The sequence below is a fragment of the Vigna radiata genome, chromosome 9 (assembly GCF_000741045.1).
Source record: "Vigna radiata var. radiata cultivar VC1973A chromosome 9, Vradiata_ver6, whole genome shotgun sequence".
NCBI lineage: Eukaryota > Viridiplantae > Streptophyta > Magnoliopsida > Fabales > Fabaceae > Vigna > Vigna radiata.
In genome coordinates, this window is record NC_028359.1 from 15,043,865 (window position 1) to 15,115,953 (window position 72,089).

The 72,089-nt window shown below is 35.2% G+C and overlaps 2 protein-coding genes across 2 annotated transcripts; one reads left to right on the forward strand and one right to left on the reverse strand.

Moving 5' to 3' along the window:
* Positions 1-26,872: 26,872 nt before the first annotated feature.
* LOC106773908 lies at positions 26,873-29,644 on the forward strand. Its single transcript, XM_022786425.1, has 3 exons — positions 26,873-26,978; positions 27,930-28,065; positions 28,227-29,644. Exons 2-3 carry the CDS (start codon positions 27,985-27,987, stop codon positions 29,508-29,510), a joined length of 1,365 nt encoding a protein of 454 aa, XP_022642146.1. The 5' UTR covers positions 26,873-26,978; positions 27,930-27,984; the 3' UTR covers positions 29,511-29,644.
* Positions 29,645-30,802: 1,158 nt separating this feature from the next.
* Positions 30,803-31,363, reverse strand: LOC106773791 (senescence associated gene 20). The gene has a single exon (XM_014660541.2). It carries the CDS (start codon positions 31,331-31,333, stop codon positions 30,833-30,835), a length of 501 nt encoding a protein of 166 aa, XP_014516027.1. The 5' UTR covers positions 31,334-31,363; the 3' UTR covers positions 30,803-30,832.
* Between the last annotated feature and the right edge of the window lie 40,726 nt (positions 31,364-72,089).

Here is a 72,089-nt window from a genome sequence, read left to right on the forward strand (position 1 = left end):
CTCATACCACATCTGTCTAACACTTATTGGCTCATTTAATCATTTTTCCATTTCATTACTTAAATCAATACTTAAAACAAAATATTATAAAAGTAAGTTTTAAATCTAATTCAATTTCATAAAACCAGTTTGTACAGTAAGATATTTATATATTATAAATTAATTTTATTTCTAATCGATGTGAGACATTCAATCATATTATATAAAAAAATTAAGTAAAAAATTTTCTTCACTCAGTATCATAAAAAAAGTAAATGTTTCTCCTTCATAAATTGTCAAAGAAATTTATTTAGTCATAATTCTTTTAGGGTTTTTCTTCAAATATATTTTTGTATCTTTATCTCTAGTTTTTTAGATAAACTTAAATGGTAACGTAAAATTTTTATATAACATTTTAAGAATATAAGAAAAATAATAATATATTCAAAACAAACTAAATTAGTAATTATCATAACCAATTTTAATAAAAAATAATATAAAATCAAACTGATACTTCAAAATTGTTTCGTCATTTTATCAAACAGAAAAATAGTTTACATTGTATAACCATGCCTTTTAAAATTGCATATAAAATTCATACGATGAAGAGTGCCAATCATGCAATCTTGATAATATGTTCAAATTTTTGTATCATGTTATTATGTGTTTGTGTAAATCTCTACACAGCAAATAAATGAATGAAATAATGATTATATTTAAAGATAATTTTCTTTTTCCTTCTCCCTATTTTAAGGTTAAAACAAATTATTGATGTTTGTTTTTAAATTATATATATGTATATAAATTATTTCTTCATTACTTGATTTTTTTTCTTATATATTATACTTATTTTTATATTTTAAACATCATGTCCAAAATATACGTGCCTCTGGAATGTCAGTTAGACCCTGTCTATATTTCAAACGGCTGAGGTGGAAGCTATGTGGAGATGTGATTGAGGTCGAAATTTTTAAAACTTTTCCTCAAATATGTAAATAACTTTTTGTTCTATATATTAATAAATTCAAGTTATTATCAACAAATATACTTTTTCTATACAAACAGATCCGAAGATCAAAACTGGAATACATTGGTAAAGAACAAGATCACTCAGAATCTCTTCCAAGTTCTATAGTTATTTTCAATCAATTATAATTCGCATAACACAAATTAAAAAATACATTTTAAGCGGAACTTAATTTTACAAAAAATAGTATGTAATTAAATCATTACTTGATTTAAATCATATATATATATATATATATATATATATATATATATATATATATATATATTTATAATAAGATACACATTCAAATAATCTTTCTCTCCTATATGGTATTGTACTGTAAGGGTCAGGACGGACGGCCAAAATTGTGCAAGGGCGACCGTCATACCACCCGAGGAAATGGTTAGAGGCCCGGTTGTGGCGGCCGGAATCAATCAGAAGAAAGCAAGGCAAAACGTATGACTGAAGCGGGAAACCACCAATAGCATGTGCTCGACTGTCAGAGATCATGGCCGGTCTCGACGGCCGGTAAGGGTTCGGAGTTAGGTTATTAAGCATTCGAGATTAAGGTAAAGCCAAAATTAATCTTAACAGGCCTATGATTGGGCCGTGATTAAGTNCCCACTAATCATCGGCCCATGAGGAAAACTATAAATAGGAGTTAAAGGTAAGAGGTAGGGACACATNGAATGCTCATTTATTTCTCTTTCTCTCTCTATCTCTACCTTTATTGCAAAAGAACTTGAACACTGACTTAAGCATCGGAGTATCATTAGCAGGTACCCGGACGGCTGGACAAGGAAGAGTGATTAACCGAGAGTCGAAGTAACGGAGGACCGGACGGTTCGGAGTGGGAAATTGTGCAAGGGAGCTTGGACGAAATCCCGACCGGAACAGGTATCATAAATTTGTCTTTGATCCAGACTTTGTCTCTTTGCGTTTGACGTTGTGCACTTCTTCTCTTTTCTATATCGACTCATGCTTTGAGGCTTTCTCTTACTTTGTCACCACTCTTAATTGTCGTTTCGCCTTCCCTCCACCAACAACCTGTTTCCACAATCTTTTTCCCTTCCTTCTCCAACTTGGGCCTTGACCCTCCTCTTTCCACAATCGTGAACCATCCCTCTCTTCCTGCTCGCGTCTTGTCCCTTGATCCTAACAATCGTGCACTACCACTTACTACTCAAACAATTGTCTGTTCTTTTCTTCATTCATTTATGTCCTATTGTTGACACCATGTCATCAAGTAACTCCTATCTTGGCTCCTCCTCTTCAGGTAAACCTGAATTTCACCTAGCACTCATGGTTAGTAATATAAAAAGTAGCATCGCTTTTATGTTGGACATGGAGATGGACCATTATGCTATTTTTGGGCTAAAATTTTTGAAACTCATGATGTCTAACTCCAACCGGTGTTAATAAAAAATAGTGGATCACTCTTGATTATAGTGTAGTTCAATGGATCTAGTCTGTCATCCCTTTTGATCTCCTCACCACTATCATGGAGAAAGGCTCCATGGCTATAGCTACTTGGAATCTTTTCGTTGTCATTTTTTAAGTAAACTAGAATTCTCGTGTTGTTGCTCTCGATCATGATTTCTCTTCCATTCACATCGATAATTTTCCTAATGTTTCTGCATACTGTTAGTGACTTAAACAAATCTCTTATCAATTGAAAATTGTTGGTGCTCTTGTTAGTGGTCATCCTTTGGTATTGTATTTAGTCTCTAATTTGTTTGAGCCCTTTCGTGGTGTAGCTCCCTAGTCCGTTAAAGCAACCCTTTGCCTTCCTTCCTCCATGCCTATTCTATGTTCACTCTCGAGGAATCTAGTTTGGCAAAGATCAAAACCACTGTTTCTTACTTCACTATGTACATTTCAGCCCTATGAGACATTAATCACGTTTTACCTCACTACAACCATCACTCAAAAAATCGTTTTGGGTTTGATTATAATCACAATAACCAAGGTCACTTTAGTGGATGTAATTAGTGTAGTGGATCTGCTCAAATGCTTCCTTTGCTTCATCTATTGTAGCTCAATCTCCATCATGGCAACCACCTCAATTTGTTCCTTGGAATCGATGCGGTTATACTCCCCTTCCTTGGGGCTTGCCTCCTTGTCCTTATCCCACATCTTAATAGACTCACCCCCATAAGACCTTCAAAGCAAGCCGATGTTTTGGATCAACATCCTCAAGTCCACACTGCCACAACTTCCCTAGTACCCTCCGACATTATCGCTGTTATACACACCATGTCCCTAACACCTCCTGACAATACATGGTACATGGATACTAGAGCCTTTTCTCACTCAGAGACATCACAAGGTAATCTCATATCTTATTCTAACTTTAGTTGTTTAAATCAGACACTAATTGTTGATAGTGGTCAAGGTATTCCATTTCACGTTTTCGGTCACACAATCCTTCCTACATCAAATCACCACAAACCTCTCAACCTTAACAATGTCTTGTGTACATCGCATATTATAAAAAAATTAATTTATGTGCGGCAACTCACTAATAATAATAATGTTTCTATATCCTTTTACCCTTTTGGCTTCTCTGTTACAGATTTCAAGATAAAGATCCCTCTTATGAGATGTGACAGTGTTGGTGACCTCTATCCAGTCACCAGTCTCACTCCTTTTGTTGGTCTAGTTGCTAGTGTTTGACATAGTCGTCTTGGCCATCCCAAATCTTCTATTTTGCAGTCTCTCTATAGAAATAAGTTCATTGCCTCTAAACATTTGAATTCAAAACCTATTTGTGATTAACGTGTGTTGGGAAACATGTTACTTTGCCTTTGTGTTATCCGATAATGTTATTTTGATGCCTCTTGATATATATTTTGCACAATGATATTTGGAAATCGCCTATTTTAAGTTCCTACGGTCATTTCAACTATCTTTTGTTTCTGAGTAGAGCTGTCAAAACAAGTAACCCAGGCCCGGCCCACCATAGGTTGATCACTTAGTCAGTCAACCCAACCCGGCTCATTTATTAGCGAGCCTGAAAAATCGAACCCGGGCCGACCCACCACGGGTTGGTGGGTAAACGGGTTGGCTCACTAGCTCACTTAATTATAATTTTTATTTTAAATAGAAAAAATTACAAACTTTCTATAATTCAAATTTAAACAAATTTTACTCCCAAATTTCACTCCCAACATGGGTGTTTAATAAATTTTGAAAATAGGGAACTTAAATAATTTTTTCAAGCAAAAAAAATAAATAAATATCTTTTTATGAAATTAAAATTAAATTTTAATAAAATAAAATTAGGCAGATGGGTTGGTGGGCTAAAGCTTCTCCTTTAACCGATAGGGAAAAAACCTGCACCAAACCCTCTCATGGGTGAATAGACTACCGTGGGATCCGCAAACGACCTCGGATGTTCCTCCGGATCCCCTGATCCATCATACTTATCAAGAGTAGAAAGCATCCTATTTGGCATTCTTTCCTCCATAATTGCAACCGTAAATGGGTGAAGCGCCCTGGCCCAAGCGGTACTACCCGGGCGGGCGTGGAAGCTCCTGAAACTATTCTTCCCCTATCCAGTGCCTTCCTTATCAGAATCTGGGAACTCCACTATGGGAGTCTGAGTGGGTGCAGTCGGCTGCCGATTCGATGGGGCCCTCTACCCCGCATCGCGGTCCCTTACTGTTGCATCCCGCTCGGCCCTCAAAGCCGCCATCTTCGCATGCATGACCTTCATCCTCCTCTACATCTCCTACATAAGTACCAACAGGTCCTGTGATGCCATCCTTATGGTTTTGCTAGGGTGATGGATGAGGCTCCAAGGGAAGGCCGAATGAGACTGTGCAAAGACGGACTGGACCTCCTCGAAGCTTCTCTGATGAAGAAGACGCAGCGGAATGTTTACGAAGCTCTAAATCAAGCTGGCTAGAAGAAGCATCGTGGTAAAGGAAAATGATAGTGAGGAAGTGTGCCTTGGAAGGTGGCTAGAAGAGGTCTCTTGGACTCTCCAGCCTGACTTTCAAACGAGAATTATTTTCTGATTTAGAAAACCTAATTCTCATTATTCTCAAAATTGGGGAATACAAGAGAGGAGCTGAGTATTTATAGCAACCCATGCTCCTTAAAGTTAAGCTACGCGTGTAAAAAAATACGAAAAAGAGGACTACGCTAGGCAGGATTCCATCATAGGGTGTCTCATAGTGGGCACCATAATGTTCTTGTTGAAATGGGACGAGGATAACTGTCTGAAGAGTTCCTGCCTCTGTCGAACGTCCTCCTTGCTTCGAAATACCAATCGTCATAAGACTCTTGGTTCCAAATGACCGAACGACGTTGGGGATTGACCTGCAGAAGACATTCTCACACTTAAGTCAAAATTTTTCTCTATAGGCCTTTTGTAATTCAATAGTAAGCAAATGTGAGTTTACTTCGACATTAGTACCTATATATAGAGTTTATAAGAATTTGACCAATTAATTTATCTCTTAATGATCATTAATGCAAACCTTAACTGCTTAACAGTAGTTGTTGTGACATTAATTGTGTCTTAACTCTACTCAACGGTTGTCAGAACCAAATGATCATGAATAACTTTCTCGTTCTCTCAACTGCTCAATCTTTTCCTTTCATCTTATTGCTGTTCTCGATCGGTTGAATGTGAACTCATAGTAACAATATGATAAATTTTAACTTAGTTGTAATATCATGTTAAAAAAGAGATTTTATATCTAACTTATAAAAACTCATTTATATAATGTAATTTTATCTTATAAACAATGTGAGATATCCAAAAATACCATTACCTTTTTTTTATGCTTTTGGCAAAACACTTAACACAATCACATCGTCATGACAACGGAAACACATTATAAATCCTCTGAATTAACTACCCTCCAAATTGCCGAACTGATTGACTAAGGGTTGGATTAAGGAAAATTAGCAATAGAAAAGAAGGTTTAGTCAAAGGAAAAAGAAAAGCAAGAAAAAGACCGAGTTAAAGATCACATATAATGGGATGAGGACATAGGAAAAGTCAGTTATGGAGACTAGGAGAAAGAGAAATTGACGAAGCATTTGCTTAGCTATATATGTTGGAGATAAACTTGATTAAGTAGTTATCATAGGTACACGTATCTGCATGGCATAGGCAACTCCTCTCTCATTTAGCTTCACAATATTTCAATCATTCTTATCAGTTTCTTTTGTTCTTTTGCAAGGTTACTTCTTCCACACTTGTACTTTTCTCAGTCACTTTGTTTCCCTCAGTAAAACCAAATTAGGTTTGCGTGAACAATTTAAATGTACAACATTCTTCTAGTTGACACGTTACATGCTATATATATAGAGAGAGAGAGAGATTAATTAGGTGTATTAAAATTAACTAGTATAATTAATATATATGATTTATAATTTTATTAACTTTTATTATTATTAATTTTAATAAAATTTGAGATAAATAATTATGATAAGATAAACTCATAAGCTAATATTGTGTAGATAAAAGTTAATTTGTATATTGAAGAATGTCATTTTCTTAGAAGAATTCAAACTAGTCTTTCCCATGAAGTCATGTTTTGTAGGATACTACTACTGTCATGTCAGTTTACAAACTTTATTTCACATTTTTTTTTAATCGTAAGCCAAAATAGTAGTTAAAAGGGCTAAGTTATAGTACAGAAAAAAGCTAGATTTATTACAAGGACAAATCAAAATCAGACTAATTAAAATCCTTTCAAAAAGAGCCAAAAAGTGAAACCGCAACAAGACAGAAATTTCCAAACATGCTTTTACTAATAATTCATAACACTGTCGGTTCACTCATTTTTATCTGTAATAAAAACTTACACTAAATGATTGTCATTTGCTAAGAATATTAAGATTTTCATGGTTAATCTAACTTTTGTCTAATAAGACATCAACTGTTAGTATATATACTAATATTGATTCTTCCAAAAAAATATTATTTTTCTTAATTACTATGACTTTTAAGAGAATTATTTTGAAAAATTAATAACTTCCTATAGATAAAATTTGAAATAATGGCAACACAATTGTTTTACTGACAAGTGCATGTACTTTTTACTCAAAAATACTGATACATAGTAATGGAAGAGGGCTAGTAACACACTATAATATTGTTTAATATTTATTGTTAAATATATAAATTTGGATTTTCTTTTATTATTTTAATCCATGTTTTGGTATTTTTATTTTAAAATATAGATATTTGTTCCTCAGTTCAATTCCTTACTCTTTTCTTCATTTATTTATTTATTTTATTTTCGTATTAAATTAATTAAATATTAGGCATGTATCGTAAAGAAAAATGTTAGGTCTAATATTCAATTGAACAAAAATAAAAGAAATGAAAAATAAAAAATAAAAAAATAGTCAAATTACCGTTTCTCTAAAATAATATAACCAATATTATTATGAGTGAAGATTATTTCTTAAGAAGCAGAATCCACAGCATTTTTCTAACTTCCAATGAACATAAGAAATCTCTTATGTAGTAATTATAGTTCCTACTTTATCTTCATTTGCAGTAATTATATTTTGTGATGTAGAAGAAAGAAAAGTTAGGATTACAAAGTGATCATGTCATTTCTGATATAGACGATTTACTATCATACTGTTCTATGATGTATTCTTTTATTTAAAATACAAATTATTTTATTAAAAAATAGATAAAACTAAAGTTAATAAAAATGTTAAATCTTAACGAGTTAAAGTAAAATGTAGATAAAGTTATATGCTCTCACCCTATTTTTTATAGTTGTCTAAACTTACAGAACTGAGTCAACATACATTTCGGCTATTTAGTAGACCAACTGAACATTACTCATTTATTATAGTGAGTTCAAAAACACCGATCCCAACCTAACTCGTTGATCAATTAGCTTAACTAAAATAAGTACAACATTTTTCTCAATCTACTTTATTAGAATCTATTTTTTTTTTCTTATATGAAAACTAAAACCGAATTCCAATTTATTGAGATAACTATGGCCAAAAAATCAACATATTAATATCATATAAGAATGATGACATTTGTTAATATACGATAATATTTATAAATTATAATTCTAAATAATATCTAAGTATAATGAAAAAAATCCTAGAATTGTGAGAGAAATAATCATAAGTTTGAAAGAATTAGATTTTAGAAAAATAAAGTGAGTGAAGAGGAGGATGACAAAAGTGAGCCTCCCAGTAACTTGGGTGGATGCTTCCTTTTTTGTTTGTCAGTTTACTAATTAAAAAAATAAAAATAAAAAAATTTAAAAATACTAATTTTTTATTATATTATTTGAAAGAAATAGATATTTAATAGTATTAGAATTTAAATCGTTAATATTTGTAAATAAAATTTTAATTTGTATAAAAAAATTTATTTTAATTTAATTAATTAAAAATATGAAGTAATTAATTGAAATTTTACAAAATATTTATATGATTAAATGCGATTCTAAAATTAAAAAAAAAAAAGAAAAAGAGAGAGAATCAAGATTTTCATGAGTTTGGGAGTTTCTTCATGTATTTCTAAGTTTTTTTTTTCTACACCTCTAAACTTTTATAAATATCTAAATTATATTTTTATTAGCATAAACCTTTTTTCCTATGTACAATTACTCTATCTATCCACTTTTAATCACACTTTTCTTAACCTAGTCCCACCTCCTTCCTTCTTCTTCTCTTACTTTTGTCTCCATCCCATCACTAGACCAGAGGGTTCCTCTCTTCCCCTTTTCTTTAATCTTCAACATCCTTGAAGATACATTCATTTACATTTCTTGCTTGTATTTGTTTGTGAATGTTTAGTATAATATACATGAATGTAGAAATTGGAGATCTAGGGTATAGGGTTACGAATTTAGAGAAATAAGATTCACCATCTTTCAAAATATGATTATTTGTTATACTGGATTTCAAAATCCTATTAGAGTATTACTGGATTTGAGCTATTAACCGAATTTTGAAATCCAGTGAAACCATTAATTGTATTTCAAAATCCGTTCAAGTCCTTAACTGAATTTTGAAATTTTGTGTGTGTGTACTCCCTTAATATTATCATCTTCTATGTCGTTTCCACATTCAGAAAAATATGCAAGCCAATTGCAAAATGTTACTCAATTATGTTTAGGCATGGGATTATGGAAGCATCGAAAAACATCATGGATTGTGAACATGAGTGAATATTTACCGATTATGTTGATTGCCTTCATTATGCTTGTATTTCATTGTCTTTATTATTTGAATATGTCAATGACTCTTGGATCATTTCATATAAGAAATACTTTACAAAGGCATGGACAGACCAAGTAATGCATTTAGGAAACCCAACATCAAACAAGTATGTTTTAATCTAATTTTATTTAGTTGTTTTTGTTATATTTTTTATGATTTTAATCATGTCATTTGTATCATAGTTGAGTCAATTCACTAGATCCTGAAGAAAGTATTGGAAAATAGTATGAGAGACCTTTATTCTTGTTGGGATGCAATTCATAACATGATCATTGTAGGTATAGATGCATCATTGCTTTGTTAGGGATGGACGAAGAGTCATGGTCCTTTACCGGACATGATTTTTTTTAAAGAACTTAGTCAATGACATGATGAACACGCAAGATTAGTGTGAAGCTATGATCGACTAGAACAATTAAGGAAGTCTTTGCTAGTTGACTCACAATTAGGGGTACATGTTCTTATACTTTACACTTTACTTATTATATCTTACCTTTTTTTCTTTTATAACAATTTGTTTCATTAATTATAGGCCTCGTGTTGATGTGTGAGGGCACTCAGCAGTCCCTGTAAGTTGCTGGGGCGTTAGAAATGGTATCAGAGCCTAGCCTCTCCCAGTACGGTGTGGTTCAAGGACGAACCATGCGGAAGCTGGTGGGCATGTGACACCCGGGCACTGACGAGGGCGGGGAGTGATCGCCGGTGCAAGAGGCATGGATAAGGAGCGACTCCTGGCAGGCTTCCAGTGGAAGGGGCACGTAGACGAATCGAACATACACCGGAATGAGAGGGATCTAGAGACTGTATAGGTATGGGACTATACAGTTGAAGGATAGCTTAAAGGAATTGATTTGGCTACTCATATCAACAAATGCATTTGCTTTTCGGTAGCCTAACTCATAATAACTTCATGGTTAAGCGTGCTTAGCCTAGAGTAATTATCGGATGGGTGACCTTTCGGGAAGTTTTCTCGAAAAATGTGTGAGTGAGGACAAAGCACACTAGAAAGCCTCGTGTTGATGTGTGGGGGCAATCAGCAGTCCCTGTAAGTTGCCGGGGCGTTACACTAATATGGATAAAATGATCACTATACCAAACATAAACTATGTTATTGTTAATCGATATAATGTCAGAGAATAGATCCTGACAAACACCATAAAGACGCTGGATGAAAATTGATGCCCAGCTATGCATCGTCATAAAGTCCACCATTCACCCTTCTTTGAAACAAATGTTTCGATCATATGAAACATGTTCAAAAGTATGGGCACAAGCAAAGTTATTGTACACGAATGACACCCAGCGTCTTTATGGTGTTTGTCAGGATCTATTTTCATGCCCTCCTTCATGATTTTAATGAGCTATTACCTCCTGCTTCCACTCCTGCTGAAGAACTAGAACAACGATCAAATTTCTTCATGTTGTTGGCGTTATACGGACTCTCTGATGATTCCTCCCATGTCCGTGATCAGATTTTAGGTTCTCCAGTACTTCAAAGACTTAATTCAAACATAATTGTTCCACTATAGACAAATGTTGTAGCACGAACATGTCATCTGTTGGAAAACAGGTAGGCTTTGTTTTTACACCAAGAGGGGGGGGGTGAATTGGTGTTTTATCAAAAACAAATTCTTTTCGCAATCTTGAAATCAAAGTATGAAACTTTTCAAACTTTCTTGAAATGCAAGTAATGAAAATTCGTATGCAGTGGAAAAACGTAGTTGACTACGTTAAATGTAAAGTGGACTGTAAAGTAAAAGTACAAGGATAGAGAAAATCAAACACTGGTTTTTATACTAGTTCGGCCAACAATGCTTACATCCAGTGTCCTTCCAACCTAGGGAGCAAATGCACTATAATGGTTGCGATTTTTACAACAAGGAATTTATAGAAGACCTCCATGTCAAAAATATGAATCTCTTCTCTAACCCTTAACCAAACTATAGGCAACAAAAACAACAAGACTTGTAGCAAGATGTCCCTTCTTCTACAATCTGCCAACCACCACTTTTAACAATCCTCAAAGTGAACTATCCCATGTAATCAACAGGTCCAATACAACAGTCTTCACGGATGCCAAGCCAGAAAATATGTTGCAGTCTTCAAGGATGCCAAGCCTGAACGTAATCAAATCAGAAGCACCTTCTCTATGCAGAATATGATTAATCAATCTGTGCGCAGTCAGTCTCCCTTTGAATCTCTTTCAAGAAAGATCACCATCGTCTTCTTGGAAAATTCTTGGAGCTCTCAAAACAGAGAATTCAATCTGAAACAGAAATGAAATTATTAGATCACCAAAAGTCTCTGAACAAATTCGTGTTCAACCTATCTATAGATTTCTGTTCATCAGATAGTCTCTCAGTCGAATATGATACTAATTCAGTTGACTAGATTATGACAATTATAACAGATCAGTCAAACTGGTAGCATACAGTCAACCAAAAATAAAACACATTTAATACAATTGACCAAGTCATCAATGCTCAACTAACTTTTGAAAATATAGCCGTTAGAGTGCAAGAACATAACATAATTTCAAAGTATACAACAAACATAGTCGAATGTGTGGCGCACATTGTGTAGCGCACATAGTCAACTTTAACATGCAAAACATTTTGAAATTCTTTTCTTCTCAAAATTTCACAAAGCACTAATTCTCAAAATCTGTACAAAGCTTTGTCACACAGTGATAAGTTCATGAAAGTGCTTGTGGTTTTCAGCTTTAAAACATGTGCAGTAAAACATATGTAATGATGCATTGCACATTGCACATAAAGCACATAGACATGTTCCACAAATATAACAATCAATCAACATAGGAATATGTAACACAATACATAAACATGTTCAACAGATATAACAATCAATCAGCATAAGAACATGTAATTCAGCAACAACATATGCGTGTTATTAAGCAATGTGTTGTCATCATAAAAAACTAGAGTGATATAGAAATTGTGTTGTTAACAATCTCACCATCATCTAGTGTGATGGTCATTTTAACAGTAGGGACATGAAAAATGTGTCTCTTTATGTCATCTTTCAACAAATTCCAATATCAATCCCTCATCGGCATAATCCTAAGAAATATTGCATAGAGGCATCAAATTGGAATTCATCATAAAATTTTGAATAGTTAAATAATATGTTCCAAATTTGTTTAACCATTTTTCGATGGGAAACCAACTTTATCTCCCATTGGTCTTAGACAAAACAATTGCTTATAAAGTTCAAGCAACTCATCAGCTATCAAAATTAATATATATATATATATATATATATATATATATATATATATATATATATATATATATATATATATATATATATATATATATATATATATATATATATATATATATATATATATATATATATATATATATATATATATATATATAACCTACTTTACTAATCTGACCCTACAATAGGACGAGTGCAACATGATCGACATAACTTGTCAACAATGATATCTCATATGGACCTCTAGGAAATTTACTTACTTAATGTTCTTCTTGAACAACATCCTCGTACTACTCAACAACATCCCATTGTTCCTCAATAACATCATCCTAGTGCTCATCAAGATTAAGATAAGATAATGGTACAACTTCTCCAAGACGACCCCTTTTACCAGCATATGTCGTAGGTCTTCTTCTGACTTTACCTTGTACAAAACTTTCATTCTCGATATATAACGACACATTGTGTTTTTGTCATTTCTATAATAAATAAATTCAAAACAGAATTAAAACCAATACACATAACAAATAACTAAATTTAAAAAGGAAATAAAGAAAACAACAACACACAAAATAAATGGAATTAAAAAATAATAAAATCATAGCCAATTAAAAATAAATTTAAATAAAATTTAAAGAAAAACTAAAATAAAAATTAAAAATAAAGGTAATGATACTTTGACACCCAAAAAGTGACAAATTTTTGACACCGTCATATGTCATCTTTGTATTAGTCCATTTGTGAAATAAAGAAAAAGAACAAAATGACGTGGAAATTAGTGGGGAGAGGAGTCTCAAGGCGCGTTTCAGTCTTTCAAATCAAAATCTTATTTCCATATTTGGGATTGAAAACCCAAGAGAGACAAGCACCCTAGGCCAGCGAGAAGAGCTCAGAGTTTTCACTATCACTTGCAAACCTGAACCGTTCAACATTAACTAGAGGACATTTCGTCGTCGTACCGCCCATTGGAATGTGCCCAGCCACCAAAAGCGGTGTCTCGTGAAGAGGTTTTGGAGATCGAGTGACTTCCCACCGCTCATCGGAAGCGCTCCGCCATTGACCGTCCACTAGAGCACTTTTCGGCGCTGTTGGATCGTTTGAAAATTGCCCAGTGATAACGGTTGAAAAACCGTTATTTTCATACTTAATTTTGATATTAAATCACACCCTTTTTATGGCTTAGAATTAGCTTGAAATAATGCATTTTACTTAAGTTAGAGATAAGAGAGTCAAAGTTGGTTTTCTTAGTTTTATGCTTGGTTTCCCATGATTTTGTAGGTTTTTGGAATGAATTGAAAGAAATGTTGAAGATCAAATGGTTGCAGTGTAGAAAAGTTAACCAGAATGTAGAAAAGTCAACTAGTCAACCAGAAAAGTCAACCAGTCAACAGAAAAAGTCAACCAGTTGACCAGAATGTTGAAAAGTTGACCAGAGCGTTGTTTTTTGTTGCAGTGAGCGCTGAGCGGCCAAATTTAGCGTTGAGCGGTGGCACTGAGCGCCAGAATTGACCGCTGAGCGGTTCGGCGATTAGAAGGAAACCGTTGAGCACCGTTTTTGAACGTTGAGCATTGGGGACGCGGGCTTGGACCTGTTTTCTGCTATTTTTATGATTTGTTTGGGCTTGGACTTGTTTTAAGTTATTTTTATGTCCTGTTTAAAGACTTGGACACCCTAGGGTTTGTAATCTTTTGGCAAGTAGACAAGTCCAGAGTAGTTCTACACACCTTGGAGGAGATTTCTTGGATGCTTAGGCTCCACTTCATCAAAGCTAGGGTTTTCTCTTCCATTCTTTCATTTAATTCCATCTAGTTTCACCATGTCTATGGTGAACTAAACCCTTTGTTTTTGGGAAACAATGTAATCATTTTAAACTCTCTTATATTGAAATTCTTGTTTTATTCATATGCTTGCATATGCTTATATTATCAATTGTTGGGTTTCTTATCTATGCTTAAAGCTTTTATCGTTTAACTCATTCGATAAATGATATTTGCCTTTGTCGATACGGAGACGTACGGGGAAGTCATGAACTGAAAGGGAATTTCTTGATTAAGCAATAATGCCTAGAGATAGGGGTAGGACGATCAATTGTATTTTGCTTTTGTAATTAATGCATTGCTAATTATTTAGGGAAACTAGAGATAGTAAACTAATAATTAGTAGTAGGCTCTTTTTGCCAAGAGATTGGGTTTAGGGTAGGCCAAGAAAGTTTGCATGTGATAACGGTTGAAAAACAGTTATTCTCATATGTCATTTTAGACCAAATTACACCCTTTAAGGCTTAGAATGAGCTTAGAATCAAGCAAAACCCAATAAATGAGTCAGTTGAGAGTCAAAAGCTATTTTTAGCAATATTATGCTTGTTTTGCATTGCTTTGCAGCATTTTTGATGGAAGTGAAGAATGAAGTTGAAGATGAAGGTTTTAGACTCAGGGTAGAGGAAGAAAACTGAAGAAAAGAAGAGTCTAGAAACCGCCCAACGGCAAAATTCACCACTGGGCGGTCCAATGCGAGGAGGTGGCACCAGGCGTGGACGCTGGGCGGATTTGCGACTATGGGCAAACCATCGGGCGGCATAAGTGTGACGTCGGGCGGTTGTCTGCTAGGCTTGGGCCTGTTTTCTGTGACAAAGCAATTTAAACAAGAGGAGTAGATAAGAGAGGGCGGATAAGATGAAATTGTAAACCCCCAACAACTCCATTCATCCATAGTCTTTTTCTTGTCAACTGAATCAAACACATTGCATATTTATTTTTTGTCTTTGCATTCCAAACAATTAATTTTTCTCTACAAGTCTTACGATTTCCATTCGCATGAACGATAAGGCCTTTCGAGTCCCTTGGGAAGAACGATATCAGGCATTACCGATTATATTACTTGAACGATCCGGTACACTTACCAGTGAGTCAACAGCATGGCAATTAGATAATTGAGTTAATTTAATAAGAAAAGTAGATATAAGAGGGTGGATAGGATGAAAGTGTAAACCCCAACAACTACATACATCCATAATTTTTCTTTGCCAATTGATTCATTTGCATTTGCATGTTTATTTTCATTTTGAATTCACAGTACAAGATAATTCTTTTCTCAAGTCTTATAAGATTAATTTGCATGAAAAATAAGGCCTGAGAGTCCCTTGGGAAAACGATACTTCATAACGATTTGGTACACTTGCCTAGGGCTTAACAAGTTTTTGGCGCCGTTGTCGGAGACTTGTGGTTTAACTTTTCAAGTAGTGTAAATTGATTAAATTTGACTTGATTTTTATGTTTATTTTTATTTTTGTTCTAATAAATGTTTTCTAGGGTTTTGTGCCTAATGTTTGCAGGATGCAATACAGACAAGAATTTGATTATATGGGCACTCAATTCTACCAAAATGATTTCAACCACTGGTGGGAACCTCATTCAAAGATGTATCAAAGCCAATCTGGGCAGCAATCCTCTTTGCCAAGAGAAACGTTGAGGGAAGCTGAACAACGTTTATGGCAGCAACAACTCTCTTTACCTATAAAAACGTGGGAGGACGATCAACAACTATGTCATCAGGTAGCTAATGTGACGGAACAAGTCAAGAGCCTTAATGAAAAGTTTGATAAATTTTTGAAGAAGTACAATTCCAAGAGCTATGAAGTTACCTTCAGGAATTTGGAGACACAAATTGATAAGGTTGTTGATGAGGAAAAGATAGAGGAGAAAAAAATGGAGAGAAAGGAGGAAAAGATAGAGGAGAAAAAATTGGAGAAAATGGAGGAGAAGTTGAGGAAGAAAAGATAGAGAGAGATTTAAAGGAAGAAGAAACAGAAAAGTTGGTTGAGGAAGATAATGATGATGAGGAAGAAAAAGCAGTGGTTGAGAAAAAAGAAAAAAAAGAAAAAATATGCGAAAGGAAAAGAGAAAGTTGAGGGAGGAGATTAAGAAAAAGAGGAAGAGTGGAAAGAAGAAAAGATCATATGCAAAACATCTTCCTCATCAAAAGAAATATCATAGGAAAGAAAAGAAGTTTAAGTGCTTTATTGAAATCTTCAAGAAATTGGACATTAAAGTTCCTATGATTGATATATGGAAACAAGTGCTTGGTGTTTTCAATTTTCTAAAAAAAATCAGTAGGAAGAAGAAAAAGAAAAGAACATCAAGCAAAGAGAATCAACACCTACTGAGGGGTGTTTTTATTTTTCTGTTTTTATCTTTTTGTTTTTTAAAAAAAAACGAAAAAATAAAATAAAATAAAATAAAATAATATCTTTTATTGTTTTTATTTTTTTTCTCTTAAAAAAACGAAAATTGAAATAAAATAATATTTTTACCATTTTTATTTTTTGGGCTAATTTTGTGCTCTAGTGCAGTGTTCTTTAGTGTGTGCAGGATAAAAATTTGTATTAGAAGCACAAGATCATCAGGAGGCAGATAAGGAAGGAGAATTGGTTCACAAACACCCTGATGTGAAAAGTGACAAACCCAAACCTGGCACGCCAGTGAAATTCCAGAATAGGTTATGTGTTGTCAAGACTATCAAAGCAAACAGAATTCTTGAGATTGAGGATCCTTAGAGTTGGTGACAAGGAAATTTCCAAAATTTTGTTGGTGTCGTGGAGGAAGGAAGAACGCCAACATAAAATATCAACATCTACTAATGGGTGTTTGGGCTTTACCGGGTCAAGCTAATGACGTTAAAAGAGCACTTATTGGGAGGCAACCCAGTTTCTAACTTTTTCTTTTTAATTGAATTATTTGTGTGTTGTGATTTTTATTTTTTTTTTCTTGTTTGAGTTTTTTTTTAGGTTAAATGTTGCTTTTGTTGGCAGTGATGATAGCATCTACTGATGGATGTTGTTATGAAAGAGGACAGTGAATATATCTACTGATGGATGTCACTATCAGCATTTATTGATGAATGCTACTGAGATAGCATCTACTAAGGGATGCTAGAAGATTTAGGTATCTACTGAAGGATACCAGGAAGGTACACCTACTGATAGGTGTTGGTAAGGATTGCACTTATTGATGGGTGCTAGAAAGATTTTGGGTTAGGCTCGTGACGTTAAACAAGCGCTACCTGGGAGGCAACCCAGTTTTCTAAACTTATCTTTTTAAATTATGTTATATTTGCTTCTGTTTTTAGAATAGGTGTTGATGTACTTGGTTTAAAACTTATATCTGATGCAATGGGTTGATGATGATTTGTGATGAGTATGCTTGATGAGGTTTTTATATTAATTGATGTCGAAATGATATATGAGATGCTATATACAGTTGGTGGTTCACAATATGTGTGAACAGATGCATGATAACATGATTGTGATTGTGATATTGAGGAGGATGTGTATCTATGTATTGGAACTTGAAATTAGCATATGTGAGGTTTTGAACTCCAGAGTTTTTGATTAAGTGAGTGCTATTACTTTGAAAACATGAATGACTTTGCCCAGGTTTCTATGATTAAATCACTTTCTTGCATGTGTCATATGATCAAGGCCATTTTTGATGTAGCCCTTTCTTAGCCAATGCAAAAAGTTTCGTCCCAATTAAAGAAAGCACAATGTGTTCTACCCTTTTTGAACCTAAGCCTTAAACAATATGAGAACCCTTTTGCAAATATTTACCTTGAGTTAAGTTGAGAATTATTGTGTGGTATTGATAAAGGTTCAAGTTTGGGGCTGTTGGGAAAGTTGAAAAAGAAAAAGATAAGCATTGAGCTAATGTGTTGAGCAAAACATGAAAAGATGAAAAAGATAGAAAAAAAAAGAAAAAAAAAGATAAAATGAGAAGAAAAGCTCAATGCAAAGAAAAGGGAAAGTTGGGAATGAGTGAGATTGGTTGTTTAAAGAGAGTTTGTGTTTAAAATATAAATGTGAATAACTCTCTTAACTCAAGGATTTTGTGATCCAGAAAAACCAATGTTCTTCTTAGCCCAACCACGTTACAAGCCATAAAAAGTCCCTGTGATGATAACTTGCTTGTGAGTATGATTGGTTGTGGTTAAATGAAAGGCAAAGTTAATTTGTGTGACATTGTGATAGTAGAGAGAATGAGTCACCTCAATATACACCTATGTGCTTGAGAGAAACACTTTTCTTGGTGAGGAGTAGTTCCAATTACACATGATTGCATATATGCTTGGTTAATTGGCATTCATGATAATAGAATCTGTTGGAAAGACTGTGATTATGTGAACACCATATTGAGTTTAATAGAAGTAATTCATCTATACATCTTGACTGATATTTTTATGATGAGTTGAGAGTGATTACTTGTCTTGGACGAAAAAGTTTTGGAAAGTATTAATCCATTGTATTAATTGTTTGAAAACTGAGTTACATCTTGTTTTGCTTGAGGACAAGCAAAATTCTAAGTTTGGGGTTGGGATAACGGTTGAAAAACCATTATTTTCATACTTAATTTTGATATTAAATCACACCCTTATGACTTATAATTAACTTGAAATCATGCATTTTACTTAAGTTAGAGATTAAGAGAGTCAAAGTTGGTTTTCTTGGTTTTATGCTTGGTTTCCCTTGATTTTGTAGGTTTTTGGAATGAATTGAAAGAAAGGTTGAAGATCAAATGGTTGCAGTGCAGAAAAGTCAACCAGAATGCAGAAAAGTCAACCAGTCAACCAGTCAACCAAAAAAGTCAACCAATTGACCAGAATGCTGAAAAGTTGACCAGAGCGTTGTTTTCTGTTGCAGTGAGCACTGAGCGGCCAAATTCAGCATTGAGCGGTGGCGCTGAGCGCCAGAATTGACCATCGAGCGGACCGGCAATTAAAGGGAAACCGCTGAGCACCGTTTTTGAGCTCTGAGTGTTGGGGGCGCGGGCTTGGACCTGTTTTCTGCTATTTTCTACACACCTTGGAGGAGATTTCTTGGATGCTTAAGCTCCACTTCATCAAATCTAGGGTTTTCTCTTCCATTCTTTCATTTTATTCCATCTAGTTTCACCATGTCTATGGTGAACTAAACCCTATGTTGTTGAGGAATAATGTAATCTTTTGAAACTCTCTTATATTGAAATTCTTGTTTCATTCATATGCTTGCATATGCTTATATTATCAATTGTTGGGTTTCTTATCTATGCTTAAAGCTTTAATCGTTTAACTCATTTGGTAAATGATATTTGCCTTTGTCAATACGGAGATGTACAGGGAAGTCATGAACTGATAGGGAATTCCTGGATTAAGCAATACTGCCTAGAGATAGGGGTAGGACGATCAATTGTATTTTGCTTCTATAATTAATGCATTGTTAATTACTTAGGGAAACTAAAGATAGTAAACTAGTAGTTAGTAGTAGGCTCTTTTCGCCAAGAGATTGAGTTTAGGGTAGGCCAAGAAAGTTTTCATGACAATTAGATAATTAAGTGAATTTAATAAGAAAAGTAGATATAATAGGGTGGATAAGATGAAATTGTAAACCCCAACAACTACATACATCCATAACTTTTCTTTGCCAATTGATTCATTTGCATTTGCATGTTTATTTTCGTTTTGCATTCACAATACAAGATAATTTTTTTCTTAAGACTTATTATAAGATCAATTTGCATGAAAAATAAGGCCTAAGAGTCTCTTGGGAAAACGATACTTGGACTTACCGTTTATATATTACTTGATAACGATCTGGTACACTTGCTAGGGACCTAACACCCAGGCCACCGAAAGCTGTCTCCATGGCCAAGGAACAATTTCTTTTAAAACTCAATGTGCAGAATTAAACCTGGGAACAAAGGCCAAATAAGTGGGTAGTTCAGGCAAAGTTTATGCACAGAGTGGTCAACTGTGAAAATGACCTTGATTTTTAATTGAACCAACTTTTTTTAAGACTTATTGGATATAGAAGTGTTGTTCAGCCATTGATGATCACAACTATATGGATCTCCATGGCCAAGGAACAATTTCTTTTAAAACTCAATGTGTAGAATCAGACCTAAGAGTAGAGGCCAAATAAGTGGATATAAAAAAACTCAATTCCTTTTAAAAAAATGTTTCCTTGGGGATGAATTTTGATATAAATGTGTTAATAAATGAAAAATAATCATTTTTATTTAACATAATTGGTAAAAAATGAAATGGGAAGTTCAAAATAAGTGTCAGATTCATAGATGACCTCCTCGTGCAAAAACTCAGCCTAAACTACCCACTTATTTTGCCTTTGCTACCAGTTCTATTTTTGCACCATCACTTCTAAAGAAAATGTTTCCTTAGGGATGAACTTGGATATAAATGTGTTAATAAATGACAAATAATCATTATTATTTAATATAATTGGTAAAAAATTAAATGTGTAGTTCAAAATAAGTTTCAGATTCAAAGATGACCTCCTCGTGCAAAAACTCAGCCTAAACTACCCACTTATTTTGCCCCTGCTACCAGTTCTGCTTCTGCACCATCACTTTTGAAAAAAATGTTTCCTTGGGGATGGACATGGATATAAATGTGTTAATAAATGACAGATAACCGTTATTATTTAATATAATTGGTAAAAAGTTAAATGTACAATTCAAAATAAGTGCTAGATTCAAAGATGACCTCCTCGTGCAAAAACCCAGCCTAAACTATCTAGTTATTTGGCCTTTGCACATTGAGTTTTAAAGGAATTGTTCCTTGGCCATGGAGATCCATATACTTGTGATCATCAATGGTTGAACAACACTTCTATATCCAATAAGTCTTAAAAAAAGTTGGTTCACTTAAAAATCAAGGCCATTTTCATAGTTGACCCGTGTGCAGAAACTTTGTCTGAACTATCCACCTATTTGGCCTCTACTCTCAGGTTTGATTCTGCACATTGAGTTTTAAAAGGAATTGTTCCTTGGCCATGGAGATCCATATACTTGTGATCATCAATAGTTGAACAACACTTCTATATCCAATAAATCTTAAAAAAAAGTTGGTTCAATTAAAAATCAAGGTCATTTTCACAGTTGACCCCTGTGTGCAGAAACTTTGTCTGAACTACCCACTTATTTGGCCTCTACTCCCAGGTCTGATTCTGCACATTGAGTTTTAAAAGGAATTGTTCCTTGGCCATGGAGACAGCTTCCGGTGGCCTGGGTAGAGCCAGAAAGGGCTTCGGTGGACAATCAATGGTGGCACACTTTCGATGAGCGATGGGAAGTCACTCGAACTACAAAACCTCTTCAGGGACACCGTTTTCGGTGGTTGGGCACGTTCCAATCAGCGGTACAACGGCGAAATGTCCTCCAGTTAACGTTGAACGGTGCAGGTTTGCAAGTGACGGTGAAAACTCTGAGCTCTTCTCGCTGGCCTGGGATGCTTTTCTCTCTAGGGTTTTCAATCCCAAATGTGGAAATTAGATTTTGATTTGAAAGACTGAAACGCGCCTTGAGACCCCTCTCCCCACTAATTTCCACGTTATTTCATTCTTTTTCTTTATTTCACAGATGGACTAATACGAAGACGACAAGTGACGGTGTAAAAAATTTGTCACTTTTTGAGTGTCAAAATATCATTACCCTAAAAATAATTAATTGTGATAATAAGGAATGAGGGGGTGGAGAGGGAGAACACTTCTTTGTGGATGGGGTGGTGCGACATTATGTTAGAAGAACGGAGAAAGTGTGAGATTAAATAGGTTATAGAAAAAAAAAATTAGGCATTTAGAAAATTTTGGAGGTGCATGAAGAAAACTTAGAGATGAAAAAAGAAAGCCCCGTATTGCAATGTAAGATAGAGGCCCAGCTCGTTAACATCTAGGATCTAACTTACAAACGTGACAGTTTATTCCTTGATCCAGCATAATAGGGCCTCACAGTTTCTTTCTGTACCTCCTATAAAAATATCTCGCCTTTTCCGGATTATATTACTGAATTCAGAAGATTTTTTTTGTTGTGCTACTCGAAAGTCAAAATGAACTTTCAGATGTGTAATCTGAAACCCATTTTCCCTTAAAAAAAGACTTTTGCATTGAAGAGTTCAGAAGTTAAAAGTGACTTATGGATTGTGCAATTAGAAGCCAAATTATTTTCGTGTAATTTGAAAATCACTTTTTCTAAAAAAATAACTTTCGAATTTCACAATTTAAAATCATTTTTCTCCAAATTATTACAATTTGAAAATTATTTAACTTTTAAATTGTGCAATTTAAAAATCCTTTATGACTTCATATTGCATAATCTGAAACTTTTTACACAATCAAAGAGTGATTTTAATTTTGGATTGAAAATGGAAAGTTTCTTTATATAAGGGTACAGAAAGAAACTTGGAGAGGCCTACGATCACATCACATTTCTATTATTCTTTTACTCTTATTATCTCTTAATACTCATTAGCACCTAGCACCTGACTTAAGCGTTCAGATATGTTTTTTTCCTTTTACTTTTCTTCCACCAATTATTTCAAAATTGAAAATTCATATAAATTTAGATTAATAAAAAAATAAAAGAAAACCTTATATTTCATTGTTTCACTTCTTGATTTGCCAGTCATCCAAGCATGTAATATAGCTAACCATTCTATTATTTTCAAGTAAAGTTTTTACAAAGTCAAATATAAAAAAAAAAAAAGAGGTTCATTTAGACTTATGATTATTTATTATTTTTTTAAATATTACATTCTAACATCACGTGTGATATATTTGAGAAATTTATTTTATTTTTATTGAATGTTACTATTCAATACAAATTGTAATGTCAATATATGATTCTAAAATTAATTTGATAATTCACAATTTAAAATTTTGTTTCATTTTAACATTTTATTTTCTGACCTGTGGTATAAATTTCGATAACTTTTATGTTCATTTTTTTCTCATTTTTCTTTACATATATTTTCTTTATATAAGCATCTTAACCAGTTTAAGCAATTGGGTTCGTTTTTATAATACTCTCGTTGATAGTGAGAAAAGAAATAGAAAAAATAAAAATAAGAGAAGAGAAATTATTTAACTAAAATAAACAAATATTTCTTTATTTTAATTAAAAAAAATTATGTATAAGTTCATCTTGGCCTAATACAAGCCTAAGTAAAAATATGTAATTTTTCTTTTCAAAATATCATTAAAAAAATTCAAATAAATTCACAGAAAAATTATTTTACTAAATTGTTTACTATAGTTAAAGATGATAACGGATTGACTCGACCACGGATAGTACTTACCTATTATCCAATCCAAAAAAAAAAAAAAAAACTCACTTGCTACTCATCCGTTAACCGTGTGGATAATCATTTAAAAAATATTCATCGATATTTTAAAATCTGCGATATCCGCAAATATTTAAAAAACTATATTTTATAAATTTTTAAAATAAAATAACAAAAAAAATATATAATATAATATAAATTAAAATTTAATTTTAATTAAATTTAACCAAATAAAATATAAATAAATTTTAATTATAATTAAATTTAACATAATAAAATATAATTTTTTTTTTTACTTTTTGCGTATAGTGGATACCCACATGTACGAATTATATAATATGTGAACCCAACCCGTTTATAAACGAATATTAAAATATCTGCTACAATGCGGGTACTAACTATTCGTTGTGGATTTTACCCGCAAATACTTGCAAACACAAATTTTTTTGTCATCCCTAACTGTAATAGTTCAAAATTCAACTATCAGAGAGTCAAATTCTCAATTATAACAATGAATAGATCTATTAAAAAAAAAACATTTTAGTAAGTCATGCCGTTAAATTGGACAAACATTGTTCGAGTGGCGTATACATGACTTGCTGATTGTGTTTTTTTTAATGATGTGACATATTTTATATGGTAATAAGGTGATTGTGACATGTAAATTCATATTTTTAATTAACAAATTGGAGAAATTTTAATTACACCCAGCCTCTTTGTTCGAATTAAGATTTGTGAAAAAAAAAATTGGGGAAAACTGAGTGTTTCTTCAAATTAGGTTTCCTTCGTAGGGTTGATGTTTGAAAAGATTTAGGACGAAGATGTTGGGTTCTCTGACTCATGGCTCTCTTGCGGTAGATGGAGGTTTGAAGGATTTGCTCACGAAGGAGATTAAACGATGTTGTTTGAATGGGTTGTTGTTGTTTTTGGTTTTGTGATTCTGATTTCTCTTTGCAAGTTGGATCGTTATCTCTGTCGCGTCGGCCGTAGAGGTTGCACGATTGAACTGGGATGCAATTCAAGTTTTGCGAAAATGCTAGTGTTGATGCGTCAATGGAGGATGCATGTTAAGGGTCCGACAAGTGTACCGAATCGTATCAAGTAATAATAAACGGTAAGTCCGAGTATCGTTTCCCTAGAGACTCTTAGGCCTAAACGTTCATGTGATATCTTGATCTTTTAAGACTTGAGAAAACGAAAATTAGAGTTTTATATGCAAGACAGAAAATAAGCATGCACATGCAAAAGTTTTGATCAATTGACCAAGAAGATAACGCATGTGATTGATACGGATAAATGGTGTTGTTGGGGTTTATGATTTCATCCTAATTCACTCTCATATATTTATGAATTTTACCTTATTCTACTTCTTTATCAATGTTAATGTCACTTTCTAATTTACCCTAATCCCAATGTCTTGGTGAAGAGAGCCTACTCCTAATTACTAGTTTACTATATCTAGTCTCCCTAGCAATTAATCATGCATTACATAATTCGCACTGAAGCTTAAGGCAATCGGTCCTCCTATCCCTATGTCTAGGTAATATTGCTCCCGAGAGAATTCCCTAATGTCTAGACCTACCCACATGTGTCCATATAGATAGAATCAAAGATTATGCTAATGAATAATGTCTTAAACACAACATACGAATATAATGGAACCCTAACAATTGATAAAAGAAAGCATATGAATAAAGTAATAATTCAATATATGAGAGTTTCAATAGGATTACATCGTTTCCCCCAACAACAAAGGAGCTTAGTTCACCATAATCATGCTGAAACTAGATGAAAAGAATGAAAAGTATGAAAAGATAACCCTAGATTTGATAAATTGGAGCTCCTGCATCCAAAATCCGCCTCCAAGGAGTGAAAAAGTGTGTTTCTGCGTCCTTTCTACCAAAAGATAGCTTTTCTGGTTCGTGTAGAACTATTTACAACTCAGGAAAAATTACAGAATTATGACCCGAATCCAATAGTCCACCACTCAGCGATGAGGTCGATACTCCAATTCACCCCTCAGTAGGTGGTGCTTAAGTGTCTGGTAGAGAATCCCTCTTCATGGCTACCGCTCAACGGTGTGATAACGCTGAGCGGTGGTTGCGACTCTTCTTTTCTTCACTTTTCCACCTTCTCTTGAGTCCAACTCTTCTCTTCCTTAACTTCCTTCATTCAACTCTTGATAAATCCTGCCAAATCATGGGAAAACCAAGCATAAAACCAAGAAAACCAACTTTGACTCTCTTATTCTCTAAGTTAAGAAAATTGCATGATTTTAAGCTAATTCTAAGTCATAAAGGGTGTGTTTAATGTCAAATTTAAGTATGAAAATAACGGTTGTTGAACTGTTATCAATGCACAACTTAGGTTTGCCATGGTTGCTGACTTTGGGTGGCTCATGATTTGGATTCACGGTAGGAGCAATAGTGATGAACGAAGAAGTGATGATTCTCGAACTGGGTTTCACAATTAAGAGTCTCTTGCGTTTACGCATAGTGGCCATGGCTAGTGGTTATGGTGGCGCGTGTAAGTTGATGCATGGTGGTGGTCCGGTGATGGTGTCCTCATGGTTGAGGTACGGCGGCCATTAACTTCCTCTTTCATCATTCATGAACGTTTAGTGAAGCCTAAACTCTCGAACAAAATCCCTAATTTTGAGAAACAATGTAGTTATGATTGTGAGAGTGATGGAGATGGTGGTTGAATGATCTTAATGGTGACTAGTGCGCGAAAATATTGAGGAAGGAAGATAATGGGTGATGAAATCCCTAATTTTAAAAAACAATTGAATACAATTAATTTTTCTCAATTTTTTTAATTTAAAAAAAAAACAAAAATCAACCTACTCAGACTTAATTAAAATATCTAAAAATTTGTCACTGTCATTTATGTCAACACAATTCTAACATCTATTAGTCCAATTTAATGGTAGGTATTTGTTTCAATTTTTTTTAAATTAAAGATCGAAATGAGAAAACCAATCTATAGTAGTCTTATTTGAGAGTCTGACGCAAACCACCTTGAACTATCTATATTGATAGGAAGTATCTGAGGACAAATGCAAATTTATTTTTTTTTTTTTAATAAAGTCACACTATCGAGCTAGCTCGACTAATCAACTGGACTACCGTTGATAGTCGGGTTGGTTGGCACTTATAAGTTCAAAACGCTGTTCCTACCTGTCCTTTTTAGTCGAATTGTCGAGGTCATCCGTCCAACTTATTCCTTTTTGACATCCCTATGCACTAAAGTCGAACTGAAACTGTAGTGTTTTGAAAGTGTTTGAACGACATTCCCGCTTTTGCAATAAAGTCAAAATCTTTATCACCTTCATCATATTGCTCACTGTGTTTTGCTTTCTTTCTGCTTCCTTTCTGCATTGGACTGGTAACATTTCCAAACCATCACCTGCAGGTAACCCCTTCAACCTACCTCATATTTAATATAGCATTTATTCTTTTTCCCATTTTTTCACTATAGTTTTCATTTTCTGTATGAAGCTTTTTTTATTCTTACGTTCATACAAACAAAGCCTAGTTACGCAAGTGTCAAAACTTCCATTCAAGGTTGTTGATAATTCTAACTTGGAGAAATTTAAAACCTTAACAATATCGACAAAAGTGGGAATCTTCAAATATTTCATGGCTTTAATTCATGTCATGGTCTTTCTTGTTGTAAGTTGTTAGGTTTCTTTATGAGAGAAACCTCATCACGCACGATTCACACACTCAACACACTAAGAAAACTCTGCAAACACCTCGTATTATTTCTGTTTTGACACAACTCAACAAAAACTCTCGTACCCCCAAACCACAAACTCCCAACTCCCCTTTATCTATAGTCTCCCTAATACAAAGACTATAATCTTCAAACCAACCAACTAACTAACTGTCTATTTTCTTTCTTCTAACATGCGCCTTTAATTTCCTCACATAAGTTGTGTTACCTGAACATTACCAAGTTCCAACAGTGAAAAATATATGCTTTTCAAAAAAATTATAGTTAGGTTGTGAGATCAACAATCAACTTCTCAGTATTAAAAAATCTGTTTCCTTTTGATTAAGAAATGTTTTAGGTTCTTGAGTTAGTAAGAGATACCGAACCCCAGTTTAGCAAAATTAAAATTTAATGTTCAGGACACCAAAATATCATTCATAGCTGTCATGTGATGGTACTTCTTTCTTTCTTTCCTCAAAACTTGGACAGTGTAAGAATCTGAATAGTTTAACATGTTAACTTTCTATTATTTGTTAAGATTTAAGATTCCATTCTCAATAATCATTTGAATCAGCATTAAAGTTTCCTTCGTTTTATTAGTAATTAGAAAGTAGTATTCATCAATGTTCATCCACATGTTGTGCGCAGATAATCAAATCACAGTTGGAACTTCAAATAAAAATATTTCATAATCTAGGCCTGAATGAGTCAAGCTACTATTCGAGGAAGCTTGCAAGAGGGTCTGCAAGATGCAGCATCAGTTGGAATTACAAATGATTTTGAGGTAAATGTAAACAGTGCTCTTCAAGTTTCATCTTCCCAAAGGAGACTTCTGAAGAATGAAAACCATCATTAATGAAACACAGAATGTTGATGTCCATTACCAATATCTTTAAACTGCATAGACTCACTCCCTGTGCTAATTTAGCTTCTCCATCTATGCAGAAGAATGAGGGGAGATATGAATTCTCTCATTTTTTGCCTTCATCCATCAATGAAAAGCTGAGAAAACCTTTCAATTGTTGTTTTTCCAAGAAGATTTGTTGGCCATCTCTCGGGAGAAGCTGCAAAAAATGGATTAAGAACCCTTTGAACATGGCCCTTTTTTTATGGACAGTTTGTGTTGCTGTTTCAGGAGCAATTCTGTTTCTCGTCATGACAGGAATGCTGAACAAAATCCTTACTAAGCAGTCACAAAGAAACTCATGGTTTGAGTTCAACAACCAATTTCTCAATGCACTATTTACTCTCATGTGTCTATACCAACATCCAAAGAGGCTCCACCATCTTGTACTTCTTTGTAGGTGGAAGCCAAATGACATCATAATCCTAAGAAAAACATACTGCAAGAATGGCACTTGCAAGCCTCGTGAATGGATGCATATGATGGTGATAGTTCTGTTACTTCATGTTAATTGCTTTGCTCAATATGCCCTTTCTGGCCTTAACTGGGGTTTCAGTAGATCGGATAGGCCTATTGTTGGGGTTGTTATATGCATCTCCATTGCAATTGCTGCTCCTTCAGTTGCAGGAGTTTACTCAATTGCGAGCCCTCTTGGAAAAGAGTATGAAACTGAAGAAGCACAGAACAATATTCCTGTTAGTAATACATTTACATCAAGAAATGAGCATAGTATTGCTGAGTACACACCTCAATGGAAAGGGGGACTATTTGATCTTTGGGACAATCTTTTTGTGGCATGTCTCACTCTCTTTTGTAGTTTTTGTGCCTTTGGAAGGAATATGCAGAGACTTCATTTTGGTAACATGTTTGTTCACGTTGCAACTTTTCTACTCCTCTGTGTTGCTCCCTTTTGGATATTCAACATGGCTACCATCAATATTGAAGATGAGCCTGTGAGAATAGTTCTGCGGTTGATTGGTATATTTCTTTGTGTGTTTGGTTTACTCTACGGTGGCTATTGGAGGATTCAGATGAGGGAAAGATTTAACTTGCCACCAAATAAAATTTGTTGTGGGAATCCAGCAGTGACAGATTGCATACAGTGGCTATTGTGTTGCTGGTGTTCCCTTGCACAGGAAGTAAGAACTGCAGAATTCTATGACATAGTTGATGACAACTCTTTCTGCCAAAAACAGACTGAAAAGTCAGAAGATTATTCAATTCTCTCAGAAATTGAGTTTTCAAGAGAAAGAAAGAAAAATGTTATGGAAGCGCCCATTCCCCTCACAATTCAAGTTGATGATAATGACATCAAAAGAACATAAAGAAGAAAAACCTCGATTATATAAAAGGCTTTTAGCAGTCACGTATTAATTTCAAAATAGACTTGTACATTTGCAATATTTGAACATCTTTTTTCGAATCAATTTGTAGGGTGTTACCTTGTGTTTGATAATTTTCAAACGTTGTTGTTCAAAACAAGTTGTGCAATTGAACAGAATGTCTCATGTAGGTGAATGTAAATTACTTGAACAGCAACAACTGATAACTTTTAAGTGTGGGGTGAACACTGATGCAACTTATTAGGGATGGTTCTTATTAGGCGACTAGTTGAATGATTCCAATAGTTCCACTTTCAAAGTCAAGTATGGCTTTTTGTCAAAAGCTCTGTTCTCTTGTCAACATTTCCTAAATTAAATGCAAATTCCAAACTGGTAGATTATTACAGCTTGGTTAACAAATGAATCAATCATTGTCCAAACTGGGGAAGTTGAAGCGTAACGCTTATTACGATAAGAAGTACATGCAACTTGGAGTTCACTAGTGGTTTAGGTACAAAAGTATTTAGCATTATTTTCAGAGTTCTCTATACTTTATAGAACTACTATTTTCATGATCATATAATTACCAAATTCCTCATAAAATGCTTTCCCACTCTGAACTTTGATCCCCCCAAAAAGCCTTTCCAATCTCAGTATGCTAACTGCATTACAATTAAAACTTCTGTTTCACTTTTTGATCATTTCCACTTTGAGTTTGTCTTCCAAGTTTCAAAGCAATTCCAATTGAAGTAACATACCTACATCAATGCACTGCTTATCTTATTGTAGATTTCTGATCTAGGGGTCTTTCAAGCTCAAAAGTAATTCCACTAATAGGAAGCTATATACATAGCCATGTGTCTGGCTCATATACTTACAGTTTCAACTTCACTGTCATTTTATTGAACAATTAATCAGTACAAATATGTACGAAAACTCAATGTGGTCGAGTTGACCACAAGTTCACAACCCTACAAAGATTATACCCCAAGCTAGCTCACAACTTCACATTCCTGAACTTTCACCAACACTTAGAGCTATACCACAGAACCAGCAACATACCCTTTTCAACACACTTTCCATTATTGATCAAATCCATGAAGGTTTCACTAAACTAATTAAATAAAACTAACGAACCTCAAATAAATTTCACCTTACGGAAAATTCATTGTATAGTCTGTCACTATCACATCTCCATAGTTCTGATCAATATCAACAAAAGTCACGTAGAGATTGATCTGAATTATGCACACGTGAAGATTAAGTTTATACAGTAAATTTCCTCTGGTATAGGAGTATGTTGGTAGCATTTGTTTATGTTATAGCTAAATGGCTAAGACAAGTCCCGGCAAGGATCGGCGATAGAGATCACGGGGTTGGCTTTGCCACAATGTGATGTTTTGAAGCTTATTCTGCCATGTTTGAGACCTCAAGTCTCTGACAACAAGCCATGTGTTGAAATACTCTCTGAACTGTGTGATGAGGCCGTTCTTGAGGGTCCAAACGTGGACCCAGTAGGCCTTTCCTTCCCAGCCTTCGGCGATGACGCAGTCGCCGATGGCGGTGAGGCTTCTGGGCTCGAAACGGAAGCCATTGTTGAGGGCGGTTTCCCCCGTGAGAATCCTCATCATGTGTTGGCACTGTGGGGGGCCATGGAACCACCACTCAAGGTCACTTGCTAGCATCTTTGCCACTGTGTCCATTTGTCCTTGTCCTAACAGTGCCTTGTAGAGTCTTTCCACTGTTTCCTTGTTCTCCATTTCCTCCTTCTCGTTCCTCTCAGCTTCCATCTCTGAGATTTCAATGGAGTTTGCTATGTGCTTCATTTTCTGGGTTAATTCCAGACTCGCCTGCTTTTGTTTTGTGCATGGGAATGTGGCTCATGGATAGTCACATATTTATAGCCTTACACAGGGACATGAATGTCTAATTATTATCACCTTATAGTTTAAGGACATAATATTAATTTCTTCCTTAATTCAATTTTATATACATAATTTACATATATTATCATGATACATTTTTCATTCAATCATTTCATATAAAATAGAAAAATAAAATAGTTATAAAAGTATAAATATTATATTTTTTTAAAAAAAAAGAGTAAAAAGTAAAAAAAAAAAAATAATATCAAATAAATATAAAAAAGTTAAAGATATCAAAAAAAAATTCTTTGCGTAATGGTAATGAGAGTTTAAATTGATCCGTTAATTATTTTTATTTTTTACTTTTAGAATTTGTTAATATGTATTTATATATAAATATATTTAATTATATAAATTTTTTATGCTTTTAATTAATTAATTAATTAGTATTATTAATTAATTAAATTGAAATAATTTTTAAATTTATATATTAAATTAGTGTAATATAATTGATAATTAGAACTTAATTTATAAATTTTGATGATTTAAAATACAATATTATTACATATTTAAAATATGATTTAGCATACCGGCTGTCTACTTTTGTCATCCTAAATTCACAATTCTTAGTAAAAAATGCTTTTTACTTGATTAAAATATATTTTAATTTTATTTATGCATCTTTTCATATTTAATATATGAAAATATATGAAAAATAGAAACCAAAATGCGACGGTGGCGATTGATTATTTAAGGAGTGTTGAAGTGGATGGTGAGGATTTTGTCGTGGAATTGCATTTAATGCTGCACGTGTGAAGTGTCAAATTTTGTCAGATGAAAGTTTACATATAACAATTATTGTAAGGCATTAGGCTATGACGTTATTATGTGGAGATATCGATGCGTAGGTGTACGATGGAGCCAAAGCAATTATAGGGTGTATTTCTAGAATGACTAATTTACCCTCGTTATTTTCTTCGGGAAAACCTTTGAATATTTTAGGATTAATCTAAAAGTACTATGTTAGATTCATGCTGTTGGAATTTTATTTCCAGGTTTTTATATCGTTTTGTTCAGCACCGCCAATTTTCTTAGGAAAGTATCCCAAGTTCAATCAAACGACAAATAAACTTGGATTTCTCTTTTATGGAGTAGTTTAACATTATATGTTAAAAGTATTCAAAATCATGAATAAGAAGTATTTCTATTTAAATATAGGTAAAATTCAATCAATTTATTTAATCCATCATTTAAGTAACTTCATCATGAATTCATCTTACTAGTGTAATAAGAATAAGGGAGAGCGATTTTTATTGTTTATAGACAACGGTTCTACAATTACCGAAATATATACAACTAAAATAAAATAAAATAAAAATAGATTTTTTGTCTCAGTTATGAAACGATAAAAAAAATAAAATTTTGCATTGATATTTAGATAACTTGAACAGTGACGTGTTTTATTTATTTTTTTCTATTTTAATCCTCGATTCCTATTGAATCAAACGAAAAATCAAATGATTCGCTAATATTCTACTTTTTTTAATTGTGTATTACTTTTAGTATATGAGTTTAATTTTTAGTTTTTCTTAATATTAGAATAATGTTGTTAAATAGTATTTAAATAATTTGAATATTCAATTTATTTATTTGTTCAATTATATAAGTTAATATTGTGGTTTACATCTACTATGTTTATAATATTACTTACTAATTATGGTTAATATTAGTAAAAGGTGTGAACACATTAATTTTACTACTACAAATAAATGGTTCAAATCAACATATTTTAATTATGCTACGATACATACGTAGAATAAATTGAGAAAGTAAAACATACTTAAGTGAGTGAATCAACATATCTAACCAATAACTCATAGGAAGTTGAGTTGGATTATAACATTATTGGTTAATAAAAAATAAATCATATTAAATTAACTTATTTTTAACTCAATATAGAGAACCAAATTATACTAACCAAATTATTCATTTTAAACCCTTAATTCTGAGGCAAAAGAAGGACAAAATTAATCCATAAGAATCATGTTTTAAACGAGGTTAATTACTTTTGTATCAACAAATAGGAAAATTGTTTTATAATAAATGATTTAATAAGTTTTTCTTATGTCAAATTTATCAATTAATAAGTTAACAGTGTTACGTTAAGAAAAATTTACTCACGGTTTGTAAATATATTTTCAATTCAACAAAACCCTTTAAACACAAAATCATAATAAAAAAAAATTACTGCTATTAAAACGGACAATTCCATAATTTGATTATTAATTCTTAAAGGTAGACATTAATCAACGTCTGAATTTACTAACGAGGAACAATCTTATTTTAATAGTTTTAATATCAGAATTGTGTTATTTTTAATGTAAACTTTATTGAGTAAAATTTCAATTTTAATTGCATCCAAAATATGAATTATATCTAAAGTTTTTCCAATACTCAAACAGTCATTCAACTTAAAAGTTAAAGACAAAAAGCCAAGATATAAAAAAACAGAAATTCGTTAGTATTCCACGAATGAAGGACAGTATATTCTAGTATTCCAGGAACCAAAGGAAAAGAAACGTGTTAATGATTATTGGTAGAAGTTTAATTAATTTCCTTTTGTCTATTTTGACTCCAAAACCACGTCTTTTCTCGACCCCAATTTGTATCCATCTTAACTTTTAAATTCTTGAAACTCATACTTCAACCTTTTGCCATTTTGGACTGAATATTCGAGATATTAAATTTTAACTTTTGGGGTTAGAATCGAGCTAAGATAAATAAAATATGACAAAAATAACTATAACAATTTCACTTTATTTTTGTTCTTTAGGATCCGAACGGCCATCTTTAACACTTCATAGATAGGCCGAACGATCAACAAATGCTAGAGACGATAATAATATCATATAAGCATACAAAGTCGAACGATCAAGATAAGAAATTATCGATTACATTCTATAAATATATAGGTTTTCATATAATAATTAAGGTAAATTATAATTAGAGATGATTAGACCTAAGTTAAGATTTTAAAATAATTCGACTTCACACTCAAAATAACTTTTATGTAAGAAAACTTTTGATAAAGATGTATTTTGTTTGAATGCAATCTTTTTTTTTTTATAATTGTATATGATATAGAAAATTAAAATAGAATCTTAAAGTTACATTACTATAATTACTATAATGTATATTAAGGAGAGAGTATATGTATTTTCTTATAATAGATTACTCTTTCTCATTTTATAGATTTGATAAAATGAATAAATTTAACTAATTCTCTCTATGATATATGATTCTTTAGTTGTATTGGAATTCTATTAAATGAATGATTATCTAATGTTTCGTTATCTTTTAATCTCTTACTTAATAGATTAAAGAAAAAAAAATATATACTTACTTCTCATAGATATTTTGTTTAGGAAAAAGTCTCTTTAACAACTCTTTTTTGACAACTTTTTGACAACGCATACGTAACAGTCTATGATTGGTCCGTTTCAAATATTTTTTTAAAGATAAATTCAAACAGACCAATAAAATGATGACACATGTCCTGTTGTCAAAAAGTTGTTAAAAAAAAGTTGTCAAAATATCATTGTCCGTTTGTTTATGCGTTGTGTAGATATATATCCTGATATTTTGTTAGGTTTATCAAATAGAGTTTAAAATTTTTATTAATTTTTTAGTGTTATTTCTTTAGTTGAACTTTCAAAATGTATAGATATTGGTATATTAAAATGGTTTTTAATATATTTTAAAATATCAAAATTAGTATTTATTAATGTATTTTGACGACTCAACAATAATATAAAAAAATAAAAAAAGAATCTAAATTGATGAAATAGTTCAATTGCTATTTTGGTTATCATTATTAATTTATTTAGTCATTGATTTTCTCCCTGAGATGTTACATATTACATTTTATGAAAGTGAATAAAGAGTAAATAAGTTTGCTTAGTAGATTGTAAACTCTAACCTAAGAAGACAGCTTGAGCATAAGGTGCGTGGTTCTTTGACTTGAAAACAAACCAAGGTCATTGTCATTATAATTATAATATTGGTGGTTCTTAATTACTATAAATATGTTGGCCAAATTCCAGATTTTTCAGCTGGTCCCAATTCACATTTCTGAATTTTGTCGTGTTCGTGAGGGAGGATGACCTGAGAAAGTAGCAATGGTAGATGAACACACTAGTATAAAATGGCTTTTTAAGTCTCTTATTTCGGTGTAGTGTTTTCAATGTTTCATTATATACAATTTTTTTTCTAAATGAAACATTTGATTAAATGGTAATATATGGTTTTAATCTCTATATTTTAACGTGAAATTTAAACTTATTTATTTTTTTCTAAATTTTAGTATAGTTTTACTTTTGAATTTTAATGAATGAGTATAATTTTTTTTAATTTAATTACGTTATATTTTTTAAAAATTTAATTAAATGGTGTCTCAGATTAATGTTTGAGATTAATGTTTGAGATGAAGGTATGAAAATGATGTAGACAATTCAAACAACCTTTTAAAATATATCTCACATGGTAAAAAAAAATTAGTACAATTGGATTAAAAAGATATTATTTACTGATTTTTAAAGTTTAAAAACTAAATTATATCAAAATTTAGGATAAAAATAAATTTTTATTTCGAATCAAAGTTTAGTCCTAGATTAAATAAGTTTAATTAATGTGAAAGCTGAATTCAATAGTGTTGATAATGAGTCATTTATTGTTTGCTATTATTTAAAAGAACATTTTTCATGGGAGAAAATGAATGGTAAAAGAAAGAATAGAAACTTCATCCCCAAAACCATTGAATGAATTTTGGTTGAGAATGTAAGGAACTATTAAAATTGAAAACATCTAAAATAGCCCGAAAAATATATACATATAATGGTTTGAGCGTTAAAATAAATTCTAAATGTGAGTAAAAATGAGAATGTTAAAGTAACATGTAATAAATTTTAAAATGTGGATTGTTTAATTTTTTACATAAATTTGATTCAAGTTTTATTATTATTATTATTATTATTATTATTATTATTATTATTATTATTATTATTTATTATTATTTTTTATGATGAATAATTTGAAAGTTTTATCAAGTAATTTATTTGTTAACCATAATAATTTATGGTTGTAACATTTTATTTTAATAATATAAAATTACTAAAATATTACATTATATATATATATATATATATATATATATATATATATATATATATATATATATATATATATATATATATATATATATATATATATATATAAAATAAAAGAGTCATATAAATAAAAAATAACCTAAGAAAAATAAAAGCAATAGATATACTTTTATAGATTCATTTATCAACTCATCTTCTTCGCCCTCATCTCTTGCTGGAATAACTGAAAAGACAACTTTCTAAGTTCACACCATTAGGTGATCATCGCAAAAAAGAAATAACATACAAAGACAGACAACATAAAAACAAGGATAAACTGGTGATTAAACATTTTATCATAAAACAATAAAATTTTATCATACATCACGTTCCACACACAATAAACATTCATCCTAAATATGTCACAAACTTAGACTTGACCATCCAGATATAGTATGAATGTCGAGCTACAGTGGTTCATGTACTTGTAGTGGCCTCCAACAATACCCATTCAAATCCAGATACAAACACCAACTTATGTCATCCACAAGGTCCATAAGGTTAGTCCGTCAACATCTATATCCCTGACCGGTGACCATAGACTAGTACCTCCTGCTACTCTCCACCACATAATGATCCATCTTTACTTGAGATTAGGGTTATTGAGAGCGTCAGGATAAACCTCCGTATTAACTGACCGTTCATACAAACAACACTACAGGGAACCACCATGTAACCTCTCCACGAGTCATGGAATTACATCTATCTAGTATGTGCATTATGAAGAATTATTATTTGAATGATTAAATTGGAGTTGTTGTTTTTGTTTATGTTTTGGCCCAACTTATAAAGGTTTGGATCAATTAGTTTTTGTGTTTGGGCAAGTTGAGGTTGTTGATTGCTTATGAGTTGCTTATGACAACCTATAACCTAAAAGTAGTACCTAGAATACAAAGTGTTAAGAATGCAAAGTGTATTAAAGTACTAACAAAAACAGTAAACTAACTATCTAGACAAGTTTTAAAACATAAAAGAAAGATAAAAGTGAGGTGATAATTCAAAAATTCCATGATAATCAAAATTTGACCATTGAGCACCTAAAATTACACTAGAATAGGATAAATGTGTTAAGCATGAAGATGTTCAATCTGTACAATGCATGAGAACATTTACTCTTGGATAAAAGACATTAATGTCAACTTCCTTAGTATTTTTCGCCACTTATTGATGATCATGTACCTATACTAATTTAAAACTTGTGAGTTGATAGATCCTCTAAGCTGGGAAATGTACTGATCATGAAATACCTCATTTTTTGTGTGTGTTCTAATATGAAGAACAACTTACACCTTTTCTAAAGTTTGGTTTTAACATTTTAACCAAACATCTGACTTCAATTTCTTCATTTTGATTTAACTGTGTCTTGTTTAAATTTTGATTTGTTATAATAAGACAACTTATTTTGTTTGTTTGGGTTCTTGATGTATAGATTTGACCGTGACTAGAAAAAGATTGAACCATTTCTTGGATCAAAGACAATTTTCCAGGTAATTTTAAATGTAAAATTTGTGTAGAGGTCATTTATGGGAATAGAAAGAGGAATACTACAACAGTTGAAAGGCTAATGATGATTTTGATTGTTTGTGTATTGCAAATTTGCATGAATGTTGCGCTGACAGAGAAAGTGGGAATATGTACTAAATAGGTGCGAAAATGGGAATTCACCTAAACTAACCTAAGAATGTGTAATTTTGTTATCTTAACACGTTTAAAGTACTTAAATGAAGTTAAGAAAGATGTCAAATTGGAACAAAAATTTGGGTACTAGAAACCTAAAAAAGTGTACTAAATATGTGAGAAAATGAGAAATGACCTAAAGTAACCTAAGAGTGTGTATTCTAAACATTCTAACAAGTTTAACGTTCTTAAATGAAGCTAAAAACATATCAAAATAGATGAAGTAGCTAAATCTCAAAGTTTGGCTACTTGAAACCTAAAAAAATGACTAAAAGGGTAAGAAATTGACAATTCACCTAAAGTGGACTAACAATAGCTAATTTTAATATTGTAACAAGTCTAAAGTAGTGAAATGAAGTTAGGAAACTACTCAAAAGCAAACAAGTACCTAGAACTTAAAGTTTAAGTAGTTAGAACCTAAAAAAGTGTACTGAAAATGTGAGAAATTGACAATTCACCCAAAGTAGGCTAAGATTATGTGGTGTGAATATCCTAACAAGTTTAATGTACTTAAATGAAGCTAGGAAACATGTCTAAATGGCTCAATTACCTAAAACTCAAAGTTTGAGTTGTTATAACCCAAAAAAAGTGTACTTAAAGGGTGAGAAATTGGAAATTCACCTGAACTAGACTAATTTTAACTAATGTTAACATCCTAACAAGTCTAAAGTAGTGAAATGAAGCTAGGAAAGTAGTCAAAAGCAAAGAATTACCTAAAACTTAGTTGAGTTGTTAGAACCCAAAAAAAGTGTACTTAAAGGGTGAGAAATTGCCAATTAACCTAAAGTAGACTAATTTTAAGTAATGTTAACATCTTAGGAAAGTAGAAAAGTGTGTAGAACTTAAAAAAGTGTACTAAAAGGGTAAGAAAATGGAAATTCACCTAAAGTAGACTAACAATAACTAATTTTAATATCCTAACAAGTTTAAAGAAGTGAAATGAAGCTGGGAAACTACTAAAAAGCAAACAAGTACCTAGATCTCAAAGTTTGAGTAGTTAGAACCTAAAAAAGTATACTCAAGGGGTGAGAAATTGACAATTCACCTAAAGTAAACTAACAATAACTAATGTTACTATCCTAACAAGTCTAAAATAGTGAAATGAAGCTAGGAAACTACTCAAAACCAAACAACAACCTCAAAATCAAAGATTGAGTATTTAGTACCTAAGAAAGTCTACTAAAAGGGTGAGAAACTGACAATTCACCTAAAGTAGACTAACAATAACTAAAGTTAATATCCTAACAAGTCTAAAGTAGTGAAATGAAGCTAGGAAACTACTAAAAAGAAAACAAGCACCTAGAACTCAAAGTTTGAGTAGTTAGAACCTAAAAAAGTGTATTGAAAGGGTGTGAAATTAACAATTCACCTAAAGTAGGCTAAGAATATTGGTGTGAATATCCTAACAAGTTTGATGTACTTAAATGAAGCTAGGAAACATGTCTAAATGGAATTACCTAAAACACAAAGTTTGAGTATGTAGAACCTAAAAAGTGTACTAAAAGGGTGAGAAAGTGGAAATTCAACTACAGTAGACAAACAATAACTAATGTTACTATACTAACAAGTCTGAAATAGTGAAATGAGGCTAGGAAACTGCTCAAAAACAAACAATTATCCTAACAAGTCTAAAGTAGTGAAATGAACGTACAAAAGTATTATTATGTTGTTAATTCCACATTGATGGTGTATGTATTATATATCTAAGCTTTTGTTGTGCATGTGTGACTTGTTGATCATAATCAATGTTAACTGTATGTTCTTGAATATGTTGTATGTTAGTGTATATATCTTATGTTCATGTATATTGTATGTTCATTTATTAGGCTACAACTTTATTAAGTTAAATAGTCATTTAAAATCCTATGGTTGTACCTACAGACATTCTCATAAGCATGAGAACGGTAAAATTACTATAAACACTTATAATGATAAGTTGTCTCCCACAAATATTTCTACCACAATAGTGTTCAAAATGTCTTCCATGTTCGACTTAAGTAGTAATAGACTTATTACTTATGTCACATGGAGTGTTGTTGTTTTGGTTAAGTTTTTCTTTGTTTGGCTTGTCATAGAACATGACTTATTTTCCCAACCACCATGGATGGATGTACGACCGTTGTTATAGCTGAAGGAAAAGTTTGAAGGAAGCTTTTGTCATCGAAGTTGAAGAGTTTGTGGAGACGACTCAATGATATCAATATTATGCTCTTGATGGAGGGATTTAATGCCCATGTATCAACTGCAAATGTACAAGGATTTTGAAAGATTAAGTCGTCAAAGTTCACCTATACCAAAAAGGGTTCATGCCTAATTACACGGTTTGGACATTTCATGGTGAAGAAATTCCTTCCACCTCCACTACAAATGAAAAGCAGCTTGCATCAGGTTCAAATACTGTTGTACATACATCTGAGATAGATCAATTTGCCTATATGCAAGAGATGGTCGACAATGCTCTTCGTCGACATGCTGAACAACAAGCAGACAATAGTCACGATGAAGAGTCTCCAAATGAAACCACTCAAAGGTTTTACAATTTATTGGCAAAGGCAAATCAACCTGTATTTGAAGGATCAATTGAGTCAAAATTGCCAGTGTGCATTAAACTAATGCCCTGTAAATCTAATTGGAACGTTCCCAATCAAGCATTGAACTTCATATCAAAATTGGTATTAGATCTGAAACCTCCAAACAATTCGAACCCTAGGTTTGTAATGTGAAACTAGATGAATTGAATGGAAAGAATATAAAAGATAACGCTAGGTTTGTAATATTGGAGCTCTCGCATCCAAGATCCACCTCCAAGGTGTGAAAACCCTGTTTCTTCGTCCTTTCTACCAAAAGATACATGCTCTGGTTCGTGTACTTCTATTTAAAGCACAAAAAAATAACTAAAAATAAGCCCAGGCCCATAAGTACACCGCCCAACAGTGGGTTACCCTGCCCGACGGTAGGCACGACACTTGGTCCACCCCCAACCTGCTGCTTGAGCATCCTCTAGAGAAGCCATCGAAGAGTCCACCGCCCGACGGTGAATAGTGCCGCCCGGTGGTGAGTGCGATACTTGACTTCACCCCTTGGTTATGCCCCTTAAGCGCGTGGCAGTTGATGCATTGAAGGTCACACCGCCCGGTGGCTGCGGTTCATCTCTGCTTCATTCTTCCACCTTTTTCTGCATTCAACACTTCTCTTCCTTCAATTCATTCATCAAACTCCTGATAAATCCTGTCAAAACAAGGGAAACCAAGCTTAAAACCCAGAAAACCCACTTTGACTCTCTTTCTCTCTAACTTAAGCATTTTGCATGATTTCAAGCTAACTCTAAGTCATAAAGGGTGTGTTTTGATGTAAATTTTATGTATGAAAATAACGGTTTTTAGACCGTTATCACTGATCCAGATTTAGCTGGTGATGCTGTTCACCCACCTATCCATGATCGACCATGGATTGAGCCTTTTGGTCGAGGGTAAGACTTTAATCCCTTTTTTAATTATTTTGATGTTTTAAGTTTCCCTTAATGCGATTGACTTTTATTTCTTTATATGCAGGTTTGTTCCATTCAGGGTTGCTTTCCAGGCCATCACATGATCAATTAAGCAACAATATTTGAGTCCATGGCCTACTTTGGGAGCAATACCTGCACAAGATAGAGAGTCATTCTAGCAATGTTTTAAGGTGAACAACCCATTAAACTATTGTCATTCTTATTTTAGTATGTTCATTAATCAATGTTTCTTTTGTTCATTATAACAGATGAAGGTGCAATGGAAACCTGGACATGAAACTCAAATACAAAGAAATTTCCACAGTAAAGCATCTCATCAACTGTCAGAGATGTATAGGGATGCCCGTAATGTAGGGGAGCGACCTTACTGGCTGGGCGAGCACATTTGGAACTCTTTACTCGCTCATTAGAATTTAGTAGAGTTTCGCAATAAGTGTACTACAGCCCAAAGGAACAGAGCTTCTGAAAAGGGTGGCACCCTGCATACTGGTGGCTCGATCACGGTTCATGAGCATACCATTCGTATGGTAAACCTTCATTACTTTTTTGTCTTTTTCATATATAACTTATGTATTTTCTATTTCATGTACACTTCTAAATCTAAATTATGTTACAGGCATAAGCTCTAGGCGAGACAGTCCATGTTGATGAGATCTTTGCACAGACTCATGTTAGGAAAGGAACCAATAAATTTGTTGATGAAAGGTCTTGGAAGACTTGTTAAGCAAATAACACTGCTACTACTAATAATTTTTATTTATGTTACTGTATCATTCCCTAACATTGCTTTTAATATTTGAATAGGAAGAATTTTCTACGAGTCATAGGTTAGATCTGAACGTCGGTCAGCTCCTACATCGGATGCTGACAGTAATGAAGACAACAACATTCGTAGTACACAATGTTTGGTTGATGTCGTTGGTGGGAAGAAAAAGGGACTATTGTACAGTGCAGGCCAGCTTGCTACAAAGTACACAATAGTAAGAGGAGGTACTCTGAAGCACCAAACTTCTTCCACCACTACTGCTGATGAGGTCGTTGTCTGCCTCACGTGGCCACTAGAGCAACGTGACCAGGAAATCACTGATTTGAGAGCGGATTTTACAAACTTTAAGGCCCTGATCATGAGAGTGTTGCCTGAAGCTTCACAGGATCAGTTCACCATCCCTTCAACCCAGCTACTACCCTCCCCTTCACCCACCGTCCCTCAACAGCCCACATCAGTCCATCCCACACCAGTCCAACTCACACCAGTCCAATCATTTACAGAGTAGCAGGATGATGAAGATCATTTTGATGATGACTAGTAGATTATTAGTCTTATTTTGTTATTGAACATAATTGTTAGAACATTTGGATGTTAGAACATTATGATTCTGCTGCATTACATTTGCTTATGTCTTTCAAACATATATACATTGTTGATCTAAATGAACATCTTGTTTTATGTTTTATGTTTCATGTTTAATTTACAAATACAAGTTCTTAAATTTGAACAATACAAATGATGTTATATTGTTTACTCCATCAACGATTAGATGATTTTGGGATGCATATATGGAGGCATGTATGTGATTTGAAAATGTTATGCAGGTTTGTATGTGTTGTGAACATGTTATGCAGGTTTGTGTAGTTGGATAATAAATACCAATTTAACTTCATTCTGTCTAGTTTTTATAGATGATCTATGCCCTTCGGTAATTACCGACGGCCTCTGCCCGTTGCTAATTACCGACGGCCTTTGCCCTTCGGTAATTACCGACGGTCTGGCCCTTCGGTAATTACCGACGGCTTGTGCCCTTCGGTAATGACCGACGACCTTTGTCCTTCACTAATTATCAATAGTTCTTGTCTTCGGTAATTACTGAAGGATATGACCGTCGGTAATTACCGAAGGGTAAAGGTCATCGGTAATTATTTCCAATAAAAGATTTACTGACAGATATATGATCATCGCTAATCTGTCAATAATAGGTCATTATTGACAAATTTTGATAGTTTCCGACAGATTACGACCATTGATAATACCATTCTTTTTGATAATTTGATAACCACCTTATATTATTATTGTTATTATTATTATTATAATAATTCTTAATGACTTAAATATTAGATAAGTTAAGCAGAAATAGATCATATCACCTACTAAACTCGTTCTTAAACAACCATAACTTTACAAGAAAATAAGATTCCACACTTCTCCACAACAACTCTTCTAATAAGATTCCACGTTCCATAAAAACATATACAAAAAATAATATCACCAAAATTCAAGCTGTAGACTATTTGTTTAAAGAAGTAATAGCTATCGCATATATTAATCAATATTATTAACGAATATATATTTGCAAGCGTTATACATAATTATTTTATTTTTATTTTGACCAGGGAAAACACATTGTAGGTTGTAACGAAAGAGAGAGGAGCAGAGTGAGCCCATGAGAAGTAGTCTTAACAGGTCATTGCCGCTCGAGTGGAAAGCGACCAATGGCCCACCAACTTCACAGCCTCCCCTATATCAACCCTGTCGACATTTCTTTCTTCTGTTTTTTATTTTTTTTATTTTTTTTATTTTTATTTTTATTTTTTTTATTTTATTCTCTAAATCATAACAATTGAAGAACTGTAATTTTATGATTCTTTTTATGTATTTCAAAAGGGTACTTGTAAAATTGATTTTACAAACTGAACTATTTTTTTGTTTCAATTAAATTTTAAGTAAAGTGGTTTATGTATAGTCAATTTTATTTTAGTAATTAATAATTAAAGTAGATTAAAAACAAAAATTATAAAAGGCTACTTATCAGCTTGTTATTTATCTCGAGCGATACTCGAATGGTTTCTTAAGCAAGGTATAAAATTTGAGTTCTGTAAAAATCCCATTAAAAGGAAGAATTAGGTTTATGATATATATTAATTACTCAGTATCAATGCTAGAGTATAGCTCAACATAAATGTCATTTTACCTAAAAAAAAGTTCGGAACAAAAAATCAATTTTCTAATATATATACATACATACATACATATATATATATATATATATATATATATATATATATATATATATATATATATATATATATATATATATATATATATATAATGGGTTAAGTTTNATATATATATATATATATATATATATATATATATATATATATATATATATATATATATATATATATATATATATATAATGGGTTAAGTTTCTAAGTCACTCGAAAGTTTGTGTGTTTTTAATTGAGTTTTTATTAGTATTTTTACAAGTAAATTTTTATATCATTCAATTATGTCTTAATCGATATCATTTTGTACTATTATCTTATTTACACAAATTAAAAAAAAACATTAGATTTCATGATAAATATAAAAGTTGTTGTTTTATATTAATTGTATTATTTTACATTAATCATAAAATATCACATTTATTAATAGATAAAGATATTGAAGTCTCAAGGTTAAATAAAAATAAAAGTAAATAAATTTTATTTTATAAGTTAATTTGTAAGATGGAGTTAGAGTTAAAATTCATTTCCTAATATGATATTAAAGTTATAAGATAGAATTTATCTAATTTAATGTATATAAATATTACTTTTATAAATTGATTTAATAAAATTAAGTTAAATTTAAAAGTTATTTTTAACTAGAAATAAGAAAATAATATGACAAGACAAATCATTATCCAATTAACAAAGAAAATAAACAAAAATAATTCAATTAAAAAATATAAAAATTATAAATATACCATTTTCAGAAAAAATTTAATATTGAAAATATATACATTTATGAACAATTCAAAACTTCATTAAACATATTTATTTAAAATCATATTTTAATGAAATTTAATAAAAGAATATTATATAATGAAGTAAGTTTAGACAAACATCTAATCTAACAACCACTGCGTATGATACCTTTTTGTGTTTTCGTAAAAGTCATACCAAATATAATATATGATTGAGTTGTTAGCACATCACTGTTAAACTCTGAAAATAAATTAGAAGAATATGAAAGAATGATTATTTAGAAAATACGCGAACTGGAAACAACTTATATATATCTACAACTATTTTCATGCATTACCTTTGATTAAAAAAGCAAATAACTTTTATATTTGATATATACAAATAAGCTTTGCAAAAACTATTTCTAATGCTAAATATTTAATCATTTATTATAGATAACATAATTCTGTGTTAGAAGGAAAATTGACATTATAGTCACACGTTGAAGGCCTTGGTTGCCTGAATGTGTGTGTATTAGAATGTAAAACCCTAGCTACCAGTCAGATTGGTTTAGTTAAGAATGTTGCATGATCAAGTTTTCCTGTATTGAAAGCGACCCTTCTCCTACCCAAAGCCTCCCAATCATCCAACCAATGCTTAATTATGCTAAGATCCTGCTTGAAGAAGGAATTTTAAGATTCACGGTCAAGATTAAAAATAAGTTTAACATAATTTCCAATCTAAATTTTTAAAAAAACAGTATATATATATATATATATATATATATATATATATATATATATATTCTAACTAAATACTGTTATTAATTATATAAAAAATTTATTAAAAAAATAAAGAATAATGCGATAAATCATATTAAATTCATATAAAATTATATTGATAAATAAAACCTATTATAAAAACAAAAGTCATGATTTATTTCATGAAAAACATTCTATGAATAATCTTTGATTATAAAAGTTTTAGTTTTATATGTGTATTGTATAACTATTCCAGACAAAAATATGACAGTCCACCATTTAGAGAGAAAATGACCAATTAGTCCGGAATAGTCATTAATTGATAACTAATATGAACAATTAAGAATAATTATTAATAGACAGTTAATAAGAATAATAATTATTAACTGAAAATTAATAGGAATATTAGTAATTAATGGGTCAGTAAACTCATTATAATATGTTTGATGGAAGATGTCAGTAATAAATTATAATGACTCGTGTTACTTACCTGAGCTCGAAATATTTTTGAAAGGTATCCTCTCATATGACTGGAATGAGAAGAATAAAAAAAGTGCAACATAACTTACATAATAAAAGATCACTAAAGAGTCTATCGATCTTGAAAACAACTTAGAATACTTTAAATAAGAATGCATCCAAAACAATATGATTTAATATTAAATTTCTTTTAACATATCTTATAATATTTTCTTGTAATTTGAATTGGTTCATTGTTCTCTTCAATATTAAAATCTTTTATTTCATCAAACATGTTAACCTATTTAAAAAGATATTTTGAATTCTTTTGTAAAACAAGTCTCAGTTCATAAATATTTTCATGTATACTTATATCTCTCAATATCGAGTTAAGAGGCTCATAGTGAAGCTGTGGTGAAGAAAAGCCGTTATTAATGCATCTGAGACAAAAGTAGATTTTCCATATTGTTATGAATTCTTAGCATGGGAAAAATAATTTGTGCATTAGTCCCAAAAAGCGTTGGCTAGAGACAATAAAATGAATGGTTTCTGATCCACAAGTTTTGAGAAGCAATGTTCTTGCGATCGATCTCTGAATTAAATTTTTGTGGGCTTCACATATATTCCAATTATTGAAACGTTTATGTGACTTGGAGAATGTCCAAAATCCATGTACTATAGAATTTTCTACACGTAGTTGGATCCAACTGGTGATTTTAATTGCATGGGTGCCTCTATACACGGAATCATTGTCCTTTTAGCTATTTTAATTTAATCGAAAGCTAATATAGATCACATTGTTAGGTTTGGCAGAAATATTTGGGACCTAGGATTGCCTCCACACCAACCCAACCATGACAAATTTAATGAGGATTTGATTGATGTAATATATACTTGTGTTTCTCTCTCTGTGTTCATCAAATCCACTTGCTTCTTCCACGTTAAATTCTGCCAAGTGTGACCTGGGAACGTGCACATCACATGATTTTCGAATTTCATCATCTTATTTTCGGGAAGAGATGCATTTAGTACTTATAAAGTTATAATGGCGTGTAATATGTTCAAGTAGGCTTAGGGTTCAATTTAGTTTTTCTTTTTTTGGTGGGAAGTTTTTTAATGAACTTTTTTTGGTTGGAAGTTATGTACTCTAGATTTGTATGTAAATGAGTTTAATGTGTAGATTTATATAAATTGAAGATTAGGAGATTTATGGCTAGAATGATCATATCAATGTAGTGCACGTGTCATATAAATATACCGCCACATCATTATTATATTAGAAAGACTAAAATAAAAGAAAAATTGTAAGTGTTTCTGTTGGATTGGGATGAAGATGATTCATGTATTACATTTTTGTTTGTAGAAGGCATTTCAACATGCTAAAGTAAGAATTTTTTTCTGAAAGTTTTCTCGAAATTGAACCTTATTTATAAGATTTAAAATTGGATTTATTAATTTACTTTTTAATAGTTATTAATGTCAATATTAACCACTCATCAATACCAGTTACTGTATTAATTACGCTTTAACTCTACTGAACTGTTGTCAAAATTCCTTTTTGTATCTTGACAGATTCATTTTATTCCGTATACCTGATGTATCAAATCTTTACCTTATAGTAACATTAATAATTTGGAAAAATAAAAATACAAGAACAAAGTAAATATAAATATTTCTAGGTACCTACAAATATTGGTTAAGTCGGAGATGCCGTCGGTGCCGGTGCCATTCGTCCAAGCTGTGATGGACGTCCGTATCTCGGATCAGTTCATTCCCCCGCAATTCAAGATGTACGACGGTACTGGTGATCCCGACGCACATGTTAAGTCGTTTACTAATGCCATGGCCTTCCGGACGGGAAGTGATGCCATCTGGTGCCGGGCATTCTCACTGTCCCTCGAAGGCGAGGCTTTAGAGTGGTTCAACTCCATACCTAACGGCTCGGTAGAAAACTTCAAGGGACTAAGCGGCATGTTTACTGATCAATTCGCCGCATGTCGGCCACAAGATACTACTCTGGTCGACCTGATGAATATGAAACAAGGGAAGGAGGAGGCCCTTCGAACCTTTATGGAACGATTCACTAAAGCGCTCCGGCGGGTTAGGGGGCTAAGTGTGGAGATGGCCCTGCAGTATGTGATGCCGGCCCTTAGGCCGGGACCTTTTAAGGAGAGCGTCTGTCGAAATCCGCCTAAAACACTGGAAGAATTACGTCAGCGGGCGGCGGACGAGGCCAGGGTGGAGGAGATGAAACAAAACTATCGAAGGGAGATGCAGGAAGCGAAGGATAAAAGCGAGGGCAAACCGGGTCAATCGCAACGGCCCACTGGTGCAAAAGGGCGAGACGGCCCTCGGGTCCCCCGTTTCCCTCAGTACACTCCTCTCAATGCTCCCCGGGCGCGGATACTGCAAGAAGCTCTAAGCACGCAGATTATGCGTGCCCCGCAAAAACGTCCGACTCCTCCGGGAGCCGACAGCGGTAAACACTGCCTGTATCATCAGAACATGGGCCATGACACTGAAGACTGCATGACGCTCAAGGACCGAATAGAGGAGCTCATCCAGGCCGGACACTTGAAACAATATATAAGAAACCACCAGAACGAAACAGTCTCGGCTGGACGTCCGCCCCCGAGAGAAAGGAGTCCAAGGACGTCGACGGACAGAGGACGTAGAGACGTCCGCCCGCGATACCCGCGCGAGCACGACGAACGGGGAAGGAATTCGGAGAGGCGAAGGGAGAGGAGCAGAAGCCGCAGCAGGAGCCGAGCGGGCGGCAACGGGGGGCCACTGTGAGGAATGATTAACACGATCTCTGGTGGATTCGCAGGGGGGGAACGTCGTCGTCGGCACGGAAGAGGAGCATCCGCCACCTGCGGTCCATACACGCTGTTGATGTCCCCCGGCGAACAATGCCTCCCATCACATTTTCTGACGAAGACTTTCATGCACCAGACCCCGAACAAGACGACCCTATGGTCATTACGGTCGAAATCGCGCGGTATGGAGTAAGCAAGGTGCTAGTCGACCAAGGAAGCTCGGTCAACATACTATACTGGAAGACATTCCGGCAAATGGACATCTCCGAAGACCTCATTGTCCCGTACGATGAACAACTGGTAGGTTTCGCGGGAGAAAGGGTCGACACCAGGGGATATCTGGACTTGTGGACCCACATCGGAGCAGGACGAGAGGGAGAAGAGAAGAAGGTGCGATATTTGCTGGTGGATGCCAATACATCTTACAACGTCCTCTTAGGGCGACCATGTCTGAACTCCTTTAGGGCTATTGTCTCCACCCCCCATCTAACAATGAAGTATCCCACATCTCGGGGAACGATATGTACCGTCCGCGCCGACCAGAGGGTGGCACGGGAATGTTACGCAGCCGGTCTCAAAATGTACCCCCGAGAGACAAGGCGGAGGACGGGCGGGGCAAGTGTCGCGATGGCCGACTTAGACCCCCGTACCAACACCAAAGACCGCCTCGAACCACAAGGGGAAACCCAACCGATGATAGTGGGAAAGAACCCTGATCAGGTCACCTTCATAGCCCAAGGGCTGGAGGAAGATATGGAGAAGCAGCTCCGGGCTGCCCTTTGGCGTAACCAGGATCTTTTCGCGTGGACGGCTGCCGACATGCCTGGGATCCATCCCTCTATCATGGCGCACCGTCTGTCCCTGTTCAGGGAAGCCAGGCCGATAGCCCAAAAGAAGAGAAAAATGGGAGAAGAAAAGAGGCGGGCAGTCCAGGAGGAAGTTCGAAAATTGCAGACGGCCGGGTTCATTCGAGAGGTTACTTACACCACATGGTTGGCCAACGTAGTCATGGTGAAGAAGTCGAATGGTCAGTGGTGAATGTGTACAGACTACACTGACCTCAACAAGGCTTGCCCCAAAGATTCTTATCCACTCCCCAGCATCGATGTTCTCGTAGACCGGGCGTCCGGACATCAGATTCTTAGCTTCCTGGATGCCTATTCAGGATATAACCAAATACCAATGCACAATCCTGACAGAGAAAAGACGGCCTTCATGGCCGATCAAGCCAATTTCTGCTACGAAGTCATGCCCTTCGGGCTCAAAAATGCCGGTGCCACTTACCAGCGCTTGATGAACAAAATCTTCACTGACCAGATAGGCCGTTGTCTGGACGTCTACGTCGATGACATGGTCGTCCGATCGGACGAAGGAGCCCAACATCTGCGAGACTTGGAGGAAGTCTTTAAACAGGTGAGACGGTATGGGATGCGACTCAATCCAGCCAAGTGCACGTTCGGAGTGGCGGCTGGTAAATTCTTGGGCTTCATGCTGACGTCCCGGGGAATCGAGGCCAACCCGGATAAATGCAGGGCGGTGCTGGAGATGCAGACCCCTCGAACGATAAAGGAGGTGTAGAGACTAGTAGGCCGTTTGACTGCACTATCCCGATTTGTGCCAAAGTTAGCGGAGCGGGCGGCTCCAATCCTGAAGAAGATGAAGAAGGCATCGGCCAACAGTTGGGACGACGACTGTGAGACCGCCTTCCAGGCAATCAAAGACGTCCTCACCCAACCTCCCATCATGAATAGGCCTTCCCCGGGCGAAGACCTCCAGGTCTACCTGGGGCTCTCTGAAACTGCGGTCAGTGTCGTCCTGCTGCAAGAAAAACCCACACCAAAACTCATATATTTCATCAGCTGAACACTGACCGACGTTGAAACGCGATATCAACAAGTGGAGAAAGTAGCCTTAGCCCTACTTCATGCCTCTCGAAGACTGCGCCAATACTTCCAAAGTCACCAGGTGGTCGTACGTACCGACCATCCAATCTCGAAAATTTTAAGGAAACCCGATCTGGCCGGAAGGATGGTAGGTTGGGCAGTGGAACTATCTGAATTTGGCATCAGATATGAACTGAGAGGCTCCGTCAAAGGACAACATTTGGCGGATTTCGCAGCGGACATACCGATGATCGGCCATGAGGAATGGTTATTGTACGTGGATGGGGCGTCAGGCCGTACGGTTAGTGGTGCGGGTGTCGTCCTCGAAGGTCCCAACGGGTTCTTAATAGAACACTCGCTAGTTTTCAAGTTCAAAACTTCAAACAATCAGGCGGAATACGAAGCTTTGTTGGCCGGTTTACAACTGGCCAAAGACATGGGGGTCCGCAGGGTGATATGCCGAACCGACTCGCAGCTAGTAGTCGGCCAAATGAACGGTGATTTTCAGGTACGGGAGGACCACCTCCTAAAATATTACCACCAGGCTTGTTCTTTGGTGAAAGAGTTCGACGATGTGAAAATCGAGCACATTCCCCGGGAACAGAACGCCCGGGCCGACCTACTGTCCAAACTCAGCACTGGAAAGGAGAAAGGACAGCTCACGACTATCATCCGACAGGTCCTCCTGCAACCTTCGGTCGAATGTTTGGCTACCTGTACGAGCGACACCACCGACTGGAGGACCGAAGTCCGGAACTTAATCCACAAGCAAGATTGTGGAGAGAGTTTATGTCCAGCGGACTCCAAACGGGTTGCTCGGTTCATGATTATCGGCAACGATTTATACCGCCGCGGTTTCTCGTCACCCCTACTCAAATGCCTGGCGGACAACGAAGCACAGTACGTGATGAGCGAACTGCATCTTGGAATATGTGGCTTCCACACGGGCGGACGAGCACTCAAAGCCAAGGCGCTACGAGCGGGATACTACTGGCCGACGATGGAAGCCGATGCGGCAGAATTCACCCGCCGGTGCACCCAATGCCAGGCCCATGCCAACAATCACCACACCCCTTCGCAAAAGTTACACACCATCGTGTCCCCTTGGCCGTTCGCTCAATGGGGGATGGATATCGTCGGACCATTTCCCCCGGCCACCGGGCAGCGCAAATTCTTGCTGGTGGCCATCGATTACTTCACGAAGTGGGTAGAGGCCGAGCCCCTCGCCACCATCACGGCCTCCCAGGTCCAAAAGTTCTGTTGGAAACTCATTTGCAGATTCGGCTTGCCTCGAACGATCGTCACCGACAATGGCAGGCAGTTCGTCGACCGAGGGCTGGAAACATTCTTCAGAGGATTGGGTATAAAACATGCCACAAGCTCAGTAGAACACCCTCAGACGAACGGGCAGGCTGAGGCAGTTAACAAGACCATTGTCGCCGAACTCAAACGAAGATTAGGAGACAAGAAAGGAGCGTGGGCGGACCACTTGCCCGAGGTCCTTTGGGCTTATCGGTGCACCCCACACGGTACGACCGGGGAAACACCCTTCAACTTGACGTACGGTACCGACGCCATGCTACCAGTAGAATTGGGTGAGCCATCATTGCGACGAAACATCGAGAATCTCCAGATAAACGACCAAGAGTTACGGGTCGAACTTGATACGATCGACGAACGACGCGATCGGGCAGTGTTGAGGGCAGAAGCATGTCGCCGCATGGTGGAACGCAAGTACAACACCAAAGTACGCCCGCGTCAGTTCCATGAAGGAGACCTCGTATGGAGAAAGGCCGGGGAAGCACGCCGTGTGGCAGCTCACGGCAAGCTTGCAGCAAAGTGGGAAGGTCCGTTCAAAGTGGTAGAAGCTCTAGGCAACGGCGCATACCGCCTCACTCGACTGGACGGCCGACAGATTACCAACCCTTGGAATGCGTCGCATCTTAAACTTTATTTTAGCTGAGCATGTAATGTTGTTTCACACAATTCAGATTCAAGAAGCAATACGAAAAGTTTCATCCTCACGCAGTACTCCCGTCCTTCATTCATTTAAAGCCCAAGTGGACGAATGGAATTATCCTGCCCACATGGCCGGGTGCCAAAGGGTTAAGCCCGAGGCCTCGTGCAAAAGTCCAAGTTGACGAATGGAATTATCCTGTCAACTTGGCCGGGCGGTAAGGGGTTAAGCCCGCCGCCTCGCATAAATTCCAAGTTGACGAATGGAACTATCCTGTCAACTTGGTTTGACGGTAAGGGTTTACACTCACCGTCCCCTCACTCGTCATCCCCACGCGATACTCAAGTTAAACGAGTTAACTTACCCATTAAAAATGGTAACACTAGCCGAACGGAACCAGAATAAATTAAATACCAAGTACCGAAATCAACGCGCAAAATATCCATTCGTCAAAAAATAATCCAGAAACATCAAAAAGTATACGATCGGCCGGCAAAAGTAAACAGTACAATCCACTGTTTACATTCCGGCCGATACCGAATGGTCCCTAACTTAACAAGTAAAATATAAACAGAAAAACTATTCTTCAGGAGGATGGGCAGCCGATCCGACCACTTCAACCCGTTCGCCATCTCCTTCGGCATTTTCCTCGCCAGCTTCAGCCTCCTCCGGATCCTTAATGACCGTTAAGACACCATGATACACGTCCTTGTAAATATCGAACCCAAGAGAGAGCGGCTTCTCGACCTTTAGCAGAACTTCCACTTGACGGATGGCCTTGTAAAAGCCGTCCTCATGTTCCGCCACCAGACTATCATTCAAAGACGTTATCTTATCCTCAGCGGTCTTCAGGTCCGCACGCGCTTTCTTCAGCTCGATGTGCAACTCTACCGTCCGGCCCTGAAGCTTCTCTTCCACCTCCTTCAACCTTGCAACATCTTCCTCCAACTACTTCTGATTCTCTTCGGCGACGGCCTTCGCCTTCCTTTCCTCCTCAAGCAGTTGGGTCGTTTCCCGAAACTTCTCGGCTGACCGTTTCTTCTCATCCTCCAGAGCCTGTCGAGCGCCCGCCAGATCATCCTCCAAGGCCTTAACCTTTTTCTCCTCCTCAATCAACAGCTTCTTCACCTCGTCGGATCCGCGAACATCCCCATGTTCGCGTATATAGTCAATCATGGCTGCCGTCCGGTTAGCCATCTCGGACACAGAGTCTAGCATGACTCTGCCCGGTAAGGACTCCAGTAGAGCGACATAGGCCGGCCCCCGATTAAACTCAATAAACCGGCTTACATTGTAATCCGGGCTGAAAACGCCGCCTGGCAGAGGAGTAACCGGCTCCTTCCCTTCACGACGATGTCTCTTAGAGGAAGACTTCCCCCCTTTCCGCGATTTTCTCTTCCGATGCCCCGACGTAGTGACGGGCGCAGACTCAGAGGGAATTTCCATAACCGGAGCAGCAGATGCCGAGCCGGTTAGATTGACGAGGGGAGTGTTGTGAGATGGAGGAGGAACGGAAGTCCCTTCCCCTTGTTGGGCGGCCACATTGGTGCTTCCACTGGCCCCTACAGTAGGCCCGCGGACGGCCACCGTCACCCGAGCGGGAGGTGGCTTCATAGGCGGAGGAACGTCTTGGCTGGGCCCGGAACTAGCGGCACGGGCCGATGCCTTCTTTTTCATGGAAAGGAAATTGGATTGGCGGGGTCCGGGAGTCGCCATGCAACCTGAGGAAAAACGAGAAATTCAGCTAAGTTATAATCTTCGTAAAAGGAAAAAACGGAATAAATCACATACCGAGCGCTATTTGAGCGCAATCCTCGTAAGGGATACAGTCGACAAGGCAACGGGCGGGGACACGGCGGGAGAGGGTGTCAATCACATCCACCACACAAAAATCTTCCATTTCCAGCTCCCGCTTCGAAATGGCCTCCATCTTTGTTGGATTGTCCGTCCAGTATAAGGGAAACAAAGGGTGGCCGTCCTTATCGAAAAAATCAGGACGACCCTCATCCTCAATAACCACTTTAAAGAATTGGTCTTTAAAATTTTTAAAGGATTCAGCATACGGCTTGAACAGGGTGCGCTTTCCTACGGAGGATAAAGACACCAAGCCTCCCTTCGGATGAGGACGAACATTGAAATAGTGAAGGAAGGACCGAACGGTCGGAGCAACGCCGGCCACCATACACTCTACCCCAAAGGCTTGAATAGCAGCCCAAGAGTTAGGGTGCAGTTGTGTAGGGGCGACATTCAACTCCCGTAACACCCCGGCCTGGAAGTCAGTAAATGGAACCCGCACGTGCAGTTGGGCGAACAAGTTCGCATACATGAAGAAAAAGTCATTTGCGTTGGTGCCTTTCCCGTGGCAGACGCGCTCGTTCTCCATGCTAACGGCCACTCTTATCAAGCGCGTGTCCGCCGTATCTCTCACTAAATAGGACCGGGCTATCCAATCCTGGAGAGATGTACGCGAAATACTGGACGGTTGAGTGTTTGTGTCAAACCCGGCCCAGTCATACCCATCTACCCGGGGAAGCCCTCCCACAGGGACCAAAGGAGCCGGATCCACGGTCAAGCCCCCTCGCAATAAAAATAAGGGGGCTCCATGGAAGATCCGTCCGCTGATAACCGGGGCGGAGGACTCCTGAGCTACGGTCACCGCCTCGGCCAGAGCGGATGGCACGGCCGAATCCTCTTCCACTGTCCGGTCTTCCGACGACGAACCGCTGGTGGAGCCGGACGAGCCAGTCGATGCCGAACCACTGCTGCCGCTACCCTCACCCGCGCCCCCGCCNCGACCCGACGATTCCAGAGAAGACTCAACGCACACAACAACCATTTTATTACCTGGGCAGATGAAAAGAATAGAGCTCGGAAGGAAGAAATAAGGATGTAGCCGTAGCAGTCACCCTACTCCTATTTATAGAAAATTTTTTCAAAAACTGCCTCCGATCTCCACCGTTAATCTTAAACACGTTCAACGCTCCAGATTCAAACGACGCCTCGTCTCCCACCCACGATTCCGCCACGTGTGTTTTCCCGCCTAAACTCCACCTCTACCTTTCCACAGTCTCGCCGCTCACCTGACTGACATCCCTTTTCTGAAACCCTTCGGCCCCTTACGACGCCTCGGGCTTGGGGGCTTGTGTACCCTACGTAACCGTCCGTCCACGAGATCCACCCGGACAAAAGAGACCGGACACGCGAAGACCAGACCTTGGAATCCATTTTAATGCACGAATGGTTAACGCGACCGGATAGAGCACGGCCGGTCGAACCCTCGCCCTTTCTTCGCGAAACGTGTATAGCCTAAAATGACGAACCACGTTCAGTTGTAGTGTCCGCGTGAAGGACTGCTTCTCGTTGACAGCGGGACGGCCGTCCGGAGAAAAGCAATGGAAATTTTGGAAGCTGCACAACGTTAAGGTAAAACCAGATTAACCCCAACAGGCTTGCAATTGGGCCTGGATTAAGATTCTGCTAATCACTGGCCCATAGAAAAAACTATAAATAAAAGTCAAAGGTAAAAGGTAGGTGGTTACATTGAATGCGCATTTATCTCACTTTCTCTTTCTATCACTAGCTTCTAAAACCGAACATTGACTTAAGCGTCGGAGTGCTTTTAGCAGGTACCCGACCGGACATTCCAGGACATCAAGAGGGAAGCACCGATCGCGAACGACCGGAAGATCAGAGCGGACGGCAGCGGAGAGCCCAGACCGACTAGACCCTTGAAGCAGAAACAATTTTATATATAAATATATTGCATACATTTGATTTAATATAGTGTGTATACATATTTCAAAAGAAAAAAAAAGAAGAATTACTATTTAAACAAAAAATATATTTTAATTGACTTAAAACTAACTACTTAGCCGCAACAGAAACAAATTTAACATAATTAACTTTTAATTAGAGTTGTCAAAATGAATCACACCCAATGGGCCAATCCGGTCCACCACGGGTTTGAGCCGGGTTAGGTTTGAAAAAATTGTATTTTTTTTATGCGAGTTAGATTTAAACCTAACTCATTTAAACCCGGCTCATGTGGGTTGAACCCGTGGTGGACCGGGTTGGCCCACCAACCCACCTACCTAATTTTATTTTATTAAAATTCAATTTTAATTTTATAAAAAAATATTTATTATTATCTTTGTTTGAAAAAATTATTTAGGTTCTTTATTTTCAAAATTAATTAAACATCCATGTTGAATGTGAAATCTTTGAGTGAAATTTGTTTAGATTTGAATTATAGAAAGTTTGTAATTTTCTTCTTTAAGAAAAAATTGTAATTAAGTGGGCCAGTGAGCCAACCCGTTTACCCACCAACCCGTGGTAGGTCGGTCCGGGTTCAAATTTTTGGGACTCGTTAATAAACGAGTCGGGTTGAGTTGACTCACTAAGTGATCAACCCGTGGTGGGCCGGACCGGATCGAGCCGGATTACCCATTTTAACAACTCTACTTTTAACTAATATTTTATTTGTTGGTACTCACAAATAGTTTTTTTTAAGCTTGGAATTTTTTTTATTGAAAACGACTTTTTAAAAAGCCTAAAATCTTGATTAGTTTTTAACTTTAAAAAAATTTCTAAAAGGTATAAATATGGTAATAAATCGTAGGCTACACTAAGCTAATTTTAGGATAGTCAAATTTTGACTATTGAAAGATAATTTGACCTCTTTTCTTCTATATCTATAATGGTCTGTTCGTTTGAAGAGATTGTTCTGTTCACACGGATTGGCGAGGATGGATTAGCGGGATTATATGCGTTCGTTTTCAGGTATTTGCGAAGAAATGAGGGTGATGATTTGAAAATTGGTTCCTTGAATCCATCTTCGTTGATAGCAAAGATTTGCAGGTATTTGTTCTCAATTATCCATTTTGCCCTTTTGTATAATAATAATAATAATAATAATAATAATAATAATAATTATTATTATTATTACTATTATTATAATGATAATAACAAATAATAATAATAATAGTTAATTTTTATTTTTTTCTCTTTATATAATAATTTTTAAAATTATATATAAATTAATAATTACAATTTTATACTACTTTAATTATTAAGGGTATTTTGGTAATCTTCAATTTCTACCAATTAAGCAAAATTTTTTATCTATCACATCAATCAAATTTTACACTAATTTTTATAAACTTTATCTTCAAATCCACTCTCATTTACCTTCAAATTTACTCAAAAAATCAACACTTAATTCACTCTCAAATCTCCTCAAATCCATCTACTCACTCTTCTCCAATTCCTCTCTTCCAAACGAACACACCTTAAGTGATGATAAAAGGAACAAGAAAAATAATGAGTGGGTAAAAGTTTTGAGAAAAAGTGAAAGTAATTTGAATTGATAATTTGTGTTTATTTTATATTGTTCAGAGTTAGTAAGATGTTTTCTTTTACCTTTTCTGAAGTATGTGTGCATTATAGAGAAAATGAAAGGGGAGGCTTATAAAAATAAGGATACAATAGTTTTTCATTATTTATTTATTTCTATTTTATATCATTCATATTTTCAAATATTTATTTGTACCCTATAAATATGTTTTCTTTCTCTTTTAGTATATGTATTTTTCTTCTGTATTATCTTTATTTTCAATGCCTTTATTGAAAGAACAATATGTCATTAAATCACATGACATAACTACTCACTTAACACTATTTTTTAAGATTACTCTTTACTTTATTATTGATGTAATATATATTATGCTATCATGACAGAATTATTGGCGGATGTGGTGCACATTCACCACATTAATATATTTGAAGCATGTTGACTATGAAAAGGTTTAGAACATTTAAAGGTGTTTTCGAAAAACAAAATTATAAATAAAAAATTAAACATTAAGAGTATGTTTAAATTAATTTTCCACAATTATTTCTAAGCAAAACAATATGAAAAAAATAAATGAAATTAAAATTATACATAAATTAAAATGATTTTGTACATAATTTAGTTTACAGAAATTCTTTTATAAAATTTAAATTTTATTTTTAATTCATGTATAAACTCATTTTATTTTATAAAAATATATTTTTGATATTTCTGTTTTATATGTGGTGAAGTTACGTAATGAAAATTTATTCTCACCATCAAAATATATTAAAAATGATTATAAACAACTTATGGTAGAGGTAGAGGTTTCCATAAATGATTAAAAGAAGAAAAGGACAAAAAAAATAAATCTAAAATAAGGAAAAAAATTAAAAAAAAGAAAACATTAATTAATTTTAAAATAATAAATATAACTTTAAGAATAGTGATAAACTTATTGTGATATCCACTAGCCAACTTCCAAAAAGCAATACAGAAAAGTAAGATGAGAATTGGAGGTGACTTGAATTTGGAGGGTTAATCATATGAAGATGTGATGGGAGGAGGGATACTGGGCCGGCGAAAGCGACGGCGCGCCGGTGGCCCGTCGCCGTCGACTTGGATTTCAACGGTCAAATAGTGTCAATAATCTAACAGCCTGTCATATATGTATATACATATAAATGGCAAATGACAACCCCATCACAGTTCACAATCGCTTACTCTCACATCACTCCTAATGCACTCCTGCTTCCAAACATTCAATCACAACCTATGACACTTCGTCTATCATCTATTCTAATTACTACTGATAAAACGGGTCATTCACTTTGATCTCACCCAGATCATTATAGATTGATGACTTAGCAAGTCAATTTAACTTGATTTATTTATTAGTGTATTTGAAAAATTTGAATTCGGTTCAACCCATCACGAATTGGTGGATAAACGAATTAGTTCACAGATTTAATTACATTTTTTTAATAAAAAAATTACAAACTTTCTATATTTCAAATGTAAACAAATTTCATCTCAAATTTTACAACATCAAGTGTTTAATTAGTTTTGAAAACAAGAAACATAAATAATTTTTTCAAGCAAAAAAATAATAAATATTTTTTATAATATTAAAATTAAATTTTAATAAAATAAAATTAAGTAGTTGGGTTGGTGAATCAACTCATTGGCCAGGTTTAACCCGGATGAATTGGATTTAAATGAATTAGGTTTAAATTTGACCCGTATAAAAAAATACAATTTTTTTAAACTCAACCCAATCCGAACCTATGGTGGGCTGGATTGATCTACGAATTGTGAGCCATTTTGACAACTCTAATTCTAACAACCAAAAATTATTATTTTGTTCTTTCATTTTCTCCTAATTTTAATATTCAAGGAGATTTAACTTTTACTCTTATCTACCATTATTTAATGATAACGTGGTCATACATAAGGTTTCAATTATTTTTAATAATTTTATTCTTGATCCAGTTTTAAATCCTTTAAAGTAATATTGTTAGAAATTTAAGTTTAAAATTACTTTTTTTATCTTTAAAAGACATATTAATATATTAAAAAAATTGTATCTAATTTTTTTTTTTCTAATCTCCAAAATGATATAAGCAATTAGATGTATAATGATAAATATAATTGTACATATTTTAATAGTTTTATGATTCAAGATTAGTAAGTTGTATAATAATTGATGGATACTAAAAATATAAAAATAGAACAGTACATAATAGGTAATAAAAATGATGTATATGATATTATAAAAAGATAAGAAAATCATAATGAGAGATACTCTGTAAGGGTCTGAAAAGTTTAGGGCCATTGGGCCTTATAATTGGGATAGTCAGGCCTGTAAGTTAAGGGTATCTTAGTCTTAGAAGAAACTTTACAGAAAATTTGATTTCATAAGCCAAGTTTCCTTTTTCTCTCTAGAAACCCTTTTTCCTAAATTTCCTTTGTCTTCTCTCTAGATTTCCAACCAACTGAACCGTTCAATCTTTGGGTTGAAGGTGCCTAAGCGTTCATGGTAGCAAGGGCTTCACTTTGAACCGATTAGTTTCTCCGTTTCATCCTAGTAAGAAATTCCCCTCTTCTCCACTGTTCTAAAGTCTAAGGCATGCAACTTTACTTGTTGCATGTTGCTAATGAAGTTTCCTCTTTGTATTTCCTGCCCAATCCATCTCTAAGAACCGTGCTCTACACTCATTTGTTGGCTTATAGGTACCACTGAGTTTGCCTCTGTGTGGAGGTACTATTAGGGCATTTTCTAGGAGCTATACAGTGAGAACAAAAGAGGTAAGAGGAGCTAGTTATCTTTCTTTGAATTTATTTCTTGAATTTGTTTGATAAATGTATGCATGTTGTATTCTGAACTGCTGTGTGGCTTTAGACTATATATTTTTGGTTTTACACATTCTGTTTGGTATGAACTGAAGTTTGCAAATGATAAATCTGTGTTGGGTTGCTTGTAGAACATTTGGATGATTTTATTGTCTGTGATTGAGTATGTTTGGAAAGGTCTTAAGTGAGGATTATGAATTAACATTGACATAGGTAGAAAGTTTGTGCATAAATACTGTTTCAGGTTCTGTTAATGGAAGCGAAGTACTTAAATTGGGAATTTGGGGTCTAGAACACCATAGGACAGTTTGGATAACTTAGATAAATAAATTGTAACCTGTTGAGAGCATTTTGTTGGTAGGATAAAGGAGTCTTAAAAACCTGAGTTGGTACATTCCTGATCATAGAGAAGCCCTGGTCTGATCCAGTCAGTTGTGACTAGTCATATGTGCTGGTGTCGATGGTGAGTCTGGTACGTTCAGACATCTGATTCCTCTCCGATGACCAATTAGGGTGTAGTGAAGATTGGGGGAAAGTAAGATCTCTACTGTGATGATAATTAGATAAACAGTTTAGTAAATGGGAAACATTTTGGGTTGGTTAAGGTGAAGTAAGGGAGTGATCTTGGACAGTAGGAGTATGAGGTGCATTTGGTCTGTTTAGGTAGTTTAGATAAGTCAATTAAGACTTGTTAGGCACATAACATTGAACTAAAACATGCTAGAACTGGTAGAATAGAAATTGTGTCCTTGAGTTATGGAAATCAAGAAATTAAAGTTAAATCCAAGCTTAAATCACTTTAGAACCATTGTGTGATTCTTAGAATCCATCTAGACAAGTTTAAATAGGTCCATCTCATGAATTAGGAGTGTTAGAAGTTAGGTCGGAAGGTTGGAATTGGTTGGAGGGGTGTGAGTCGCATGATTATGCAAAATAATGTGTTCTACAGATTATGCAGAGTCGCATAGCGCACAAATTTTAGCTGAAAGGCTTCCTCGTCAGGAAAATTCGCTCAATGCACCAAGGCTGGTGTGCTGTGCAAATTTTTGTTGTCTCCCCATCAGGAAAATTCGCTTAGCGCACCAAGGCTGGTGCGCTGTGCGAATTTTTGCTGTCTTGCCTTGCATCCTGGTGCATTGTGCGACCTGGTTCAATGAGTTTCACACTTTTCCTTATCTGTTTGAGCTGTTTGATGTTGTTTTACTGCCAGGGTGTATGTATGTCTATATAACTGGTTTGGGTGGCTTGATTTTTCAACATGATTGCAGCTTAGGTCTCTAGGCTTTATCCCATTGAACTCAAGTTATTTTGAAGAACTTTGCTATATTTCAAGTTTTAAATTCCTAGTGTTTTACAGGAGGACTCCGATACTCCAATTCTAAATTCCTGTACTGTTTAAGGATGATTGTAATCCTAATTACTCTTGACTGCTTTCCTATATTATGCATGATGACGTCTTTATTATATATGTTTTCCTATATAATTGGGATGGCACATACTCCAATTCTTAGAGTAAAGTTGCTAAATAATGAAAATCATTTTCTATATTCAAAACATTTTCTTCTTTTTTCTCTTTCTAACTTCTTTTTATTTTTCTCTCACCATAACAACCCCTACTAGCATGAGGGGTTAACCCAACTACCTATGCATGCAATCCATGCATTATGCATTTCTTTTTTCTTCTCACGTAAACTTTCCACTTGTTAGGGTATGTATTCTCCTAATAAGAATGGAATGGTTATTTGGGTTTTATCTCCATACGGGCCTCATTTATATTCCCATCTACAACAATAGTCTTGTCCTTAAGACTAAGAGTGGAAAATTGGCTCCTCAACATGATCTCCTCTTCCCACGTGGTCTTATCAACCGCACTTCCACTCCATTGCACAAACCATTGATTAACTATTTGTCTAGCTTTTCAATGCTGTAAGTAGCCAATAACGCTATGGGTTCCTGTTAACACCCTGACAAGTGTACCAGATCGTATCAAGTATTAATAGATAGTAAGTCCAGATATCGTTTCCTAAGGGACTTTGTGGCCTAAACATTCATGTGAATTAATTGCATATGAGTTGAAAGAATAATAATTTGATGTTGTAATGCAAAAACGAAATTAAACATGTAATTGCAAAAACTGAATCGATTGACAGATAAAGATATGGATGAATGGAGTTGTGTTAAGTCCCTGGCAAGTGTACCAGATCGTTATCAAGTAATATAAATGGGTAAGTCCAAGTATCGTTTCCCAAAGGACTCTTAGGCCTTACTTTTCATGTAAACCAATCGCAAAAACAAAAGTAAACATGCAAATGCAGTGATTCAATTAGCAAGGAAAAACTATGAATGAATGGTGTTGTTGGGGTTTACAATTTCATCTTATCCACCCTCATATATCTACTCTTCTTATTTAATTAGCTTATTTATCATATTGTCATGCAAACTTTCTTAGTCTACCCTTAANCNAATCCCTTGGTGAAAAGAGCCTATTACTAATTACTGGCTTGCTATCCCTAGCCTCCCCTAGTAATTAATAATGCATGATAAGCGGAAGCAAAATACAATTGACCGTCCTACCCCAATCCCTAGATGGTATTGCATAATCAAGGAATTCAACACCAGTTCATGACATTATTGTACGTCCCCGTATCAATAAAGACAAACAACATTTACAGAATGAGTTAAACGATAAAAACATTAAGCAAAGGTGAAGAACCCAACAATTGATAAATCAAGCATATGCAANCATATAAAATAAATAAGAATTTGGATATATGAGAGTTTCAAAAGATTACATTGTTCCCCAAAAACCTAAGGTTTAGTTCACCATAATCATGGTGAAACTAGATGAAAAATGATGAAAGAATGGAAGAAATAACCCTAAGCTTGGTAGATTGGAGCCTAAGCATCCAAGAAACCTCCTCCAAGGTGTGTGGAATAGCCCTGGACGTTTCTCTCTGCCAAAAGAATGTGTTTTGATTCGCATTGGGGCTATATATAAGCCCAAAAAGATAACAGAAAGATTACAGAATCTAGCTAATAAAAACAGACAACCGCCTAGGCGCTTAAGTTCACCGCTCAGCGGTTTCCCTCTAGCCGCTTTGACCGCTCAGCGGTCAGTTTTTCCGCTGAGCGGTTTCCCTCTAATCGCTCTGGACGCTCAGCGGTTCATTTTGGCGCTCAGCGGTTCACTTGACCATTCTTTTCATCATTTTTCTCCTTCTTTCATGGGTCTAAGTCCACCTTACTTCACTTCCATCTTCAATTCACCTTAAAACCCTCCAAAACAATGTAAAAACAAGCATAATATCTCTAAAACCAACTTTTGTGTCTCACAAGACACAACTAAGTGTTTTACTTGATTTTAAGCTTATTCTAAGCCATAAAGGGTGTGTTTTACTAACAAATTTAAGTATGAAAATAATGGTTTTTAGACCGTTATCAAGTTGTTGGGGTTTACGGTTTCATCCTGATCCACCCTCCTATATCTATTATTCCTATTATATTCAACTTTATTATCAATGTTCATGCAACTTTCTAATTTACTTTAAACCCGATCTCTCGGCGAAAAGAGCCTATTACCATAATTACTAGTTTACCATCTCTAGTCTCCCTAGTAATTACTAATGCATTAATGACAAAAGCTTAAAGCAATTGACTGTCCTATTCCTATCTCTAGGCAATATTTCATAATCAAGAGAATTCTTCTTAGTTCTAGACTTCTCCGTACGTCCCCGTATCGACAAAATCAAAGATCATGACACTGAATGAGTTAAACAATGCAAGCTTTAAAGTACAGAGAAGAAAACCCAAACTATTGATAATACAAGTATATGAATAAAATAGGAATTTTAATATAAGAGAGTTTCACAAAGATTACATCATTCCCCAACAACAAAGGGTTTAGTTCACCATTGACATGGTAAAACTATATGGATTTAATTAAAAGAATGGAAGAATAAACCCTAGAATTGATGAATTGGAGCTTTTGCATCCAAAAGCCACCTCTAAGGAGTGTAGAAGGTGTTCTGTCGTCTTTCTTTGTCAAAAGATTACCCTAGAATTGTTCTGAAGGTATATTTATAAGCTATGAAAAATTACAGAATTTTGGCCCAAGCCCAACTACAACGCTCAACGCTGGATTCACCGCTCAACGGTAGGTGCGATACTCCACTAGAACGCTCACCGTTGACGCCCAAGCGTCCTGCCGTATTGAATTGAAGTTCTCAGCGCTCAACGGTGGATTTTGACGCTCAACAGTAGGCACGGTTCTTCATTCACCCCTCAGCGTTGGCGCTTAAGCGTTTGACCGTAAGTCCTTCCCGAAGCTGGCGCTCAGCGCTGAGCAGTGAATGCGATTCCTCTTTTGCACCTTTCTTCATCCTTTCTTGAGTCCAACTCCTTCCTAGTTCACTTTCCATCCTTCAATTCTCATTAAATCCTGTCAAAACAATGTAATACCAAGCATAATATCTCTAAAACCACCTTTGACTCTCTTGTAACCTAACTTAAGTGTTTTGCATGATTTTAAGCTCATTCTAAGTCATAAAGGGTGTGTTTTGATATCAATTTCAAGTATAAAAATAACGATTTTTAGACCGTTATCAGTTCCTATTGTATTTCATTGTCTCCTTCCAATGTTGTTGGTAATTCAAGTTGAATAGAATACTTTCCCAATGCCTTCTTCAATAAATAAACATGGAAAACTAGATGAATCCTTGAAATTTGTGAAAGCTTTATAAGCCATAACCCCAATACGCTATAAGATTTCAAAAGGTCCTTAATATCTTGCAGACAGTTTAGGACAAATTCTCATCATCACTGAATGTTGACGATGAGGTTTCAACTTCAAAAATACTTATTCTCCTACCTCGAAATTCTTTCCTTCCTGTGTTCATCTACTTGAGCTTTCATCCTAACCTAAGCACACTGTAGGTAAATTTTTAATTGTCTAAAAGCCTCATCATCGTCTAGCAATTCCTCCTAGACTGAATCTGCCTGAACTTCACCTTGGACACAACAAACCAAAATAAGGGGTTTGCGACCATATACAACTTCGAAAGGCGATGTGGTTGTGGAAACATGGTATGTAGTATTGTATTTGTACTCTGCCCATGGAATCCAGTGCACCCATTCTTTTGGTTGATCAGAAACGAAACAATGTATGTAGGTTGCGGTACAACGATTTACATCCTCTGTTTGTCCATCCGTTTGCGAATGGTAAGCAGTACTAATTTTTAGAGTATGTCCCTTGTACTCTAAAGAAATCCTTCCAAAATTGGCTCATAAGCAAAGGATCACGGTCACTTATCTTTGAGTTGGGAAAATTATGCAAACGAATTATCTCCATACAAAAACTTCTCCATCACAAATTATTTCATCCCTTTCTAGTACATATTCTCAACAAGTCGCCTATAGGTTCTAAAAAAGTGACCAACTGGGGTTGGAATGATACTCTTGCAAAAAACTGGAATCCAAGTAGATTTTTTAGAAATAACCAATCTACTATTATAAAATAAAACTCTTTATTTATAGGCATATATAGGGTGAACTTGAGGATCCATTTTTTACTTCCGCAATAATTTTCTTCAACTTCTCATCTAAATGAACCTCAAAATTAATGATGATTAGAAAATAGGCCATTGAACGCAATTCACCTTCTTCCATGCTTTTTGACAAAGCATCTACATCCCGATTCTCGTGACCCAATTTGTAAATTATTTCAAAGCTATATCTTAATAGCTTAACCAATTTTGTTGGCTTCCCGTCGTCTCACGGTGCTGCAAGAGTTTCTTCAGACTCTTCTGATCAATGTACACTTGAAACCTACGCCCTAACAAATACGAACATCAATGCTGTATAGACAAAGCAAGGGCCATTAATTCCATCACATTCATAGACTTGGCCGAATTCCTAATTTCCAAAGCCTTGTTGAAAAAAGCTATTAGGCGTTTCTTCTGCATCCAGATAGCTCCAACCCCTACACTGGAGGCATCACACTCCATTTCAATCTGTTGACTAAAATTAGGAAATGCCAACACTAAGACAGTTGTAATCCTTCTTTTAAGTTTCGCAAAGGCTTCTTGAGCACTTGCATTCCAACAAAATGCATCTTTCTTTGCCAAATCAGTGAGGAGTTTTTAACTCTTTGGCAAATGTACCAATTTGTTACAAGTAATAAATGAAAGCTCCAAGTATCTAATTCCAAAAGATTTGCGTTTGTTTCTCTAATCATGCTTATTTATCAATTGTTGGGTTCCTTACCTGTATTTAATGCTTTTATCGTTTAACTCATTCGATAAATGTTGTTTGTCTTTATTGATATGGGAACGTACAGTAATGTCATGAACTGGGGGGAATTCCATGATTAAGCAATACCACCTGGGGATAGGGGTAGGACGATCAATTGTATTTTGCTTCAATTTATCATGCATTATTAATTACTAGGGGAGGCTAGGGATAGCAAGCCAGTAATTAGTAATAGACTCTTTTCGCCAAGGGATTGGGTTAAGGGTAGACTAAGAAAGTTTGCATGACAATATGATAAATAAGCTAATTAAATAAGAAGAGTAGATAAATGAGGGTGGATAAGATGAAATTGTAAACCCCAACAACACCATTCATTCATAGTTTTTCCTTGCTAATTGAATAACTGCATTTGCATGTTTACTTTTGTTTTTGCGATTGGTTTACATGAAAAGTAAGGCCTAAGAGTCCTTTGGGAAACGATACTTGGACTTACCCATTTTATATTACTTGATAACGATCTGGTACACTTGCCAGGAACTTAACAAGTTTTTGGCGCCGTTGTCGGGGACTTGTGTTTTAACTTATCTAGTAGTGTAAACTGATTAAATTTGACTTGATTTTTTATGTTTATTTTTATTTTTGTTCTAATAAATGTTTTCTAGGGTTTTGTACCTAATGTTTGCAGGATGCAGTATGGACAAGAATTTGACTATAGGGGCACTCAATTCTACCAAAATGCTTCCAAACCGTCCAACTTATAGAACAAATCCCATGGAAACCCAAGAAATTCAAAGACAAGTAGAGGGTTTGTTGTCCAAAGAGTGGGTTAGAGATAGCATGAGTCCATGTGCTATGTCAGTCATACTTGTTCCTAAGAAAGGTGGTTCATGGCGCATGTGTACTGATTGTAGGGCCATTAATAACATCACCATTAAGTATAGGCATCCCATTCCTAAGTTATATGATTATTTGGATGAGCTTCATGTATCCACCATATTTTCCAAAATTGATCTTAAGAGCAGATATAATCAAATTCGAATCAAAGAAGGGGATGAATGGAAAACCACTTTTAAGAACAAATTTGGCTTATATAAGTGGCTTGTCATACCTTTTGGTTTGACTAATGCTCCTAGCACATTCATGCGTCTCATGCATCATGTTCTAAGACCTTTCATAAGCAAATATGTAATGGTCTATTTTGATGACATTCTTATTTATAGCGTGTCTTTAGATGATCATTGCATGCATGTTAGGAGTGTTCTTCAAGCCTTATGGGAGGCGTCATTACTTGCTAATTTAGAGAAGTGCATCTTTGGCATGGAGCAAGTAGTTTTTCTAGGCTTTGTTATTAGCTCACAAGGAGTTAAAGTCGACTCCTCCAAAATTGATGCTATTAGGGAGTGGCCTATTCCTCAAAACATCAAGGATGTGAGGAGCTTTCATGGTCTATCCAGTTTTTATCGTCTCTTTGTGCCTAATTTCTCTTCTCTGGCCTCTCCTTTAAGTGACATAGTCAAGAAGGATGTCGGTTTTAAGTGGGGGGGATGAGCGGCAAAAGAGTTTTCAAGTCCTTAAAGACAAGTTAACTCATGCTCCCATTTTAGCCTTACCTGACTTTTCTAAGTCATTTGAAGTTGAGTGTGATGCTTCTAATGTTGGCATTGGGGCCGTGCTTCTTCAAGAAGGACACCTTATTGCTTACTTTAGTGAGAAGCTTAAAGGAAGTCACTTAAATTATTCCACCTATGATAAGGAATTATATGCTCTCATTTGAGCTTTTCAAACTTGGCAACATTACTTACTTTCAAAAGAGTTTGTGATCCATAGTGATCATGAAACTCTAAAACATTTGAAAAGCCAAGGCAAACTCAATAAGAGACATGCTAAGTGGGTGGAATTCTTAAAAGAATTTTATTATGTAATCAAACACAAGAAGGGTTCTTCTAATATAGTTGCAGACGCACTATCAAGAAGACACACTCTTTTGACTACTCTTGAAACCAAGTTTCTTGGGTTTGACCACAGAAAGGAATTGTACCAAGATGATAGTGATTTCTCTTCTTTATTTAAACAATGCACTCATGGACCACACAAGGATTTTTTCCTTAACAATGGCTTTTTTTTAAAAAATAAATACCTTTGTGTGACCAAGAGTTCATTGCGTCATGAGCATTTCTATTTGCCTCATATGCATAAACATGTAGCTAAGTTCTATAGTCAATGCATTCCATGTAAGCATGCTAAATCCACCACCCACCCTCATGGCTTGTGCATTCCCTTGCCTGTGCCTAGCAGTCCTTTGGTTGACATTTCTATGGATTTTGTTTTGGGTTTACCTAGGACACAGCGAGGGATGGATTCTATCTTTTTGGTAGTGGACCATTTTTCAAAGTTAGCACACTTTATTCCCTGCCACAAAGTAGATGATGTTGTCCACATTGCTAACTTATTCTTTAGAGAGGTAGTACGTCTGCATGGTTTGCCTAAAACAACAGTTTGTGATAGAGATTCAAAGTTCCTTAGTCATTTCTGGCGCTCTTTGTGGAACAAGTTAGGAACTAAACTTCTTTTCTCTACCACTTGTCATCCAAAAACTAATGGTCAGACTTAGGTGACTAATAGAACTTTGGGTCAATTGTTGAGATGTTGTCTTAAGGGCAATCCACGCCAGTGAGAAGAGTTGTTATCCCATATTGAGTTCGCTTATAACAGGGTTGTCAACTCTACTTCCACTCATTATCCTTTTCACATTGTTTATGGGTTTAACCCCCTTACTCCATTGGATCTTCTTCCCCTTCCTGATTTTGAGTCCATGTGCTTAGATGGTGTGTCCAAAGCGCAATTCATCAAAGATTTGCATAGTAGAGTTAAGACGCACATTGAACACACCAATCAAAAGCATGCATCTAATGTCAATAAGCATAGAAAAAAAGTCACTTTCTCTCCTGGTGATTGGGTGTGGATTCACTTGCGCAAGGATAGATTTCCTTCGCAACGGAAATCCAAACTCAATCCTAGAGGAGATGGTCCTTTTCAAGTCCTACGCAAAATAAGTGATAATGCATATGAGATTGATTTGCCTAGCACTTATAATGTACATCCTACTTTTAATATGGCTAATCTTTCTCCTTTTGTAGATTTGCCAGATTCGTGGTCGAATCCTCTCCAACCTGGGGGGATGATGTGATCATAGAGAGGCCAAGTAATGAAAAGAATAAAAGGAAAGAAACATGGCTAAAGGAAATCATTTTTACTTCTTGTCTTCTTTATACATTTGTACAAAAGAAAGTAGAATAGGTTTCATAGGCGTGTATTTGCCTCTTTGATTTCTTTCCTTTATTTCTAGTGAATAACACGCTTATAAACTCTTCTTTTTCGTTAAGAACAAGCAATGTGGGACTTTCCATGGCTTGGTCTTAAAAAGAAAAGAAGAAGAAGTGAGCGTCCTAGGCGTGTAGTGCAAGATAACATAGCTAGCTTTCATGTTTTGAACTATAGGAGAACTAGATGGCTAATAAACCCTTTGGAATAGAGAGATTCAAGCAATGTGGGACTCAAGAGCTCCTAGAGGACGTGCAAAAGCTGCTGGCCGGCCTTGACACTCATAAGTCCCACATCTCTTAAATCTATTCTCCAAGTTCACTCTATTGGCTATATAAGAAGACTTAGGGGTCTCCTTTGTACTTACCTTTGAATCAATTGATTACTTGAGTTTATTTGCGCTTATGGAATCCTCTTTTGAGATAGTTCTCTGTCTCCATAGTCCTTCTTTGGGCAAACCTTATCCATCTAAAGCAAGTGGCGGTCTTGTTGGAAAACAGGTAGGCTTCTTTTCTACACCAAGAGGGGGGGGGGGGTGAATTGGTGTTGTATAAAAAATAACTTCTTTTCTAAATCTTGAAAACAAAGTATGAAACTTTTCAAACTTTCTTGAAATACAAGTAATGAAAATTTGTAAGTAGCGGAAAAACGTAGTTAATTGCGTGAAACTTAAAGTCGATTGCAAAGTAAAAGTGTAGGGGTAGAGAAAAACAAACACTGTTTTTATACTGGTTCGGCCAACAATGCCTACATCCAGTGTCCTTCCAACCCAGGAAGCAAATGCATTATAATGGTTGCGGTTTTTACAACAAGGAATTTATAGAAGACCTCTATGTCAAAAATATAAATCTCCTCTCTAACCCTGAACCAAAATATAGGCAATAACAACAACAAGAAATGTAGCAAGAATCCCCTCTTCTGCAATCTGCAACCACTCTGAACAATCCTCATAATGAACTACCCCCTTATCACAA

Bases quoted from the DNA above. Each gene is read 5' to 3' on its own strand.
- LOC106773908 (XM_022786425.1), top strand. From the start codon at position 27,985: ATGAGTCAAGCTACTATTCGAGGAAGCTTGCAAGAGGGTCTGCAAGAT. The intron at 28,066-28,226 runs GTAAATGTAAAC...CCATCTATGCAG, and splicing joins GAATTACAAATGATTTTGAG to AAGAATGAGGGGAGATATGA.
- LOC106773791 (XM_014660541.2), bottom strand. From the start codon at position 31,333: ATGAAGCACATAGCAAACTCCATTGAAATCTCAGAGATGGAAGCTGAG.